This window comes from Pinus tabuliformis, chromosome J (assembly GCF_031772625.1).
Source record: "Pinus tabuliformis cultivar Carrire ecotype Pingquan chromosome J, CPIR1, whole genome shotgun sequence".
NCBI classification, from domain to species: Eukaryota; Viridiplantae; Streptophyta; class Pinopsida; order Pinales; family Pinaceae; genus Pinus; species Pinus tabuliformis.
The window spans coordinates 223,247,595-223,319,683 of NC_142295.1; the positions used below are offsets into that span (position 1 = coordinate 223,247,595).

The following is a 72,089-nucleotide window of genomic DNA, read 5'->3' on the forward strand; positions in this document are numbered from 1 at the left end:
TGCTCAACATCGATCAGTATCATGGGTCTTTGACTGAGTGGTTTCCCTTGAGTTCGACATCAGCTTACATTATCACACATTGGGATTCGTGCAGTACCTTGGTTTCGATTTGACCCTATTGGTGGATACCCCGCCTCTGTGTCAGCTTTCATTATTGGTTGGTTCAGAGGGTTTCTGCCATGCGCTAGCCACATCTTGTGTACGCCGGAAACGTACTTCGGTTGGGTTACTACATCTTTTTTTGTCTGATTCCTTCCACATTATTGGCCTACGGGTTACACTCGCACTAGATTGATGGAGGATGCCTTAATGCCTTCCTTCTAGCGGATCTTTCCCTATCGACTTCTACTCATTGCTCTGGGGCAAAGATCTAGAGTCCATTTGGCAGTACCTTGGGGTTTGCAGTCATTAGTGGCAGATCCTTCGCTATCGACACTGGGAAACCATCATTGTCTCCTGATCGATAGATTCTTACAGGTGTTCGACTCCAGCTCATCTATTCACACTTGTTAGATTGTACTGGGTACCTTGACGCTCATTATCATTATCGGTGAGTAGTCTCGCATTTGTTAACGGTATACATCAATGATCGGCAATCAAACGATTTATCACATGGTCAACTTCAGATCATTTATTCCCATGGTGTAGAAATGTACCACGGCGTTCGGTGAAGACCTCAGGTTGTATCAGCATTCATTGGTTTACTTGACAGTTGCTCCTGTTGCTGCTAGTTGATACCACTACACTTTTTATGTTGCGGTCAGTCATGGCGACATTCTATATGTTGGCACCTGAGTTTGTAGTGTAGTACCATCCTATTCCATCATGTTTAGTTGGTACCTTTTGGGGATTAGTCTTTGATATCAGTGATCTGTTGCATCTTTCAACATCATTGACAGTCTTATATGTGATATTCAGACATGTACTTGTTCATTACCATCAGATGATCCATTATGTTTTTTTCAGTCATTTATAATTGTATACTTAGTGGATCCGCTTGTACTTGATATGCGGACATGCTTTATTTTTTATGAGCATGGGTATGCCTGCCTCAGACAATGTTTCTTTCTGATCTCCTTTGGTGGCTTGGCAGGCTGAATTCTGGTGAAGTCCTCCTCGGTTTTTGTCAGACTTCCTTTCCATAATATATTTCGGCCATCATGTACCCCTTCTGACCTCATATATTAGGGGGCATCTGTTATAGCTCCAAATTTCACTCTTATGGTTTGTGATGCTGTACCCATGGCCTAGGGCAACCCCTCCTACCAGACCTGGTCCTAAAATTTAAAAAATAGTGTTTTATCCCTTATACGCGACATTTCCCTGAGTTAAACGCGTGTATACGCGGGTCTGTGTATATCCAACCAGCGTATATGTATTAAAACACTTAAAAAAATATAAAATTCCTTCTTTTCGGGCGGAGATCGCGGGTTTTACCTGCTGATCACCTGTTAGTGCTCGTGGCCCAACTGTTCCCAACCAACTCCTAACTAAAAAACTACTTTGGAGATGGTATAAAAAGACCTCAAAGGGAAGGCCTAAGGGAGGAGAGAATAGAGAGAAAGGTTATTATGCTGAGATTTTTCCCTTGACCAGGTCTGAAGTCCCTTGTGCCTTCTGCACTTCCCCCATTTTGTATAGGAAACCTTTGTTTCCTTGTGTGTTGATGTTCATCCACCATTTATGACATCATGGAGAGAGTCATGGAAGGAGTTTTGTTAGAGGCTTAAGGCTGGAATGGATCCAGAAGGAAGCTTTGCTTGGAGCCTGCTGAAGGTGGCTCAGGTGAACATATTCCTTTTTATGTACTTTATTTGTCTATAATAAAAGAAACACATGTCTTGGTTCCCGAATTAAATCTTCTTTATGTTAATGATATTCATGTCTTGAATTCATGTGTAAATGGTTGTTTAGATTTCATAACTAACTACCTTTCTTTGTAACATAAAGATGGTTTCTTTATAAGTTTTTGTCCATGTACTGTTGTGTTCTTTGAATTGTTTGTTTTGTAGGACAAAAGAGAAGAAGGGAACTCCAAGAAGGGTTTGGACCCTAAAGGCCTTCTCGAACGTAGGACCAAAGGTACGTACCCTTATCATAGAATTTGCTTATAATAGCATAATGGCTGTATGAATGCATGTTTCTGTGAATAGACAACTTTCAGTCTACTAGGGTTTCACCCAAAAAGCCCTAGGGGAGTAATTCCCTCTACCAATAGTCAAAATTATGTATCTATAAATTCTGACTAATGGTTTAAAAATAATTTACAGGTAGCTATGAAAGGAGAGAACTCCTTGAGACCCATGTAGCTATGGAATGAGATGTGACGGGAGAACTCCTTGTGACCGATGTACATTGGAAGATTGACATTAGATGGCAAAGACGTGAAAGTTGTGGAGTGAGAAACCAGCTATGTGTGCACGAGGACATGATGTGGTGATAGACCAAGGATGGTGTAAAATTAAAACAGGGGAGTATGTAACACCCCTCCCTTATGTGATAAACTATTATAAACGTAAGTTGAGGAAAGCTGCGTGTGATACCCTCCTTTGTGGGTTAAAATATTCTAAACCGAAGGTGAGGAAAGGTAGGTGTGATATGTAACATGAAGAAAATTTTTATTATTAAATAAATTAATAAAATAAATCACTTGGAAGGTGGAGCACCAAGAGAGAGTATATTCTTTCCAAATCCCATTAAGGAATGGGATAGAGATGAATCTTTCACGATAAAGCTTCTAAAGTGTGATTCTAGATAAGCTTATGGATTGGAGATCCATCAGATGGATGGGAGATCAATATCCATTAGAAATAAAATCTTTACAGAGATAAAGGCAAGATTTTATGAGGAAAAGCCTCATCGGAGATCAAGACGAGCTTTTTTGAAAAATACCTAGGAAAATGGGAAAAAATCCATAAAAGTGGGATGCTGCTAATGGCAACTAAATCATGAAAGAGGGTATTAAATACCTCGTGCATTGATCAATTGAGGACAATTGATCCTTGGAAAGAACCTCGTCTCAGGGGGAATCAATGGTGATTCAAAGTTGGGTGGTGGTTGTCCTCCATCCAAGTGAGTTTTAGTCGGTATCATATGTGTGGATTGTACTGTATGTTGTTCCCTATCCTGCAAATGGTTCTAATGCTTTCGATTTGTTGTTTTAATTGTATGTGTGTTAATTGTGTAGGGGAATGACATCTCTGCATGATGAATGACTTTGATTCTAAGTTTGTAATTCTAGAGGCCATGGTTTCACTTATCTAATGTACAGAGTGTTAAGAAGTGCACCTAAAGAGGGTTCCAATTTCTTTTCTCATTTTGTGTTGGTTATGTGTTAGTTAATGTATTGATAAGTGTTTCCATATCTTATGCATGTGACTTTTATTGCCAAAGCAGAGGCAGCAGTAGAAGCATGATATGGGATTGTGATTGCTTATGCATGATAGAACCCGCATGGGACCCTTATGCAATTATAGGATTACTACACTAAGTTGGCTTATGGGATACATATGTATGGATGGGTTAATTATCGAGTAAATGTAAATTTGATCATCATTATGTTAGAGAAAGGACATAGTATGTATTAATGTTATACTATGTCTCTAGTTCAACTTGGCTGATAAAAGGTACAAGATATAGATGCATGCACTTCATTGTATAGTTTTTAATGGCTCGATTATCCAATGCATATGTATGCAAGAACTATTTTTAACCATTCTACCCATTGTATAATATTCGACTAAGTATATAGAACTGTGATTCTGATGCATGATCAAATTAGCTACTTTAGAATTAAGTTATTAAATGCTAGTGGGATAAATATATTGTTTGTGAGGGTTCAATCTTAACGATAAATAACCAAAAATTTTACACGGTGAGAGCCTGGAAGCTAAATTCTTAGGTAGGCGTAGGAGGTATGTTACAGATTTCCACCCTGTAGTATCTAGGAACCCTAAAATAAATTCTAACCCCAAGGTCACAAATGTGGTAGTATTCATTTATATTTATCTAATTAGCATCACAAAATATGATATATCAAATTGAATCATATTACCTAACTAATCCCTATAAAACTATATTAATTTCCGATAAAAATATACACAACTTTTTATCATTAACAATGATGGCATAGTAATAATAATCCAACTTCAAGGGGGATCAAAGGATATACCAAATACATGGATGAGACTCATTTGTTTGTGTTACAAGTGGACTACTTTTGCATACCTATGAGACTGCTAAAGTCTAAAGTTTAAAGATAGAGATACTCTATTAATTGAAATTATGACCTCTTGGAAGGAAACACATATTAATAAACATTAAACATTAGAGTCTAAATATTTTATTCAACTAATGTATTCCCATATTAAACTTCTATAAAAATCACATTTTATTTTTTTTATAAAGTACAACCTACTATCAATAATCAACATTGTGAAATTAACCTATATTCACCTTAACACAACTTTTTTACATTTTATATATTAGTTTACTTATTATTTTTGTGTATCCATGTTAAACTTCCATAAAAATTACATTTTATTTGTTTTATAAAATAAAACATTCTATTAATAGTAATGATGGTATGGTTAAGCCAGATTCACTTTAAACTCAAACTTTTTTACTATTTAATTTTATCTGACGCACACATAAATTAACTTGTTAAAAAAATTATGAGCATTCTATCAATAGTAATGATGGTATGGTTAACCCATATTCACTTTAAACTCAAACTTTTTTACTATTTAATTTTATATCACGCACACATAAATTAACTTCTTAAAAAAATTACGAGTGGTGTATTAATAAATTTATGAGTGATGTATTATATATAGTTTAATTTATCTTATATTTCTAAGGAATAACTTCCTTAACTAACTAACTAGTCTCTTAGCTCTTACACATACGACATATCTGTTCGTTAACTGACTAGTCTCTCAGCTCTTACACATACGACATATCTTACTCTTTATGGTATAAAACACATATATGCTTTACGTGGACAAACTACGAACATTAAGAAATAATGGATTCGGATTAAACAATTAAAAACGTGAGTTTTCCTCATTAGCTATCAAGTTTTGTTTCATATATGCAACAATTTTAAAGAAAAATAAAACTTAACAACTAGCATACCCAATGTGCCAAATTCTTTAAGTTAATTAACACAAACAACGATATTGATGTAAGGACGCGATGCCTACATTTAAGGGAAATAAATGTTTATAACTAGAGAAGATAGAGCTGGTTATTCACATGGTCATAATCACAGACCGCGGTTGAAGACAATAGTGATTACGATCATGTGAATACTGAGTGTTTTTCCCTTTTTTACTATTTTTTTTTTATCCATTTTCACTTATCATTTTATTATCTCTCTTCTCTATCCATCTTCAGTTTTCACTCTCCGTTTCCTTCTTATCTCTTCCCTCTCTCCCCTTCCAACTCTATCTCTATCCGTACCTCTCTCCTCCTCTTTCTCAAGTCCTATTTGTAATCCTTCCTCTCTCTCCCTTTGTCTCCTACCTCCCTCTCTCTTCACCCATCTCTCTTTCTCTCTCTCTCTCTCTCCAATCCAATCCACTCTCTTCGCCCATTGCCCTCTTCCTCTCTCTTAAGTCCTCTCTTTTGTCCATCTTTCTCCCTTTATCTTCTCCATCTCTTTATCTTCCCCCCTATCTCTCTCTCTCTTCCCCCTTCTCTCTCTCTCCCTAACTGTGTGAATATATCCCTATGTTTCTCATTCTCTCCCTCTTCTATCCACCTCCCCTTATTTGTCTATTTATCTCTCCCCTAAACATACACACTCTCTCTCTATCTCTCCCTTGTTACTCCCTCTCTCCCCACTTCTCTCTCTCTATGTATTTCTTCTCCCCTCCCTCTCCCCCCCTCCAACTCCATCTCTCTATCCCTCCCTCTCTCCTCCTCTCTTTTGTCCTTCCTCTCTCTCTCTCTTTCTCTACCACCTCCCTCTCTCTCTTCCCCCATCTCTTTCTCTCTCTCCCCAATCTTCTAACTATCTCCCTTCCTCTCTCCTTCTCTCTCCCACCTCCATCTTTATTTCTCCCCCTCACTCTCTTACCCTTATCTAACTCTCTCACTCCTCTCTATCTCTCTCTCTTCATTGGTCCTCTCCCCTTTCCTTCATTTTATCTCCATATATCCCTTTGCAATCCCCCTATCTCTGCACCAGTATAACTTTTTCTTTGTTCTTCCTCCCATATATATCTAGAGTTAACAAATATATCATCATACATTAATATATATTACAATATAACCAACATAATATTGTATTAATCCAAAGTTCTTAAATTTAATAATATTAATATTATAATATATTAATATGAATGTTAGATTTAATAATAATAATAGTTTAATATTAGTATTAGCATTAATAATGTTTTTCGACATAGTATTAATATTAACTTGGTTCATGGTATTTCGCTCATAGAATTGGTATTTAATTAAATGTTGATTATATTTTTATTTATTTACCATACCTCTTTTATGTTTATTTATTTACCATGCCATTAATAATAATTTGGTTCATGGTATTTGGCCCATAAGGTTCACTCAAATAAAACCTATTTTTTGAGTTTTTGTAAATATAAAGAGGTGTATGGGGTAAATATAAAAGGAGGTTTTATTTATTTATTTACCATACCGCTCGAGTAAGTTAAAAAGAGGTTTCATTAATTTACCATGCTTCTTATTTATTTGTATTTTTATCTATTTACCATACCTCTTTTTTGAGTGTTCATATTTTAAATTTATATTGTGTTTATACATAATAATAATAATTATTTTTATTTTTAAATAGGGTTGAAATTAGATTAAAAATGATAAATGTTAAATGTTAAACATTACATGTTAAATTTTTACATTTTTAAGTGAAATCTACCCCATATTAGGTTGTAGAGCACTAAAATAAAACACTAAAGTAAATATTGCATGTTTATGTCTAAAAATAAAGTCAATAAACTTCAAGAAAGATAATTGAATTTTGAAACTACCACATGAATACTCCAAAAAAAAATTAGCTTTAATTAAGAACCAAAACAAATCTTTAAACACAATAAACCAACTTCAACTAACAAAAGAGTTGACTAAAAACTTTAAACAAAATGTATGACAATAACATTAAATATGGAAAAGTAAACCCAGGATGATAACACCATTAAAAAAAAAACATAAAAGGCCTCCCAGCAATAAACAAGAAATAATCAAGGCTAATGAAGGCTAATGAGAGTTGTAAATTCATAGATATTCAAACATGGGCAGTTACGAGGCAGCGAGTCCCTGCATGAAGTTAACATTTAAGATCTAGGGCTAAAGAACAGGGCATTACGCCTGTATGGTTGATCTGGTTGTTTGGATGAGGCATATGATTTTATAAAAGAAATGCCATTTAAACCTAATGTTACTGTTTGGGGAGCCTTACTTGGTGCCTGCCAAGCCCATGGCAATATGCAGATAGGAAAATTTGCAGCAGAACACTGCAGTTGGATTGAGGTAAAGAGCAGGGTACAACAGTAAGCATATTTATAAGCAGAAGAAGGTATTCATGTGATTGAAGGACAGCGAAAGTGTGCATTAATTTGAATTTAGGCTTGATGATACTTTACCATCAAATTAGTCAAAACGTCTTTATAAACCAACTACTAGGATCAATAAAGAATACCATTCATAAGTGTCCATACTGCAGCTGCTTTCATAAGTGTCCATTAATCTTCAGCAGCAGCGACCAAAAAGGATGAATAGGACTAGGAAGTTAGAGTGTGTCTTGATGCATCTGCAATCTAGATTCTAATATAAGCATGTCACTTGACTCTAATAACCCACGCCCTAACTCAATGGGGTGGGGAATGTTGAGGACTACTTCCCTTGATTCCAGCCATACCCAGTAAACGATATATACCTGGTATGACGTATTGACATATATAACCTACACACTAATGCATTGAATGAAAGGATTGACTTGAACCCGCCAATGATATGGGACATACATTGATAGCAGTGGATAGTGCGGTCTAGAGAGCTGGGCAGATAACGCAGTGGAGCTTCTCCTGCTTTTCTGTCGAATGAATTACTTAACTACTAAGTCTCAAGGAATAGATGCAAGTGTAAGGCTGAAGTATCAGTTTCGGTAGACTGCGTCAACCTCTTCTGAAACTCAGGCAACAGGCAATGATAAATGTCAAAATAGTAAACAAGAAAGAGTGTAAGTTTCATTAAGTATGGGCTGCAATATTACATGATATATTACTGGAAAGGGTCATCCACAAGCCTATTGTGCCACGAATAATATAATATGCCCCGTAATATTTCAAAAGAATGCACCAGTTTATGTTGCTAGCCCAAAATCACACAACTGCAATAGCAATAGTCACATGAGCACTATATACCAAAGATCTGAACATTATTGAATAACTAACTTGCAGAGAATCGTCATCAATTCAAGACACGAGTAACATGAAAACCGCTGTGGAGCTTACATTTGACCTTGAAAATAAGCATTTCTTATGACAGACTGTAACATGTGAAGAATACAAGACAAGCACGAATGCTAACAATTAGGACATTAGACTGGCATCCAAGCAGAGACGATAGAAGCATAAAAAATGTGAGTTGCACCACCATGGCAGACCCAAATGCATATTTGAAGCATCCGTCGTACACCTGTAACAGAGAAGGAAGCGGGGAAATGAGACAATGCGTAAAATAATGCAAAAATAGGCTTGAGATTCAGAATTATTGTTTTCTTGGTTTCTTTTTTCTTTGTCTTTCGACTTTTACGATGTCAATAATCAGAAGAGCCATGAGAACAAGTGCTAAGAGAAACAGTGCCGCGAGTTGAGTAAGTTGGCTTATGCTAATGGATTCCATGTTATGTGAAGCGGGGAGATGTATGTTAATATCCAGGTGCAGAAGAGGCCAATTTATAAAAAAGTTCAACGTGTTTGTAAGCTGGTTTGAAGTGTGAATGGAGATAAAATACTTGAAGCTCGGATGGAGCAGGCAGTATTTAATGGTCGGCATAAAACGAAAAGCTTACGTTATGTGAGCATTTGGTGCAATTAAGTGATCGATATGACATGGGGAGCAAATGGCAGATGGAATGATCTATGTGGCGGCAGAAGTAAATGCAAAATTAGGTGATGTATCTGACATCGAGCAATCTTGGTGGTAGATTGGGTCGCGCTAGATAGGAGATTTATGTCAATATCTAGGTGCATAAATAAGTACATATACGGATTGATTTGGAATGGAGCTAATGGGCATAAAACGAAAACCTTACGTTAAGTGAGCGATCGGTGCAATTAGGTGATCGATCTGACATGGGGAGAAAATAGCATATGGAATGATGGATGTGGCGGCAGTAGTAAATGCGAAATCAGGTGGCTGTGGCTAGTAGTGATTTACGTATGAGAGTTGTGATCGAATACAGGAAATGGAATAGCACTAATCTAATGCTTATCTGACTAATCAAGTATGGATATCACATTACTCACCACTCTTTATCCCGAAATAATTGAACTGGCATGCCTAGTTCTCTGACATCAGCAGCACCTAGCTGGCTTTGGAGAGCTCCTATAGTAACGTCTTGAGCGGACTCGGGCTGCTAGGTCAACAACGTATCCATGCAAGTAGAGCAAGTAGAGTATGGCAAGTAGAGAGGTTGTAGTAGGTCCAGTTGGCTGATGGCAATGACAACTTCTATATGCTGATATTCTCTATGTATGATTTATATGGTTGAAATGGATTAGCATTGCCCAGCTCTGGCATTGGCACGTGCTCTATAGTGGATGGAGACTTCAGATTTCATAGGCCTTGTCAGCTATGGAAGTGGGTCTTGATGAGTTTAGAGAGAAAGTTTCTATGCCTGTATAGTATTTTAAAACGTCTTTATGCCAGCTCATATAGTAACACTTCGATATGCAACATGTAGGGCCTGGAATCTATTGGCCAAGGCAAAACTTAGATATGGCAACATCATATTATGTCAAACGTATATATATATGAATCCAATGGCTACAATGGACTTTGTCAATGTTTCTATGGTGACATCATATATTGATGGCTTTACTATCTCTGGCATCAAATCTAGATCTAGGTCTAGGGAGGAGCGAGCCTCCATAGTTCCAGGTGTAATAGGCCCCATAGTAGCAAGTCGAAATAGGCTTTCACCACAGGTTTAGCTTTAACTCCAAGTTTCACTAATTAGTTAGAACCAACTATCTTACAAGGCGACACACGACAAAGGCAGAGTGAGTGCATGCATGGGCTTTAGACTCTACGGCTTTAGCAGAAAGGTAGGGCACCTTATATTAGCATAGTTTCATGTGCCAATCAATGGACCACTGGCAATAGACAAGGTAAACTTTTATAGTATGGAATCATATAGTGACACATAGATTCGATATGGCACATCATATATGAACCAAGTAGAGATGCAAGTTCAAGTGTCACGGAGAGCTCTCTCTGGAGACCCGGTGTCAGCAGAGCCAGTTAGAGATAGCGACATCATATATGAACACATTGTAGTAGATATGGATGCGTAGAGGTCTGCAGGTAAGGTGAGGTGTTTAATAGATCATCTTATCCTATTTCAAGTGGGAAATTGAAACTTAGATATACCAGTATAAATTGCCTTGGTACAATGAGAAAACGTAACGTAGTTTCTAGTCATCAACATATTTTGGAGAGGCCTGAGTGAAGGCTATGAATTTCAATTAGATTAGCAAAGAGTTTTGACCTTAAGGTTCAAGGTTGGCTACTTAATAGCGGCTGCATTTTCTGTCATTCTGCTTGTGAAAAATATCTCGAGTGGAGAAGGCAGGGCCACACTCACGAATTTATAGATATGTATGTAGCCAGATCTTTTGAAATAGCATAAATCTGACTAGTAGCATGTCTGAAGTAAGAACCTCAATTCCGTGGAAGACATCTATGTCCCCTCTAAATATAAAACAACTTCGGAAACTGTTTACAAACCAGTAATTTGAATTTTGTACAGAGTCACAGAACACAGCACAAGGATATGATTTGCTTCTGAAATCCAAAAGACTATAATCATTTAGCTCTATACATCTTCAATCACAATTTTCACAAAATTATAAACAAATTCAATTCGGAAAGGTACAGTATTTTAGGATATTCTCTGGAAACCCAAATTGCTTTATGCTATTTGGTCATAGCTACTTACTTATGTGCAAGAACAGGTCCAGACTTCATGCAACCAATGTAAATTCCTGGTTTAGATCGGTATCGTGCAATAGTGGTGGCCAGCATCCCTCAGAAGAGCATCCATATGTTCTTAGTGATAACAGAATAGGGCAAAGATATCCTTCCATTGATAGTAGTTATCAACTTATCCTGGTTCTAAAAGAATGAGGGATTGGTACCTAAATTAACATGCACATCATCATCGACCTTAACATAGAAATCTACATCCCATTTTGCTACTGCTGTAGAAAATTAGGTCTTCGTCTTTATTGAGAGCTCGTGGTAGCCTTCAACATGTTCCAATCTAAGGAAATCATGATACTGTGCGTCTTCTGAATCAATGGCGCGATCCAAAATACCACCAGGTGTAACACTGTGTCCAATAACGAATCTAATAGCAATGCCTTTCTTCTCCTCCAACTGCTTCAGTTTGGATCCTGTGAGGAACAAAAGGTCCAATTATCAAAATCAACGGATATCTAGAAAAGCTACAGACATCAGAATATCCCTGCCCTAGGTTCATACACGCTCATGAGAACTATTTTTGCAATTAAAAGCATTTATTATTTATTAACTAGATTTCAAAACCTAAAAATTTATTAGCAATAACTGATATGGACCTTGTGGCATCTAGGTTTCTCGAATAGAGTCCCGCCGCTTTCTACTGCTAAAAGCTGTATTGATTCCAATCACAACAAATGCCTTCTGGCGTACCTCAGGGCCTTGTCCATCAGGCTTCAGTCCGAGCAACTGCTAATTCCATTTCAAGAGAAGAAATTGTTTTGTCTAACGATCTGGAGACAAGAATTTGCAAGCTCAAATGAAGGGTTTCAATTTTGTTGTCAAAAAAGTGCACACAAACAATGACCAAATCCAAATTTTATACAATAACAAGAAATCTTGTGCCATCGATGCCTAAACCATAGAAAGATAAAGCCACCTCAGTGTCAAGGGCATTTGATAACTACAACTGACTACCCTATGAACTGCTAAATACGTATGATGAATTAGCAAAATACTACGCAATGTAGCTGAAATAGGCAATATTCAGGGTAGTGATCATGAATGACAATCGACATAAGTTAAGCCATAAATTGAAAGAGAACAATGAGAGCCGCTTCCTGTTACCTCGAAACAACACAATCATCATAGGCATCCATGAATGACTTCGTTCAAATTAAGGGTGCTAGAATAGTCACATAAACAGGTAGAACAAGGTCTTTGAAACTACTCACTCAATGGCATAGATAAGATCTTCCTGCTTTAATACTTGCATGCTTGTCTTCACAATCTTGAGAAAGAACTTGCAATTCCCGTTTCTGCGTGGGATCAACGTCATCGTACATCTCAGGATTGCTCCACATTCTGTTAGTAAAGAGCATACTGATGCAGAAACTCGCAACGCAGAGGAGCACTCCAAACTTTCCCCTGCCAACGAGCCTAAGCCCGTTTTCTTGTCGGTTTGCATTTCAACTCTGTAAACAAAAAAGGCATTAGGAGCCAGCAATGGTTTGAGCTCCACAAAACAGAAAAATGGTAAAACTTGAATTGGCATCTAAAGAAATGGGAAAGGAGGCCGGACTTCACACCATTCTGTTGTCAAAAGGCAGTCTTCATACAATTGCTTCCAAAGTCAGACTTTTAGCATAGGAGTCCTGGATCAGATGATGTCAAAGATTCACGATTCAATACAAATTATAGCCAGTTCAACCATAAATACGAAAGAAATCATCGAAAAGCATTAAGAATTTAATGTCATTCTAGCTTCCAACGGCCTTACAAATTTGCTATACTGCAAATAAAACTGGTTTCAAATACATAGGGTGTATTGCAATTTACCACAGCAGGGCAAGGCACCTGTGTGCTATCAAATGCTTCATCTGTAATTCCATTTCCAACCAGATAACCCTGAAAAACTAGCCATGGAAGAAGTCAGTAGGCCTGAATGAAGCCTATGAATTTCAATTAGATTAGCAAAGAGACTAGACGTAGTAATAAACAGGCTAGTAATAAAAAGAAAAAACGAATAATTAAAAGTTATATAAAACATTATTAAATAAAATAATATGTCAATTAGAATATATAAATATATAAAAGTCGCCACAGCTGGACCGCTGGACTTCATGCTACCGCATGGATACCAAGTGTCGCGTTACCTACACCCTAAGATCGCCATGATCGAGCGACGAAGCTGGAATACGTTGTAAGTAAAGATAAGAAATCAAAGAACCATCCAGTATATGCCGTATAGGAATACCTGGGATGTTTGAGCCTGTGTGTTGATCCGAACGGTATAGAAAAACCAGAGACATATCAATCTGTGGTGGCTCAACCAATTCCCCCATATCTTCCTCTTCTTCAAGTTCTGGGTTCATCCAAGTCCCGACGGAAACTTCCAATGGCACAATTCATGCAATGAATGAATGGCTTCTGTGCGCAGCGGGTGAAAGACCAAGGATGGTGTAAAATTAAAACAGGGGAGTATGTAACACCCCTCCCTTATGTGATAAATTATTATAAACGTAAGTTGAGGAATGTTGCGTGTGATACCCTCCTTTGTGGGTTAAAATATTCTAAACCGAAGGTGAGGAAAGGTAGGTGTGATATGTAACATGAAGAAAATTTTTATTATTAAATAAATTAATAAAATAAATCACTTGGAAGGTGGAGCACCAAGAGAGAGTATATTCTTTCCAAATCCCATTAAGGAATGGGATAGAGATGAATCTTTCACGATAAAGCTTCTAAAGTGTGATTCTAGATAAGCTTATGGATTGGAGATCCATCAGATGGATGGGAGATCAATATCCATTAGAAATAAAATCTTTACAGAGATAAAGGCAAGATTTTATGAGGAAAAGCCTCATCGGAGATCAAGACGAGCTTTTTTGAAAAATACCTAGGAAAATGGGAAAAAATCCATAAAAGTGGGATGCTGCTAATGGCAACTAAATCATGAAAGAGGGTATTAAATACCTCATGCATTGATCAATTGAGGACAGTTGATCCTTGGAAAGAACCTCGTCTCAGGGGGAATCAATGGTGATTCAAGGTTGGGTGGTGGTTCTCCTCCATCCAAGTGAGTTTTAGTCGGTATCATATGTGTGGATTGTACTGTATGTTGTTCCCTATCCTGCAAATGGTTCTAATGCTTTCGATTTGTTGTTTTAATTGTATGTGTGTTAATTGTGTAGTGGAATGACATCTCTGCATGATGAATGAATTTGATTCTAAGTTTGTAATTCTAGAGGCCATGGTTTCACTTATCTAATGTACACAGTGTTAAGAAGTGCACCTAAAGAGGGTTCCAATTTCTTTTCTCATTTTGTGTTGGTAATGTGTTAGTTAATGTATTGATAAGTGTTTCCATATCTTATGCATGTGACTTTTATTGCCAAAGCAGAGGCAGCAGTAGAAGCATGATATGGGATTGTGATTGCTTATGCATGATAGAACCCGCATGGGACCCTTATGCAATTATATGATTACTACACTAAGTTGGCTTATGGGATACATATGTATGGATGGGTTAATTATCGAGCAAATGTAAATTTGATCATCATTATGTTAGAGAAAGGACATAGTATGTATTAATGTTATACTATGTCTCTAGTTCAACTTGGCTGATAAAAGGTACAAGATATAGATGCATGCACTTCATTGTATAGTTTTTAATGGCTCGATTATCCAATGCATATGTATGCAAGAACTATTTTTAACCATTCTACCCATTGTATAATATTCGACTAAGTATATAGAACTGCGATTCTGATGCATGATCAAATTAGCTACTTTAGAATTAAGTTATTAAATGCTAGTGGGATAAATATACTCTTTGTGAGGGTTCAATCTTAACGATAAATAACCAAAAAATTTACACGGTGAGAGCCTGGAAGCTAAATTCTTAGGTAGGCGTAGGAGGTATGTTACAGATTTCCACCCTTTAGTATCTAGGAACCCTAAAATAAATTCTAACCCCAAGGTCACAAATGTGGTAGTATTCATTTATATTTATCTAATTAGCATCACAAAATATGATATATCAAATTGAATCATATTACCTAACTAATCCCTATAAAACTATATTAATTTCCAATAAAAATATACACAACTTTTTATCATTAACAATGATGGCATAGTAATAATAATCCAACTTCAAGGGGGATCAAAGGATATACCAAATACATGGATGAGACTCATTTGTTTGTGTTACAAGTGGACTACTTTTGCATACCTATGAGACTGCTAAAGTCTAAAGTTTAAAGATAGAGATACTCTATTAATTGAAATTATGACCTCTTGGAAGGAAACACATATTAATAAACATTAAACATTACAGTCTAAATATTTTATTCAACTAATGTATTCCCATATTAAACTTCTATAAAAATCACATTTTATTTTTTTTATAAAGTACAACCTACTATCAATAATCAACATTGTGAAATTAACCTATATTCACCTCAAGACCACTTTTTTACATTTTATATATTAGTTTACTTATTATTTTTGTGTATCCATGTTAAACTTCCATAAAAATTACATTTTATTTTTTTTATAAAATAAAACATTCTATTAATAGTAATGATGGTATGGTTAAGCCAGATTCACTTTAAACTCAAACTTTTTTACTATTTAATTTTATCTGACGCACACATAAATTAACTTGTTAAAAAAATTATGAGCATTCTATCAATAGTAATGATGGTATGGTTAAGCCATATTCACTTTAAACTCAAACTTTTTTACTATTTAATTTTATATCACGCACACATAAAATAACTTCTTAAAAAAATTACGAGTGGTGTATTAATAAATTTATGAGTGATGTATTATATATAGTTTAATTTATCTTATATTTCTAAGGAATAACTTCGTTAACTAACTAACTAGTCTCTTAGCTCTTACACATACGACATATCTGTTCGTTAACTGACTAGTCTCTCAGCTCTTACACATCCGACATATCTTACTCTTTATGGTATAAAACACATATATGCTTTACGTGGACAAACTACGAACATTAAGAAATAATGGATTCGGATTAAACAATTAAAAATGTGAGTTTTCCTCATTAGCTATCAAGTTTTGTTTCATATATGCAACAATTTTAAAGAAAAATAAAACTTAACAACTAGCATACCCAATGTGCCAAATTCTTTAAGTTAATTAACACAAACAACGATATTGATGTAAGCACGCGATGCCTACATTTAAGGCAAATAAATGTTTATAACTAGAGAAGATAGAGCTGGTTATTCACATGGTCATAATCACAGACCGCGGTTGAAGACAATAGTGATTACGATCATGTGAATACTGAGTTTTTTTCCTTTTTTTACTATTTTTTTTTATCCATTTTCACTTATCATTTTATTATCTCTCTTCTCTATCCATCTTCAGTTCTCACTCTCCGTTTCCTTCGTATCTCTTCCCTCTCTCCCCTTCCAACTCTATCTCTATCCGTACCTCTCTCCTCCTCTTTCTCAAGTCCTATTTGTAATCCTTCCTCTCTCTCCCTTTGTCTCCTACCTCCCTCTCTCTTCACCCATCTCTCTTTCTCTCTCTCTCTCTCTCTCCAATCCAATCCACTCTCTTCGCCCATTGCCCTCTTCCTCTTTCTTAAGTCCTCTCTTTTGTCCATCTTTCTCCCTTTATCTTCTCCATCTCTTTATCTTCCCCCCTATCTCTCTCTCTCTTCCCCCTTCTCTCTCTCTCCCTAACTGTGTGAATATATCCCTATGTTTCTCATTCTCTCCCTCTTCTATCCACCTCCCCTTATTTGTCTATTTATCTCTCCCCTAAACATACACACTCTCTCTCTATCTCTCCCTTGTTACTCCCTCTCTCCCCACTTCTCTCTCTCTATGTATTTCTTCTCCCCTCCCTCTCCCCCCCTCCAACTCCATCTCTCTATCCCTCCCTCTCTCCTCCTCTCTTTTGTCCTTCCTCTCTCTCTCTCTTTCTCTACCACCTCCCTCTCTCTCTTCCCCCATCTCTTTCTCTCTCTCCCCAATCTTCTAACTATCTCCCTTCCTCTCTCCTTCTCTCTCCCACCTCCATCTTTATTTCTCCCCCTCACTCTCTTACCCTTATCTAACTCTCTCACTCCTCTCTATCTCTCTCTCTTCATTGGTCCTCTCCCCTTTCCTTCATTTTATCTCCATATATCGCTTTGCAATCCCCCTATCTCTCCACCAGTATAACTTTTTCTTTGTTCTTCCTCCCATGTATATCTAGAGTTAACAAATATATCATCATACATTAATATATATTACAATATAACCAACTTAATATTGTATTAATCCAAAGTTCTTAAATTTAATAATATTAATATTATAATATATTAATATGAATGTTAGATTTAATAATAATAATAGTTTAATATTAGTATTAGCATTAATAATGTTTTTCAGCATAGTATTAATATTAACTTGGTTCATGGTATTTCGCCCATAGAATTGGTATTTAATTAAATGTTGATTATATTTTTATTTATTTACCATACCTCTTTTATGTTTATTTATTTACCATGCCATTAATAATAATTTGGTTCATGGTATTTGGCCCATAAGGTTCACTCAAATAAAACCTATTTTTTGAGTTTTTGTAAATATAAAGAGGTGTATGGGGTAAATATAAAAGGAGGTTTTATTTATTTATTTACCATACCGCTCGAGTAAGTTAAAAAGAGGTTTCATTAATTTACCATGCTTCTTATTTATTTGTATTTTTATCTATTTACCATACCTCTTTTTTGAGTGTTCATATTTTAAATTTATATTGTGTTTATACATAATAATAATAATTATTTTTATTTTTAAATAGGGTTGAAATTAGATTAAAAATGATAAATGTTAAATGTTAAACATTACATGTTAAATGTTTACATTTTTAAGTGAAATCTACCCCATATTAGGTTGTAGAGCACTAAAATAAAACACTAAAGTAAATATTGCATGTTTATGTCTAAAAATAAAGTCAATAAACTTCAAGAAAGATAGTTGAATTTTGAAACTACCACATGAATACTCCAAAAAAAAGTTAGCTTTAATTAAGAACCAAAACAAATCTTTAAACACAATAAACCAACTTCAACTAACAAAAGAGTTGACTAAAAACTTTAAACAAAATGTATGACAATAACATTAAATATGGAAAAGTAAACCCAAGATGATAACACCATTAAAAAAAAAACATAAAATGCCTCCCAGCAATAAACAAGAAATAATCAAGGCTAATGAAGGCTAATGAGAGTTGTAAATTCATATATATTCAAACAAGGGCAGCTACGAGGCAGCGAGTCCCTGCATGAAGTTAACATTTAAGATCTAGGGCTAAAGAACAGGGCATTACGCCTGTATGGTTGATCTGGTTGTTTGGATGAGGCATATGATTTTATAAAAAAAATGCCATTTAAACCTAATGTTACTGTTTGGGGAGCCTTACTTGGTGCCTGCCAAGCCCATGGCAATATGCAGATAGGAAAATTTGCAGCAGAACACTGCAGTTGGATTGAGGTAAAGAACAGGGTACAACAGTAAGCATATTTATAAGCAGAAGAAGGTATTCATGTGATTGAAGGACAGCGAAAGTGTGCATTAATTTGAATTTAGGCTTGATGATACTTTACCATCAAATTAGTCAAAACGTCTTTATAAACCAACTACTAGGATCAATAAAGAATACCATTCATAAGTGTCCATACTGCAGCTGCTTTCATAAGTGTCCATTAATCTTCAGCAGCAGCGACCAAAAAGGATGAATAGGACTAGGAAGTTAGAGTGTGTCTTAATGCATCTGCAATCTAGATTCTAATATAAGCATGTCACTTGACTCTAATAACCCACGCCCTAACTCAATGGGGTGGGGCATGTTGAGGACTACTTCCCTTGATTCCAGCCATACCCAGTAAATGATATATACCTGGTATGACGTATTGACATATATAACCTACACACTAATGCATTGAATGAAAGGATTGACTTGAACCCGCCAATGATACGGGACATACATTGATAGCAGTGGATAGTGCGGTCTAGAGAGCTGGGCAGATAACGCAGTGGAGCTTCTCCTGCTTTTTTGTCGAATGAATTACTTAACTACTAAGTCTCAAGGAATAGATGCAAGTGTAAGGCTGAAGTACCAGTTTCGGTAGACTGCGTCAACTTCTTCTGAAACTCAGGCAACAGGCAATGATAAATGTCAAAATAGTAAACAAGAAAGAGTGTAAGTTTCATTAAGTATGGGCTGCAATATTACATGATATATTACTGGAAAGGGTCATCCACAAGCCTATTGTGCCCCGAATAATATAATATGCCCCGCAATATTTCAAAAGAATGCACCAGTTTATGTTGCTAGCCCAAAATCACACAACTGCAATAGCAATAGTCACGTGAGCACTATATACCAAAGATCTGAACATTATTGAATAACTAACTTGCAGAGAATCGTCATCAATTCAAGACACGAGTAACATGAAAACCGCCGTGGAGCTTACATTTGACCTTGAAAATAAGCATTTCTTATGACAGACTGTAACATGTGAAGAATACAAGACAAGCACGAATGCTAACAATTAGGACATTAGACCGGCATCCGAGCAGAGACGATAGAAGCATAAAAAATGTGAGTTGCACCACCATGGCAGACCCAAATGCATATTTGAAGCATCCGTCGTACACCTGTAACAGAGAAGGAAGCGGGGAAATGAGACAATGCGTAAAATAATGCAAAAATAGGCTTGAGATTCAGAATTATTGTTTTCTTGGTTTCTTTTTTCTTTGTCTTTCGACTTTTACGATGTCAATAATCAGAAGAGCCATGAGAACAAGTGCTAAGAGAAACAGTGCCGCGAGTTGAGTAAGTTGGCTTATGCTAATGGATTCCATGTTATGTGAAGCGGGGAGATGTATGTGAATATCCAGGTGCAGAAGAGGCCAATTTATAAAAAAGTTCAACGTGTTTGTAAGCTGGTTTGAAGTGTGAATGGAGATAAAATACTTGAAGCTCGGATGGAGCAGGCAGTATTTAATGGTCGGCATTAAACGAAAAGCTTACGTTATGTGAGCAATTGGTGCAATTAAGTGATCGATATGACATGGGGAGCAAATGGCATATGGAATGATGTATGTGGCGGCAGAAGTAAATGCAAAATTAGGTGATGTATCTGACATCGAGCAATCTTGGTGGTAGATTGGGTCGCGCTAGATAGGAGATTTATGTCAATATCTAGGTGCATAAATAAGTACATATACGGATTGATTTGGAATGGAGCTAATGGGCATAAAACGAAAACCTTACGTTAAGTGAGCGATCGGTGCAATTAGGTGATCGATCTGACATGGGGAGCAAATAGCATATGGAATGATGGATGTGGCGGCAGTAGTAAATGTGAAATCAGGTGGCTGTGGCTAGTAGTGATTTACGTATGAGAGTTGTGATCGAATACAGGAAATGGAATAGCACTAATCTAATGCTTATCTGACTAATCAAGTATGGATATCACATTACTCACCACTCTTTATCCCGAAACAATTGAACTGGCATGCCTAGTTCTCTGACATCAACAGCACCTGGCTGGCTTTGGCGAGCTCCTCTAGTAACGTCTTGAGCGGACTCGGGCTACTAGGTCAACAACGTATCCATGCAAGTAGAGCAAGTAGAGTATGGCAAGTAGAGAGGTTGTAGTAGGTCCAGTTGGCTGATGGCAATGACAACTTCTATATGCTGATATTCTCTATGTATGATTTATATGGTTCAAATGGATTAGCATTGCCCAGCTCTGGCATTGGCACGTGGCTCTGTAGTGGATGGAGACTTCAGATTTCATAGGCCTTGTCAGCTATGGAAGTGGGCCTTGATGAGTTTAGAGAGAAAGTTTCTATGCCTATATAGTATTTTAAAACGTCTTTATTCCAGCTCATATAGTAACACTTCGATATGCAACATCTAGGGCCTGGAATCTAATGGCCAAGGCAAAACTTAGATATGGCAACATCATATTATGTTCAAACGTATATATATATGAATCCAATGGCTACAATGGACTTTGTCAATGTTTCTATGGTGACATCATATATTGATGGCTTTACTGTCTCTGGCATCAAATCTAGATCTAGGTCTAGGGAGGAGCGAGCCTCCATAGTTCCAGGTCCAATAGGCCCCATAGTAGCAAGTCGAAATAGGCTTTCACCACAGGTTTAGCTTTAACTCCAAGTTTCACTAATTAGTTAGAACCAACTGTCTTACAAGGCGACACACGGCAAAGGCAGAGTGAGTGCATGCATGGGCTTTAGACTCTACGACTTTAGCAGAAAGGTAGGGCACCTTATATTAGCATAGTTTCATGTGCCAATCAATGGACCACTGGCAATAGACAAGGTAAACTTTTATAGTACAGAATCATATAGTGACACATAGATTGGATATGGCACATCATATATGAACCAAGTAGAGATGCAAGTTCAAGTGTCACGGAGAGCTCTCTCTGGAGACCCGGTTTCAGCAGAGCCAGTTAGAGATAACGACATCATATATGAACACATTGTAGTAGATATGGATGCGTAGAGGTCTGCAGGTAAGGTGAGGTGTTTAATAGATCATCTTATCCTATTTCAAGTGGGAAATGGAAACTTAGATATACCAGTATAAATTGCCTTGGTACAATGAGAAAACGTAACGTAGTTTCTAGTCATCAACATATTTTGGAGAGGCCTAAATGAAGGCTATGAATTTCAATTAGATTAGCAAAGAGTTTTGACCTTAAGGTTCAAGGTTGGCTACTTAATAGCGGCTGCATTTTCTGTCATTCTGCTAGTGAAAAATATCTCGATTGGAGAAGGCAGGGCCACACTCACGAATTTATAGAGATGTACGTAGCCAGATCTTTTGAAATAGCATAAATCTGACTAGTAGCATGTCTGAAGTAAGAACCTCAATTCCGTGGAAGACATCTATGTCCCCTCTAAATATAAAACAACTTCGGAAACTGTTTACAAGCCGGTAATTTGAATTTTGTACAGAGTCATAGAACACAACACAAGGATATGATTTGCTTCTGAAATCCAAAAGACTATAATCATTTAGCTCTATACATCTTCAATCACAATTTTCACAAAATTATAAACAAATTCAATTCGGAAAGGTCCAGTATTTTACGATATTCTCTGGAAACCCAAATTGCTTTATGCTATTTGGTCATAGCTACTTACTTATGTGCAAGAACAGGTCCAGACTTCATGCAACCAATGTAAATTCCTGGTTTAGATCGGTATCGTGCAATAGTGGTGGCCAGCATCCCTGAGAAGAGCATCCATATGTTCTTAGTGATAACAGAATAGGGCAAAGATATCCTTCCATTGATAGTAGTTATCAACTTATCCTGGTTCTAAAAGAATGAGGGATTGGTACCTAAATTAACATGCACATCATCATCGACCTTAACATAGAAATCTACATCCCATTTTTCTACTGCTGTAGAAAAATAGGTCTTGGTCTTTGCTGAGAGCTCGTGGTAGCCTTCAACATGTTCCAATCTAAGGAAATCATGATACTGTGCGTCTTCTGAATCAATGGCACGATCCAAAATACCACCAGGTGTAACACTGTGTCCAATAACGAATCTAATAGCAATGCCTTTCTTCTCCTCCAACTGCTTCAGTTTGGATCCTGTGAGGAACAAAAGGTCCAATTATCAAAATCAACGGATATCTAGAAAAGCTACAGACATCAGAATATCCCTGCCCTAGGTTCATACACGCTCATGAGAACTATTTTTGCAATTAAAAGCATTTATTATTTATTAACCAGATTTCAAAACCTAAAAATTTATTAGCAATAACTGATATGGACCTTGTGGCATCTAGGTTTCTCGAATAGAGTCCCGCCGCTTTCTACTGCTAAAAGTTGTATTGATTCCAATCACAACAAATGCCTTCTGGCGTACCTCAGGGCCTTGTCCATCAGGGTTCCCAAGAACAGGTGACCCATTGAGGTTGGCTAATTTTTCAGTCTAAGTAACTGCTAATTCCATTTCAAGAGAAGAAATTGTTTTGTCTAACGATCTGGAGACAAGAATTTGCAAGCTCAAATGAAGGGTTTCAATTTTGTTGTCAAAAAAGTGCACACAAACAGCGACGAAATCCAAATTTTATACAATAACAAGAAATCTTGTGCCATCGATGCCTAAACCATAGAAAGATAAAGCCACCTCAGCGTCAAGGGAATTTGATAACTACAACTTACTACCCTATGAACTGCTAAATATGTATGATGAATTAGCAAAATACTACGCAATGTAGCTGAAATAGGCAATATTCAGGGTAGTGATCATGAATGACAATCGACATAAGTTAAGCCATAAATTGAAAGAGAACAATGAGAGCCGCTTCCTGTTACCTCGAAACAACACAATCATCATAGGCATCCATGAATGACTTCGTTCAAATTAAGGGTGCAAGAATAGTCACATAAACAGGTAGAACAAGGTCTTTGAAACTGCTCACTCAATGGCATAGATAAGATCTTCCTGCTTTAATACTTGCATGCTTATCTTCACAATCTTGAGAAAGAACTTGCAATTCCCGTTTCTGCGTGGGATCAACGTCATCGTACATCTCAGGATTGCTCCACATTCTGTTAGTAAAGAGCATACTGATGCAGAAACTCGCAACACAGAGGAGCACTCCAAACTTTCACCTGCCAACGAGCCTAAGCCTAAGCCTAAGCCCATTTTCTTGTCGGTTTGCATTTCAACTCTGTAAACAAAAAAGGTATTAGCAGCCAGCAATGGTTTGAGCTCCACAAAACAGAAAAACGGTAAAACTTGAATTGGCATCTAAAGAAATGGGAAAGGAGGCCGGACTTCACACCATTCTGTTGTCAAAAGGCAGTCTTCATACAATTTCCGCCAAAGTCAGACTTTTAGCATAGGAGTCCTGGATCAGATGATGTCAAAGATTCACGATTCAATACAAATTATAGCCAGTTCAACCATAAATACGAAAGAAATCATCGAAGCGCATTAAGAATTTAATGTCATTCTAGCTTCCAATGGCCTTACAAGTTTGCTATACTGCAAATAAAATTGGTTTCAAATACATAGGGTGTATTGCAATTTACCACAGCAGGGCAAGGCACCTGTTTGCTGTCAAATGCTTCATCTGTAATTCCATTTCCAACCAGATAACCCTGAAAAACTAGCCATGCAAGAAGTCAGTAGGCCTGAATGAAGCCTATGAATTTCAATTAGATTAGCAAAGAGACTAGACGTAGTAATAAACAGGCTAGTAATAAAAAGAAAAAAAGAATAATTAAAAGTTATATAAAAAATTATTAAATAAAATAATATGACAAATAGAATATATAAATATATAAAAGTCGCCACAGCTGGACCGCTGGACTTCATGCTACCGCATGGATACCAAGTGTCGCGTTACCTGCACCCTAAGATCGCCATGATCGAGCGACGAAGCTGGAATACGTTGTAAGTAAAGATAAGAAATCAAAGAACCATCCAGTATATGCCGTATAGGAATACCTGGGATGTTTGAGCCTGTGTGTTGATCCTAACGGTATAGAAAAACCAGAGACATATCAATCTGTGGTGACTCAACCAATTCCCCCATATCCTCCTCTTCTTCAAGTTCTGGGTTCATCCAAGTCCCGACGGAAACTCCCAATGGCACAATTCATGCAATGAATGAATGGCTTCCGTACGCAGTGGGTGAACCACTTTCTGTGTGCAGTGGGTGAACCACTTGAGTTAATGGCTTATTTGAATGGCTCCATGCAGTTAATGACTTGGAAGTAGGTAGGTGATGTTGTGAACGGCTTGCTTTCTTTGCGCTGTTAGACAACAAATTCTATGCCTTCAGAGAAGAGCAGAGAGATCCAGGACTCTCTAATGGCAACCGTTTAAGATTAAACATCCTATTGACATGAGGTAAGACTGATATTGACAACTTGACATTTGACCGCATAAAATATGGTGTTATTGTGCAGGGATTTCTTAACTACATGAAGATCTTGCAATCCTAACAATCCTCCATGATATCAGTGTCGTCATCAAGCCTTCTAGGTAAGTTTTTCATATGCCCTTTATTCCTAGCAAGATCTATTTCAAAAGCAGCAAGCAGCTCCACTAATATGAAATCCTGTCTGAAAGAAGGTGAAGATACAGGGCTCCGCTACCAGATCTAGTTCTTCTAGCAGGTGAAAAAGTAACTAAAGTAAAGGGGTAGTTCATAGAGGCCGCCATACCTGAAAGCAACTCTCGTGAGCTAGACAGAAAGCTACTACCAGAGCTAGCCCAACCACTGGTTCAAATACAACTGATTCCGAATCAATAGGCTTTCGAACTAAAGGATCCGTCTCCGGGCGAGGTGATAGCAAAGAGAGCATTGGTTTTCATTCAATCTCCACCGCAGCGACAGGACCAGGTTCAGGTTATACGGATCCAGAGCTACCAGCATCATATTGAGATCGAGCAGTTCCACCGCCTTACCCCGACAGCTGTTGAACCATCGCATGCACCAGCTGCCAATGCACAACCTTGTAACAGGGAACACGAAACCTTACGAAACCTTCGCATACCCCGGCAGATAATAGGAATCGAAGTAATGTTAACATTAAAACCAGACCGGTGACGGTTAGCGAAAATGCACCGGGCTTATTGCTTTTAAGCTATGCTCGAGCCTCTTCCGCCTCGGGAAGAGGCCAAATAAGATCGCGAAGCCTGAGGTGCGAATGAAACTTAGCTTAGGTCGGCATATCCCCGCACACAACATTTCCAAACTTTAGGATAACAACCGAATAACACCTAAGAACTAATGCTATCTCCGTCCGGAACGATTACTATAGTCCCTGCCGGATGCCAGATGGCAGGGACTAATAAGAACTCCAGACTACTATGAAATGCTACACAAGGAACTTATGAAAGAGAAAACCACTAAGTATAAAGGGATCACAACTTCGTGTCGTTCAGCATCAATTTCTATTGTAGAGAAAACAATCAAGGAGAAGAATCAACCACAATGGACAGATAAATCCCATTTATTAAAATTCTGGGAAGATATAAGACTAACATGCAGAAGAACATCAATTCCACAACAAAATACATTGATTCCAAGGCAACCCAACCCGACCCAAAAGGCGCTTTCGAGACCACCAAATAAAAAAGATGTTACAACACCAACAAAATATGGAATTCCATTTCGATCAGGAAAATCCACATCTCCACAAGGGTTGAATTCCCATAGAAATAATCAACCCACTACAATAGGGAAATCACGACAAATATCACGACTACTAGAAATGCTAGCTCGTGGTCGATGACCACGAACATGCCGCGACAAATAACAAAGAAGTATGTGCCCTGACAATAATAAACACGTATGTACTCAAATTATTAGTTTTGAAGTTCCGTCCTTTGATATCTATGACTATCTGGAGATCCTCCTTCCAATTATCAAGATGTTTATTAGATAATCTTGCATCCTTGTTGTGGTTCTCACAGGACTTGACATAACATCCCTGCTCAATGTAAGGAATTTCCCTACCCTCAACCTCACAGAGTACGGTTATAGACTTAGCAGAAGTGAACACTCAACACAAAAAACTGAAGATTGCATTCCAATAAATTGAATTTATACACTAAATTAGTGGCAGATTCAACAGTTGGTGTGGTAATTAGCAACTACTCCCTCCAACTATTAATTTATTTCCTACCTACATTGTTGACCAATATTTCATCACCTGAATATGAATATATGTCATGATTATGATTTTGAAATATCTCCTTAATCCATACTTATATGTTAACTAAGCTGCTGGCCTAAGTCTTACCTGTCGTATCCCATTTCTTTTAAAATTTTGATTAAATTCTCTTGATTTATATTCTTGCATTATTGAGATATGAGAATTTTGGTGCACTTATTAATTTGTTTTTCGACCATACTCCTGAACTCTTTAAAGTGGTCAAAAACATCACTCTTAATTCTTACTAACTATAACCATGTGTACTAAGATCTATTATCAACAAAAATAAGAGAATACCATGCTCAACCAAGAGACCTAGTTTTCATAGGTCCACATACAATAGTTTGAATTAAATCAACCATTTCTCTTTACCTTCTTTTCTTTACTTATAGGAAAAAGTTCTCCATGTTCCTTTCCAGGTACACATGCTTCACATTCAACATGATCTTTTTCTTAAAAATAATACCTTCAACCATTGTGTTTTTTTATAGTAACATTAAATTTTTGTAATTTATATGGCCATACCTTTGATGTCATAACTCTATTGCTGACATTGTTGTAGATTTCAATGCTTGATGACTAGTCTTGGTCACATCCAAGTTATAAAAACCTCCAACTATGGTACGTTGGCAATAACGTAGTGATATTGAATATATTTCACAACACACTATGACTTAACAAATCCCACATTGAAATATTTCGTCCTTTGTTGTTCGGGCATGGGTTTCCTTTGTATGGTTGTTTACCCTTCACTGCTAATGCCAAATATGATCTATTTGAGCCCAAATTAAAGCTCTTCATCCTCTCCTCCTCTTGTAGAAAAATTCTTGTCAATTCACTAAATGTAGGGTGGTTAACTCTTGCTCAGATAATTGAAACAAAAAAATAGATAATATTGCACTAAGCCATTTAACGTGATTGTGACTAAGTAAATACTAGAAACATTTTCAACAATATATCCTAACTTGTCCCTTAAATACATGAGACATGAAATTGGTTATATTTTAGTTTGCTTCCATTTTGAGAGATAAAAGCTTATTCTTCAAAAACAAGATCGAGTTTGTATTTGTTCTTTCATACGCACCCTTCCAACATCCCATGTTTCCTTGAATGTCTTGCAATATTTTATGTGTTGGATAACGTTGTCCTTTACATACATACACAACAACACCTTCGCTTTCATCTCCGGTTTCTCCCAATAGGTACATAAGTTCCAATAGTGGGTTGGGGCTAATCCCCACTACCAATTAAAGATAAATTATGACTCTAGAAGTTTTTAGAAGCTTGCATTTCCAATTCACATAGTTTCCTCCAGCTAGTTTATTGGACTCATTCTAATAAGTATCAACCAGAAGATTTGACATGATCACAAAAAAAAATTCTCTAATCAACAAAATGCTACCAAATCTACCATATCTAAAACCAAATGCACCGAAATTCACTAGATCCAAAAAGATATTACAAAGAAAAATGTTTAAATATAATTGCTTTAAATAAAATCTCATTTATGGAATTTTCTTCTCATAAACTTTACACCACAATCACTTTTACCACACTTCTAAAATCCAGATTTCTTAAAATCCACTTTTAAAATCCTTATTTATCCTTTAACAATACCCAATTTACTTTCGATAAACAATAACCTCAAAGAAATTCCCTTCACTCGTAGGAAAGCATTGAGAAAAACACCAATACAAATCAATCTCCGTATTCAAAGTAATCCATAACTCAATCGAAAAGTCATGCTTACTTCACAAAGAAATGGTGACATAACAGACGAAGCAAAAACTTTTCTTCATGTTGTCTTAACCGCAAGGGCACGACTCCCATGCGGCGCGCCACGGGTCTACAACAAGAGTGTAGGCCAATATTTTCTGTAGAGATTATGGCAAAATATCTGCAACAACTTGTTGAATTTATAGAGACGATGTTTTCTGCAAAGAATCATCTCCCACGCAGCTCAAGTCTGGGCAACCTCTGAGTCCACACAAGCCTCAACATGGAGACTGCCTGGAACTTACTCCACAACGAATATTACATAGAGATCTTGACTCTATCCTTCATAGTATCAAACCGTGATCTCACTCTAATACCATATTAGAGGTGAACACTCAACAAAAGACACTAAAGATTGCATTCCAACATTTCCAATTTATACAGTAAATGAGTCACGGATTCAATAGTGAGTGTGCCAATTATCAACTATTCTTCCCAACTGTTAATTTATCTCTTGCATGCATCGCTAGCCAACCATTCATCATTGGCATATGAATAGACATTGTGATAATTATTCTGACAAGACTTGCGCTCATGAGATTACCTCGACATCTAGAACAAGTCATCTAAGCACCCTCTTGATTTAGCATAAAGTGGAGAAAAAATTCAAATGCGACTAGAGGAACAAGTAATGAGTCGTGAAACTGAAGCCTAGAGAGCATCTCCCGTGCTCATTTCCTCATTGTCCAGGAGGACTCGCATCCGATAGGGTACGAGCGGATGGTAGATGTTGCTGTAAACATTGTTCTTGGTGTAAGATCCGCTCTGGTTGAGGAAATAGTTCAATGAATTCACATTTCATATATAACGTGTTGGAGTTGAAATAAACATTGGGGTCATATGTTATAGTTATATAAATTTTTATTTAACCAAGGATTAGAAGTACATATACACCTCAAAATAATAGTCTGAATTTTAATGGAACATTATTTAATTTAATTTGTATTATATAGTTGAAATCATGAAAATACAAACCAATAATAAGAAAACAAATAATAAGAAAACAAATAAAATGATTTCTTTATGACATTCCCAATATTGTGTCCCCAGCAAGTTCTTCTAAGGCAAGCCCTACAAAAACTCAAAGTCGCATGTCAACGTGTTTGAATGAAATGGAAACCATGGAGCATAATATTTATAAGTACGAAAGAACTCACATTCAATATGAAATGAAATGGAATCAATCATACTCTAATTACCCATAATTTTGCAAATGCATGCCAAAATATAATACGGTCAACAAGTCCCAACCAAAAATATTGTATCCTAGTAAGTCATCTAACTAAGCCCTCCTAGGTGCATAAAAGCCTCCACTACAAGATAGCATGACACCAAGAATTTCAGCATTGGAATATTTTATTTCATCAAAAAAATCCTCAAGGATATTTATATAACCTTGCATGACACAATATGCATTAACATCAAGTGATCTTAAGGATCATGCATCATCATAAAATTCACATTTTGTTTCACAACAAAACTTTCTTTTGCTTCAATGTATATGTTGTACGTTTTGAAAGTGAGAGTATATGCCACAAAGGTATCCTTTATGCTTGAGGATTCTAGCTTATCCTCTTCTTCTTAGGAACATGACTGTAAATTGGACATTAAAATATGTAGAAATGCGATAAACTTTGTTCCATACCAAGACATATGTTCAAAATATAAGTTGTGGTATCAGAAGCTTATGTGTACAGAAAATTGGGAAATTCCATGCGATGGATCACAAATTTAGTAGCTTCACGTAAACCATGCTATCGTTCAAGGAATGAGAGGGACACGATTCCATACATATATTAATCCCAGGAATTAATTTGTCTACTTCGTTAATCCTATATTAAATTTGTCTATCCTTATATCATACAAATGTGCACCAGGTATCTGAACTCTATTATGTGAGAATAGCTTTCTCGACTGAGGTTATAGAGACATTTTTATGTGGCCTCTTGCATTTTTGCACAGAGAAAAACACTAGGTGGAAACAATCTCAGCAATAAAGCATTGAAAGTTCTAAATTTTGATAATTGAAAAACATATCATTGGAGTTGGGGCAAAAACAATGACTATAAGTATGTTGTAGGATAATGAGATGAAAGTCCGGTAGATTATTTTATCGGAAAGAAAACAATGGGGATATTGTGTGTTCAAGGGATCAGAAAAAATCAATATAATTGCACGGGCAATAGATGAAACATGGTTTCCATGAGTTAGGGATGAAGAAAAGTGGTAAGCCGCATGAATTTCCACTTGAAGCGTTTTTCGGGTGTTAATCGAACAGGAATGCCACACAAGAAGGTAAAAGTATCAACATCCTTTAAAGCATAAAATCACTTAACTAATGAAGGTCATTATTTATTGCTTTCTCAACATCATCCCCTCCACTCATATGGATTGTTGCAATAGTTGAATAGGAAATTACCTCAAAAATGAAATGTGTAGAGGATATGGTTATCCAAACAGGCATGGATGTTGATTTATTTTATTAGAGATAAACCCTAACTGCCATTGGAATGCAAGCCCAGCATGGGAGGAGATTTATTGTTTCTAACCTAGCAAAAAAAAGTAGGACACAATTTTTTTCTTTTCTTTTGTTTGGTAATGGAAACTAATGGGAAAAGTGTCGAAAATCATAGTGTCACTATTAATCTCAATTGAATGGCTACATTGTTATATGAGGATCAAATAAAAGTCAGAGGAAATCTGCGGTAATCTTGTTCTTTCCTTGATAAAGCTATGGTTTCTTTATACTGATTTTTGGCCTGTTCACCGCAATTCAGAGGGATAAGGGATAAGGTTTAAGTTTGAGATAATGTTAATCATCATCAAAAGCATAGTGATTATCCTCACAATCCACCAAGTATTGTACATTCCCAAGCATTTGAACTAAATAAGATAGCTCTATCTTTGTAAGAGTAATCTCGATCTCAAGCTGTGAGAGTCGAGCCTAAGTGTGAGGCTGTAAGAATTATAAGGTTTACCCACTATCGTCAATGTGAGATAAGGAAGATGTGCCATCACTTCCAATGTGTGAAGATTGATCGTTTTGATAATAGAAGTGCAATGGTATTGGTTCGCATTTGAGGTTTATTAAAAGCTAATTATTGGTGGATAGACGATTTATTTTAATACAAAGCTTTATGAAAGCCAAACATTTTATTTATTAATTATTATTTTTTATTTTTCTGATGATATTTTTTTTATAGCAGAAGAAGCACAGATGCAACGGTAAGCTGAAGAGAAAAGTGGAAGATGTTGTAAATGGGGAGCATACGCGAAAAAATTAAAAATGACTTTCTTGAGTATATATAAGAATATCGTGTTGCACATTAAGGTTTGAAAATACATGTTCGTGCCTTTGAGTAGTCTGCCTTTGTGGTTGATACCTTCTCAACTTCTCTGATTTTTGGAATTAAATGCACCACTTTATGGCGGAGGAAGTGACATTTTGATTGCATGAAGAGTCTTTGAAGTTTTACTCTGATGCTGCAACCAAAATAATGGCATTCTCCCAACAAGGGCCTACAAAAGTTTGTATTCTTTCAGCCAACGGTGTAATTTCTCATGTGACACTTCGACAACCATCAAATTCTATTAGTACTGTAACTTATGAGGCACATAAAGCCCGGAACTGTTGGTGATCAAATAAGTTTTGGTTATTTCCAAGAAAGTCTTCTCATGTTTGGGAGTCTCGATAAGGTGGAAAAATCCAATTGAATAGCTATTGAGGGGCTTGGAGTCTCTTCCTTGTTCAATTCTGACAACATACGCTCTTTTTTCCTCACAAGAACGGAAATGGCTATCATGCTCCTACTACCACTCATGTTCATTCCCTCGAAGTGTCGGGCATCAAGTTCAATTCAAGACGTGGACATGACGAGTGTTATAAAAAAATTACTGGGGTAGACGAGAGTAGTCTAGCTCAAAATTTGGTTGCGGCAAAGTCAAATTTAGTTACGGAAAGGATATCTCAACTACATATAGCTTTAAAAAATATGCAGGAAATAACTCACAACAAAATAGAGTAGAAACAAAAAGGTTGTGGTAAATTTACTGAGGAAGGTTTATGACCACATCACAACATAACATACTTGGTATTACATTTCAAAACATAGGAAAATACATTTGCATGATAAATGGAAGTTATATATCCAAGTGAAAAACACAAAAGGCTTACTATGATTTACGCATCATGGGGTTTGCAGAGTAAATGTCTGTAAAATTTCGTAAAACTAATTTTCACATGCCCACCAATATTTCCTCCACAATTTTCTCCTCACTACCTCACAAAACTTCACCCTCTCTAGCTCTCTAACTTTCCAACTGATGCAAAGTGACTTTTACATTCATATTTATCTCAACATACAAATTTGACATTAATACATGACAAAGAAAATAATTAATACGCAGCATGGGCGATTTTACATAGTAAATGGTTTTGCTGAACTTGGAGGTGTTGTGGAGTGTGGGGAATAGTCACAAAGTGAATTCCTTCCAATATTGATTTACTAAACTCCATTAAGTGCCTTAAATTCTTTGTTGTGTTGCGGAATGGTAAACATTGTACTTTTGCTCCTACTTCGGTCCTTTCGCCTATAAAGAAAATCACAACTCTACAATAGTTGACTAGGCAAGCCTGGTGTCATTAGTTTTTTTAAGACAGTGGTTGGGATTATTATTTCCAACACTCCCCCTTAATCACAAATTCCTCCAATTTCAGTTCCCAAACAATCTCTGTGATAAAAAAAATTCTCACATGCCAATGGATTTGTTAAAATATCATCAAACTGTTCATGTGACCTATAATGTTGCAACACAGTTTCATAATCATTAATCAAATCTCTCATAAAATGATATTTAGCATCACTATGCTTGGTCCTCTTGTGAAAGACAAAATTCTTTGACAATCCAATTGTGGATGTGTTGCCGCAGAAAATAGTTGTCACTCCCTCTTGATCGTGGCAAAGATCCCTCAACATCCTTCTCATCCAAACTCCCTAACACGCTGATGTTGTTGTGTAGACATATTCAACTTTTGTTGTTGATAGTGATACTATTGGCTGCTTCTTAGAGGAACATGAAATGGCTCTAGAACCTAAATGAAAAGCATGTCCTTATGTGCTCTTTTTGTCACTGACACATCCTGCCCAATCACTATCATTGTAACCAACCAGCTTGAAATCATTTGTTGCGATGTACAAAATGCCATTTTTTTTGTCCCATTGACATACTTTAGAATCCTTTTTACTGCATTCCAATGTGTTTCCTTTGGTGTCTCCATGAACCTTGACACCAAAATCACTGCAAACATTATATTTGGCCTAGTGGCAGTCAAATACATAAAACTCCCTATCATGCTTTTTTATAATGTCAGATTGGCATTACTATTGCAATCTTCTTTGCTCAACCTCAACCCCATGGCAATGAGAGTTGGTGCGCGATTGTTGTTCTGCATATTAAGCCTCTCCAAAATGTATCCTACATACTTTACTTGAGAGATAAAAATGCCATTTTCAATTTTCTTCACTTCTATGCCCAAAAAATACCTTGACAACCCCAAGTTAGTCATTTCAAATTCATTCTTCATGACTTGTTTGAAATCTGCGATAAGGAAATCATCACCGCCTGTAAAAGTGAAATCATCTACATATAAGATGACAATAAGAATCCTGCCATCTCTCTCTTTAATGTAGAGAGTAGGCTCACCATCACATTTGTCAAAACCATTGTCAAAAAAGTAAGCATCTATCCTATTGTACCATGCACGTGGTCCTTGCTTCAACCCATAAGGAGCTTTCCTCAACCAATTCACTTTTTCTTCATGGTCTTCTACCCCATAACAGGTGGTTGTGGAAAATACACTTCCTCTTTCAGCACTCCATTTAAGAAAGTTGATTTTACGTCCATTTGATACATGTTCAGTTTATGTTGCGTGACAATTTCCATAAGTAAATGTACTATCTCCATCCTTGCGACTCGCGCAAATGTCTCTGAATAATCTCTTCCATGCTGCTTTATGTATCCTTTGCAACTATCCTTACTTTGTGTCTTTCAATCGTTCTGTCAACGTTGCTCTTGGTATTATAGACCCACTTTACTCCAATGACATATTTTCCTTGTAGAAGGTTCACTACCTCCCGTGTGTTGTTTATTTCTATTGCTTCTATTTTTTCCTCCATTTTCATAACCCATTTTTCTTCTTTGACTGCATCTTCAAACTGGAATACGTCATCTACATGACAAAACAAAGAAAATAATAAATTCAAACTAACGCTGCTATGAATTTCATCTTGCTCATAAATTTCATTTAAATTTCTGAATTTTGGTCTTCTTATGTTTCTTGAAGATGGGCTTGAAATGTCACTTGGTGTTGCGCTTTGCAGCATGGTTGGAGAAGAACGCACTTGACTATGCCACACTATCCTAATAGTTTTTGACAGTGTTTCTTGTTGCCTGCTTTGTTGTTCCTGTATAGGAGTAGAGGGAGTCACTCTTGAGAAATTTCTTGTTGCTGTAAATTCCTCTTTGTCCTCATGTGGTATACATGATTTTACATTGACTGTCTACTCTAAACTTCCATCCCATGCTTCCTCTTCTATGAACTGCACATCTTTATTGATTATGACTTTCTTGGTTGATGGATTGTAGAGCTTGTATGATTTGGATTCATCAATATATCCAACAACTATGCATTTCTCCTCCTTGTTGTCCGACTTATTCCTCAACTCATTCAGGACATGTGCATATGTCACGCAACCAAAAACTCTCATGTGAGTGACACTATGCTTTCTTCCAATCCATGCCTCCTTAAGAACTATGTTCTGGATGCTTTTGGTTGGACATCTATTCAAGATATATTCTTCACAAGCGACAACTTCAGCCCAATAAACATTTGGAAAATGTTTTTCCTTCAACATACTCCTTTCCATTTCCATGGTGGTCCTATTCTTCCTTTCCACTACACCATTTTTATGATGTGTATACCTTGTTGTAAATTCCCTGTGAATTTCATTTTCCCTCCAAAAATGAAGGAAACAATTTGTGATGTATTCACCGCCTCTTTATTTTTTGATAAGTAAGAGAAGGACCTTTTATTGATGTAGCAAAATTACATGGTTTACAAGAAACTGCACCCACTTTGAGAAAGAGTCCTAGTGAGCAGGGCTGGCAGAAACCCAATGGTAGCCCAAAGAAACCTTGGAATCCAAGGACTGAAGCCCATAGAAAGCCTACAAGCCTCCCACCGAGGATCCACAAAGGGACCCACAATGGATCACTCTACAACCAACAACTGGACCCGACGATCGCTATCGGTTGAGTTCATTAAAATTTTTTAGGTTTGGATCTCTCGAGCAACAAGCACGAACCAATCTCCGTCGTTGATTACTCAAAACCGATCCAATGACCATCGTCGATATCGGGCGGACAAGATGAACGGGGGTTAGCCGTCTGATGAGGGTAGTTTTCTCTCACCTCTCGCCGCAACGTGTCACAAAATGAGTGGAATGAAAGGCACAAGACGAAAAACCCGAAACCATTCTTATCCCGTCTGATATACCATTGTGTTTTTATATCCGAAGTTTCACGGAAAAACTAAAATGCTCTGCTACCAAGCAATAATCGTCTGACCCTTCCCGCGGGCATTTCTGAACCTTTTGCCTAGATTCTACATCAAAAATCGATTATGCCCAATGCAAACAGGAAACTAGATTTGTGGTCAAAGTTTTGGAGACTAACCAAAATCAAAAAAAGTGTAGCTGATTTAGGTGACCCCTTCCTCCCGCATGTCTCCTGAATCCCATCGATCAGTTCTGTTCATGCATATTTCCATATCATTGGTTGCCAGAAATAAACAATCCTCATTTACTTTTCTGGTAGGTAATTACTCCCAAGCATGTCGAGAATCCTTGTACCTATTAGTCACTCCATTGTTGGCCAATTGATCTACTAACATATTTTCTTTCCTTTTGACATGAACAAATCTTATTGTTTTAAGGGTTTGAAGGTGAGAATAGATAAAGTAAGAAACTTGGAATAGCATCCAATGCTTCGACACTTTATCTGGAAAAGTTCCATTGTGTGTTTTCTTGGCTACTCTAATGATCAATTCTGAATCCGCTTCAATGATAACATTCTGTAGATTTGCCTCCTTCAGGATCTCCAAGCATTTCTCTAATTCCAGGTGTTCAGCCATGTTATTTGTACCCTTCCCCAAGTGGCCATGGAAGATGTATTTTGTTTGCCCCCAATGATGCGTTATGGCACCCCCAAAGCCAGCTACCCTTGGATTTCCCTTAGATGCTCCATCAATGTTTACCTTGAAGAAGCCTTGTGGAGGGGGCATCCAACTACTAGCCCCTATATTTATTGTTCTCCCTCCATTTATTATTCCTTGAGGACTGATGGACTAGAGTCCCAAATTATGAATAATATTCTCCTCTTGAGACAGAGGAGTATCCTTAGGAAGTGATCTCAATAGGATTTTTATTGTGTCTTTAAGCTGTTTTAGAATTTGATCAATTATGTGCTGGGGCTCGCTAGCTTTATCTTTGAAGATCTGCCTATTGCGCTCTTTCCAAACATTCAAAATGACAAAGCCTTGTACCAGCATCCACGCTTTGTTAATGATCTCATTTCCTAAGAAGTTCTTCCTCTATATTTTCAAAGTGTTGGATATGTTGAAACTGTCCTTGTCGGTTTGTCTGAAGAGTGAGGCCATCGAGTTCCACACCTTAGCAAAAAAAGGGAAGAGGTTGATAAGGTGTTCAATTGTTTCCTCATGTGAGCCATAGAGGTGACATTTGGAAGGGCCAATGAAGCCTTTCTTTACGAGGTTTCTCCAAGTTAGGATCTTTTTTTGATGCACTAGCTAGATGAATAACTTTATTTTCATCCAATGAGAAGTTTGCCAAAGCTCCTTCCAGACTTGATTAGTGTTCATAAAGTTAAAACCTGTGATTGCCTATTTTTCCTATTTAAGGTTAAAGTTACCTTCATTATTCTTCCCCCATCTTAATTTGTTAGGTGAGGAAGAAACCAGAATCTATCTATGCTCTAAGTCATGGATAAGAGCATTTGCCTTGGCCTTCAAAGGACTCTCATCACTGTAACTTAGATCCTTCCATTTCGTCCATTTCATATTATTCCTTCCCTGGTCCCAGAAATCTTTTACCAATAACAAACCTTTGTAATCTGTGTCTCTCTTGAGGGTTTCCATGTCATTCCTGTACAATATGGGTTCCTATGCCTAGCTGTCCTCCAAAAATCAACCATTGTCCCTTGCTCGAACTTCCCAGAAATAGTGTTGTTGAACAATGCTTTTGTTCTCCCATGCAAGGTTCCAAATGTGTGAGCCCCTGTTTTTCCCTGGCATTCTAATGTGATCCTTCTCCTATGCTTGGCATACTTTTCCCGATCTTGTCCTGAAGTTTATTTAAAATTGGTTCCCATATTTTCTTGCTGAGAGGTTTGTTAGTAAGAGGAATGCCAAGATATTTGAAAAGTAACTATTCCCTTTGAAAACCAAGAATCTTGGTAATGTTTCTTTGTATAGCAATATTAGTATTAAAGAAAAAAACTTTGGACTTGTTGAGGATTACCTTTGTACCTACTGCCATAGCAAGGTTGTTTAGATATTTTTCATTTCTCTTGCTTCCCTAACTATGGGTATGCCCTGCAACATAGTATCATCCACAAATTCTTGATGAGTGTTAGCCTCTCCACCCAGGGTGAGCTTGATACCTTGAACTCAACCTTCATCATTTTCCCTTTTGATTTCCCTACCTAGCCCTTCCATCATGAGGATTAAGAGGAAAGGTGAGAGTGGCACCTTGTCTGAGTCCTCTGGAAGGTGTGAATGTACTTGAAGGAGCTCCATTAAGCAAAATTGAAAAACTGGTCATCGTAACTAGTGCCACAACCCATATTATCCAGTTTTGGTCAAAGCCATATGATTTTAGAATAGCTCTGATATAAGACTAGCTGAGTTTGTCATAGGCTTTCACAATTTCCAACTGAATGATCATACCTGCTTGCTTGTTGCATTTGAGAGAGTGTACTACCTCATGTGCTTGGATGATGTTGTTGAGAATTTGTCTTCCTTTCACATAGCCTGTTTTCTCTTCCGAGATGAGGGAAGGTAGCAGGGGCTTGAGTCTATTAGCTATCACTTTGGAAATGATTTTATACACCACATTACATAACGCTATGGGTCGAAATCCATTTCAAGTTATAGCATTTTCCTTTTTGGTGATTAAAGCTATCATGGAAAAATTCAGTTCTTTAAGAATCTTTTTGGATGTTCTTGAGTCTTCCACAACCTCGAGGATGTCTTGTTTGACTATTCCCCGGCAGACTTTGAAGAAGTTTACATTGAAACCATCTGGACGTGGTGCTTTTCCACTTTGCATTTCCTTAATCACCTCACTGAACTCCTCTTCCGAGGCTGGCCTGTTGAGATTGTGGTTGTCCTCTCTGGTGACGAACTTGGGAATATATTGGGTGAACTAATCAATGAACCTAGATCTATCCTCCATTGGCTCCTTTGAAATATTGAGGAAGTGTTGTGCTAAACTCGATTCCATGTACTTATGAGAGACGAGCTGAACACCTTGAGAATCCTTAATCTTTGTGATTCTGTTATGTGTCATATGGGCCATAGTGGACTCGTGGAAGAACTTTGTATTTCTTTCTCCCTCTTTGACCCATTGAATCCTAGATTTCTTCTTGTAAGCATCTATCCTCCCATTCTTCCTGCAAAGAGTTAGTTACTTTTTTCCTTTCTTCATTGAAGCCCTCTGTGATATTTATCTGATTGATTTCCTGGAGTTTTTTCTCAGTTTCTGTTTTGGCCTTGATGATATCGCCAAATTCCTGTTTGTTCCAATATTTAAGTTTGGATTTAATATGTTTTAGTCTCTATTGGAGCATGTATATTTTAGTACCCTGAATATTCAGATCCTCTTTCCACCATTTGTCAATGTTACTAGTGAAATTGGGGTGTGAGAGCCAGGCATTTTCGAATCTGAAGGGCCTGTTTCTCGAAATGCCCATAAAGGAAGCTTCTAGCTAAACTGGCCAATGATCTGAACCTCCAAAGGGTAGAATGAAAGGTGTGATTGTTGGTCTTGAGAGGAGGAGATCCTCATAAACAATAAACCTATCAATTTCTGAAGCCACATGAGATGCCCCTCACCTTTTATTGTTCCAAGTGAAGGTTCCTTTTATTGTTTTAGTGTCCACTACTCCCATGTTCATAACGAAATCTTGGAAGGCTTTAGAGTCTCTCCCTAGCTGTCTAGTGGCTCCTTTTTTTCTGAAAGAGATCTTATCATATTAAAATCACCTGCAACTATCCAAGAATATTGGGATGTCGTGCTCTTAGACCTTCTAGGGAGGTAAGAAGCTTGAGTTTATCCGCTTTATCTTGAGGTCCATAAACATTTGTTATCATGTATGTCTCCTTATCACCTACAAGACTACACACCAAAGATAGATAGTTCCCGGATGCTTCAACATCCAAGATTCCAAATTTCTGTGGATCCCACAGGGTAGGAATCCCACCTACCGAGTTGTTTGTGTTAACCTCTAAATATTGATACTTGATTAACCATTTTTTATGAATTTCTCTTATTTTATCCATCAAACATTTGGTTTCCTGAATAAAGACCATGTTTCGTGTTTCTTCTTTTATTTTGTTACATAGATTCCTTTGTTTCCTTTCATTACCTATACCTCTAATATTCCAGGTTGTGAGCATCATTAAGAAAGGTTAGTAAAGGAATAGTTGGTAAGATCTTTCATCTTACCTGAGTTAATCAGTAGTTTTCCAGATTCATTTAGCAGTTCATTATGTCTTTTCCTGCCTGAGTTCTTTGGAGATTGTGCTTGTGAGTTCTCCATCATTTTGACCCCACTTGGATCCTGGCTTTCATGGTTTCTTTTGACCACATTTCCCTTTGATTGTGCCCTTCATAGAAAGAGTTGTTGAACTTGATCATAATCTTTCTTTTGGCAAGGAGTCGACTCCTTTATTCTTTCCTTGTTCCAGAAATAGTTCTAGATCTAGATTCTCCCTGTCTATAATCTCCTGTAGTTCTTGGTCCTCCATTCTTACCTCACTTGGAGTCATCTCATGGTCCTTACTGATCTCCATGCAATTTTTTAGCTCATCCTTTTGCTGGTTGTTTACTATGATATCCTCCATTTCAACTTCCATGTCCTGCTCCTTTAGTGCATTCTCCCTGTCCTGGACTGTCTCCAAGTTCTCCTCTGCTTCCTCTAGGATTTTGAAATTGTTGTATTTTGTGTATCTATATTCACTAATCTTCTTGTGTGGCCATTTACCCCCTTTCCCTTTGCCCCCAACCTTGGTGAAACCCTCGTGATCTCTGTCCAAGGAGGTTTTCCCATTGCATTCGATATTGTTTGTTGGGCAGTCTCAGAATAGATGGTCGTGTTCATGACATTTGTGGCACCTGAATGGTATGTGCTCATAGTCCACTGTTTTCAACCATTCTTCATCATATACCTCTAAAATTGTTGCTTCTGGAAGGGCTCCAGATAGATCCATTTCCACACATATTCGGGCGAAGGACCTGTATATTTACCTTTAAGAGCTGCCTTTGATATCTTAAGAAAATGCCCGAGCTTTGTTGCCTATGGTTTTCAAAGATTCTGGTTGCCAATAACGGAGAGGTAATGAGTAGAGTTTATCAAAACCGGTATGGATGTAAATGTTTCACATTCTGAGACAAAGTTCATCATCCATGGCCACATGTAGAGTCCTGCCGCAGCATAGAAATAAGGCCCCCATTCAAACACTATGTATTTGTCCTCTAGGCTCATGAACACCACCGTGAAGAATCCCTTAGAACCCAGATGTAAATGTATTTCTCCCTTTGGCTTCTAATGACTCTTAATCTAGATATGTAATGCCCTTTCCATTGGCCATAATCCCATGAACTTGCAAATGATCCCATGTTATTTCACATGGTCCCTATGGCTTTAATCATTGGATCACTCAATACGACTCATGGAATGATGCTCGATTTGGGTTTACAGACTCCCGTAGCTTTCGTGGAAGTCATTTTCCTGCATCCAACTCCCTTCTCCTTTTCTTTACTAGTTTCATGTTGATTCCCTTCTTCATCCTGGGATTCGTTTCTTCCAACTGTCTCCTCGCCTCTTGCTTTTGAAATTTTTTCCAACGGTTTTTTGAAATGATTCCCTATTGTTTCCTTTCCTCCTGCTTTGACTTCCTGACTGTAGGAGGGAGTGGTGCTCCCCCCTGAGCATCCTGCCGTGGAACCCTATTGCAAAACCTTAGTGCCAACTTCAAACCTAGTTCAAGTTGGACACCACCACTCCTCCGAAATTTGATCTTCATCGTATTCACTACCTCTTTCACTCCTGAGGACTTTGATGCAATGTCCACTTTGCTTCTCGACAAGAGATTTTTATTGGCGAAAGTGATCAAACACTTCAATTTTTTTGTTTTAAGAGATAGACCCATGTCTTCCTTGCATAGTAATCTACGAAGATCAATAAATAATTCCTTCCACCAATTGATGGTGTCTTCATTGGTCCACATACATCTGAGTGGAGGATCTCCAAAGGTGTCTTTGCCCTTATTGACTACCCTGTTTGATAGTTTACTTGTGTGACAACTCGATATTTTCTTCCACCCTCTTGTCAGTTCATTGATAGTTGTGCATGTGCATCTTCTTCTTTCAAATCTAATCTTATCTTTAGGGGAAACATTCTATTGTTTGTGATCTGAATCTTTGCAATTAACTACCTACTTGGAGGCCTATCCAAACTTGTTTGAATAAGACATTGTAGCCCATTTGCATGAGTTGTCTAATGGTTATGAGGTTATGTTACAGACTGGGGACAAAGTAAACATCTGATATTTTCTTCTTCTCCCCCTTGTTTTCTAGGATATTAACTCTTCCTTTTCCCATGATAAAGACTTTTTTATCAGTCCCTAATGTCACTTCAAATTTCACACTTTCATCTAGGTTGGAAAGCATTTCTATCTTCCATGACATGTGGTTGCTACACTGTGAATCTAGATACCATATATCACTTTGTTTTTCTTCTGCTACATCACAAGCTAAAAACATGTTATCATGGTTTTTATTTTCTCTTATGAAATTTATGCTTGGTTCGTTACTTATGTCATATTGCTTCTTTCTACATTCATTTTCATAATGACCACACTTCTTACAGTAACGACATTGGACATGAGCTTTATCATACCTCTAACCTTGTGCTTAATTTTGGCTTGGGCCTTGACTTGGATTTTTATTTCTTCCCCTTCCACATGAGCTTGAAGGGTTGCTTCTTCAACTTCTGTGTGGGCTTCTTCCACTTCATATAGCATATGACATTCCTTTGCCTCAAGCTTGACCAAATGAAACTTGTGTCATGAAAGCATGCTATAATGAGGAGATTGCTACTCTATTCATTCTATGTTCATGAGAAATCAGTGATGCATGAAGCTCATCCACTAAGAACTATGAGATATCCTTTGTCTCTTATGTGTCCACAACAATGGCATCAAACCTTACTGGCAAACTTCTCAAAACTTTCTCAACTATTCCCCATTTTTCAAGGGTATCACCATGAGACCTGATTTCAATAACCAACCCAATTACATGTGTAAAATATGAGTCCACCTTCTCATACTCCTTCATAGAAAGTGTTTCACAGTCTCTTCTCAACATTTTCACTTTTGTTATCTTGAATTTTTCCATGCCTTGATATGATTTCTGCAGTGTGTCCCATGCCTACTTGGACTTTTTTGGTGTTGCAACCGGTGGGAAAACACATTCATGAACTGATTGAAAAATGTAGAAGGGGGCTTTTCCATCCTTCTTCCTGTTTTCCTTCAACAAATCTCTTTCTGCTTCAGACAAGGAATTGTATGATGATGCATCTACTGGTCCTTGAAAGCCATTCTCCACCAAATCCCAATGCCTTGAGACGAACACAAGAACTTCATTGTAATAGCCCAATAATCATCCTTTTTCTCCAATAAACTGAGTTATCGGAGGATTAGTCAATCTTGTTCTTGTTGTTTCAATTTGTGAGTGGAAAAAATACTTTCTATTCACTCGTAAATACACTTCAAAAATCTACCCTCAAAACAATTCTTTTAACTGGTAGTAAAAACACTTGTTTTTACACTAACAGAGTTTAACCTCCTCTCATACCATGTTAGAAGAAATTTATGTGGGAAGTGTAGAGGAGTCTAGCTAAAAACTTAGTTGTGGAAGAGTCAACTTCAGTTGTGGCAAGATAAGTCTTAAGTTGTGGCAAGGATACCATAACTACACAAACCCTTAAATAATACACAGGAAATAAGTCACAACAAGACAAAGTAGAAACAAAAAGGTTGTGGTAAATTTACTCATGAAGGTTTAAGACCACATCGCAACAGAACATACTTTGTATTATATTTAAAAACATAGGAAAATCATTCGTGTGATAAATGGAGGTTGTAGCTCCAAGTGAAAAACAAAAAAACTTACCGCGATTTATGCATAATGGGGGTTGCGGAGTAAATGTTTGTAAAACATCGTACTGATTTTCATGTGCCCACCATTATTTCCTCCACAATTTTCTCCTCACTACCTCACATATTTTCACACTCTCTTGCTCTCTAACTTTCCAACCGATGCAAAATGAGTTTTACATTCATATTCATCTCAACATACAAATTTGACATTAATACATGACAAAGAAAATAATTAATATGCAACATGAGTGATTTTACATAGTAAATAGTTTTTTGAACTTGTAGGTGTTGTGGAGTGTGGGAAACAAGCGCAGAGTGAATGCTTTCCCATACTTATTTACTAGACTTCATTAAGTTCCTTAACTTCTCTGTTGTGTTGCCGAATGGTTAGCGTTGTACTTCTAATCTAACTTTAGTCTAAGTTTAGTCCTTTCTCCTGCAAACAAAATCACAACCATGCAGTAGTTGACTTGGCAAGCATGGTGTTCGTCAATGTTTTTAAGATGGTGGTTGGGATTATGATTTCCAACAATGAGCTGGAACTGTGTTTGGAAGCGAAGGACGAAATGTCCACTCTAAGATTCAACATGGCAAGAAGTAATATATTGCATTGTGTGAAAAAATTTGTATGCACTAGGAGTGGCATTGTCCCTATTTTAGTATCGGAATTATTGGTGAATTACACTTTCACTATCGTGAGACTTTTGTCTTTATATTTATTTGTTTATGTTGTAAAAATGGCATGAGTAAATTTTGTGATGCACATAAATTGTATTTCTTTTGTACATTACTGATACTTAGGTTTAGTAGAGTTTTGAATGAGTTTAATTCAATTACAAAACATGTTTTCATGAAATAACATGGAAATTTAAAACTTCCTTTGCTTCACGATTTCTCAAAACTATGTTATTGTATATGTCTATGACCCAAAGTAACCTGTAGATCATTTTGGGTTCAAACTAATGTATTAATACCTCACATGCATTTAAATGCATTTCATGCCAATGGTAATTTATAGGAGGAAGAGATGGACTTTAAGTTTGGTCATTTGTATATTTTGGCTCATTATATTCGAGTTCTTGGATCGGAAAAGTAGGTTACTAAATGTGATATTCTCCCATTATTGACACAATCTATGGCTTTGAGTCTATCTATTTCCTTTGAACTATTTGTTCAAAGCATAAACTTTTATTGAATAGAACTTTCAAAATAATAACAGGGAAATGATAGTTTATTACATATATACGGTTAAAATACATACAATAGACCATTTGTGAATAGAGTGTAGTCATAACTGCATTGACAATAACAAAATATGAAGCATTTGTAGTGCCCTAGCTGCCCTCGAAAATGACTAGAATATAATACTAGATAAGCCATTGAAGATGAGATAATATGGCATTTAAAATAGATTTATGAAGCAATGTGAATGTTGGGCACTGTACAATTCCTCATTTCGGTTCAAGTTTCACCGAGGGGATGCTCTTGCTTATACTCGTTCAATTTTCATTAACGATATGGTTGTCCTTGTGCTCATGTTTGTTGTTGACTGATATTCACAATAATGGTTAGGGCTACATTCAAGTCCAGATGCCGAACATCTCTAAACTCAGGCTCTAGTAGAAAGGGTTGCGTGCTTTAACTACAGAGAAGTCCATTGATTGAAAAATTGTGAATTTAATCGCCTTGATTTCTTTTTATTTTGAAGCGAGAAACCTCTAATTAATGGTATAATAAGAATATATGTAAGGGAGAATCATGTTGATTGGAAAATTTTAATCTTATTGAAGTCACCCTAGATGTTCTTGTCTTTGTGGAAAATTAAAGCGGGGAATGGTTAAATTCAGTTTCTACTGGGATTGAAATAAATTATTCTAAGAGGTAAATAGAAATCGATGAATTTAGTGAGATATTCATCACGTTACCTCAATTATAAATAAAGCAAATTGACAATAGTACAAGTACGATGTAGGGACTTGGCTAAATGAAAGGATGACTATATAAGAGGAAATGTTAAACTATAGTAAGGTGTTTTGTATGGAAAAGGTTCCCATGAAAAATATTAAGAAATAAAGAGCAAATAATGGCACAATTTTTTTTGAATTTAGTCCTTTATACAAGGAATTTTGGATTTGGAATTATTTTCGAAAAAGTGATTAAATAATAACATGTTAATTTATATACGAAGACCTATGCATTGGAAGTGCATACTTGTACTTATAAGCATCCTTTCATACCATAATATGCAAAGCATGGTAATTAATAAGAAGCAAAATTCTAATGCTTCTTGATTGATAATAAAAGGATTGTGTTAATCATATAATTCCATCTTAAAAAGTATGAAAGCATCTATGGAGATACAAATAAGGTCCTTGGGTTAATACTTAACAAGGAGGAACCCTTCGAATTTAGGAATTGAGGCAACTCCTCGACTCACTGTTGAACTTCTCATTTGGACAATATTTTAATTGACAAGAAATAATGTTTATGATCTTGTATTATTCACATGATAGTACTTGTAGATAATTAAAGGTTGGTATTTATTTATACATTGAATTGTGGAAGAAATTATCTTTTCGTTGGAATGTCATTCAAGTATGCAAAATTTAACTATTACATCAATGTATATGAATTTTAGTTGGTTGAATTATATATGAGGTAATATTTAGAATAAATTATCATGTTCTAATGATAATCAAGCAAAGTGTACAACTCATGAATATGTTATGAAAGCAACAACTTAGGTTAATTCGAAAAATATAGGATTAGGAGGGATAAGCGTCGAGTCTTGTCACAATAACTAAGTAAGGGATGATAGCAAGGATTGAGAAAGGGTGATGTGGACTGAAAGAGCTTGTGACTATTGTGTTGTTTCTTGTTAGCATTGACGTAACTCGCATATATTATCATGATATTGACATTATAGTTGCGCATAACTTGCTTTAATAGAGGAAGTCCATGTTTGCATCATTTTTTTATTGTTGTATAACACATATACTCACGTATTGTCATGGATTGTTGATATATTGTTATCATCAGCCTCGTTGAGTGGTCGTCAAGATAAACATGTTGTCGAAAGAATCATTCTAGAATCTACACATAATAATGAGGCATATGAATCTTCCACGAAAGAACATAGGTGTACAATATTATAGCCTTGTAACAATATTGTAGTTATCATTTGGTTGATGATAGATGTCAAGCATCTAGCAAATGAAAGAGTCTTGATTTTAATGGATTATTGGAATTCTCTTGCAGCTCATGATGAATTTCGATATTGGTCTTGGGTTCATTAGACAACTTATGTAGGAATCATTGTACAACAACCCTAAATATGTTTGCTACCACAATGCCAATAAAAGGGGCATATGTATGCCAAAGGAAATAACATGATTTCCACAATGATCATGTTGCTAAAGTATAATGTAGAGTGGTTAAGACGTTGAAGCATAAAAAGGGAAATAGTAAATCATCCGACATGAATTATTTGAGAATGAAGTAGTGATGTAATGATTCTTAAAATATGAGTTAATAGTCTCCTTAAGATGAAAATATGCATGAATACATACTATACTATTGATATTGTGTTACAACCACATGAAATCTGGAAATGATTTACACTTGACATAAAAACTTTCTTCGATTACCGAGAGGCACCACACTCATAAAAATTCCTTTTAAATTGAGTACAATTTTTTTATTTTAAGGAATGCTTGACATGATACTAACATGGTGGAAAAAAATGTGGATAAATTTATGTCATGCATGTGATACCATGAGGATGCTATGATGGTTGTAGCACAAATGGTATTATGTACAGTAGTACATAAGGTAACCGTAGGCTTACATGTGTGACATGATTGAAAAATGATATGTGTATTGGTGTGTATAATGTAACTTGTGAGCATGTATGCAGAAATACATTGGATAGATGTCTAGCCAGGGCAATCGACCAGGAGGTTACACAGAAGAAGGAAAGTAAGATTCATATAAGTAACCATGGTTAATGACAATTTGGCATACATACGCAATGAATATATATTGTTACGTGAACTAGTCTATTATGACCTTGCAGACATATTAATAAGGAAAATATGCTAACTCATGTGTTGTGTGCAGAGAGACTACAAGAAGCAGGTGTTCGACAATATCACAAAGGTTTGGATGAATGCAAGAAGAGAACATGCATTCTTCAGATAAAATAAATGATATGGAATAACTGCTTTAGTAATATTAAGTAACAGATTATGATATTTATCATAGTTAAAATAATGCATCTATAAATTCTCACAAATGGTTTCAATGCAATGTACAAGTATTTGTGAAAGGAGAACACTGCTTGAGACCGATGTAGCTATGGAATGAGATGTGTTGGGAGCACTCCTTGTGATCGATGTACATCGGAAGATTGACATAAGATGGCAGAACCATGAAAGCTATGGATTGAGAAACCAACTACCTATGCACAAGGAAATGATGTAATGACACATCGAGTATGGCGTAAAATTTAAGGGGCGAAGTATGTAACACCCATCCCTTGTGTGCTAAGTTATTGTAAACCTAAGTTGTGGAAGGCTAGGTGGGATACCCTCCTTTTTGGGTTGAATTATTCTAAGCCTAAGATGAGGAAAGGTATGTGTGATATGTAATATGAGAAAAAAAATTGTTATTAAATAAATTAATCAAATATATCACTTGGAGGGTGGAACACCAAGACAGAGGATATTAGTGCCAGATCCCATTGATGAATTGGATAGAGTTGAATATTTCAAGATAAAGCTTCTAGATGCGATTCTAGATATGCTTGGATGGATTAGAGATCCATCACATTGATGGGAGATAAAGATCCATCGAGCATTAAATATTTGTGGGAGATAAAGACAAGCTTTTATGAGGAGAGGCCTCATGGTAGATCAAGACGAGCTCTTCTGAAAAATACCTATGGAAATGGAAAAAATCCATAAAAGTTAGACGCCAATAATGGAAAGTAAACCATTAAGGAGGGTATTAAATACCTAGTGCATTGATCAATTGAGGACAGTTGATCCGTGGCAAGAACCTTAGCTTGGGGGGAATCATAAGTGATTCATGGTTCGGTGGTGGTTCTCCTACCTCTAAGTGAGTTTTAGTTAGTATCATATGTGTGGATTGTATTGTATGTTGCTCCCTATGCTGCAAATGGTTGCAATGCTTTCAATTTATTGTTTTCAACAATTAATGAGAACGAAAAAGATTTTCTCATCATGAGTTTCCTTTACTATACTTTCACTATTAGTAACCATTTCTTGTAGCAACTTATTCAAATTTATTTTCAATTCTTCCATCTTAGCTTCCATGCCATTCATATTAGCATCCATTCCATTTATCTTAGCTTCCATTCCATCCATATTAGCATTCATGCCATTCATATTAGATTCTGCACCATTGATCTTGCTTCAATTACCTTTTGTGAGAGTGAAATTTGTTGTACTTCATCTTGTAATTTTGATATATGGTGTTGCATTTCTTCCTCTTCTTCACGAGTCATGCTAGATATTTCATGTTGCTTCCTAGGTGTTTCTATTTTATTTCTTTGGGGAATCAATTAATGCTAATAATTCTTCAATACTCCCTAATAATTCCTTCAAAATAATTTTTCAAACCAATCTTATGCAAAATTAAAAAAAAAAAACCTACACATATTTTTTCACTTTGTAAGATCTCGATATTGAATGTGTTGTATATCTGTAATTGTGGATCTCGAATATCTGAAATTAGGTTCTGCAGTAGCCCTTAGAGTCCTCTTTCTAACCCCATAAGTATGATAAATATTGGATTCTCCAAGGAACATTTATGCCAAATCTCACATGGTGACCTGGTTATAGACTAGTTCAATAGAGCAAACTTGTACAAAGTTCCACGTGTCACTGTTTTGACCTTTGTACCTAAACGTGATACAGAGAAAACTACAGGTCGTCCTCTTTCGGGAAATTCTGATGAAATTTCAATCTGATGCTCAGAACAAACGTTATGACGATTTTCCCTAGGTCACCTGTTTGGAATGTAATTCAAGAGTCTCCAAAAACCCTTACTTCCTCAGATCATATCTCTGAAAATATAGCGATACAAGCTCTAGAATTTGGACCCAAAGTTCAGAACGATTTCAGCTCAAATGTGTTTGTTGTTTAGCTACTAAAACATCGCAAAAAAATTAGTTATATAGCGAAAAGTCCACGATGGTCTGTTTGGAGTAGAAAAAACCTAGAATCCAAAGTTGTGATAGAAAATTTTATGAAACAAGCTCAAAAAGATAGAAAAGAAGGATAAACATCTTAGAATTCAGCCTCTTTGAGGGGAAAACCTCCTTTACATTACCCAAATGAACAATTCTTGGATGATAAAAATGAAAAGACCTTCTTTCTATATATAGGAGTCTAAGGGGTCATAATATAATGAGAGACGACATAATAATAATAATATAACGACACAATAATAACAATATGGGGACTACATGGGCACACCAAAATAATAAGGGGGTTTTACTAATAACAATAATGGATTACACTAGTAGTATAGGGACCTAACAGACTTCTTATTCTACTTGAACAATATAACAATGCAAGAAGAGATACAACTTTAGGTATGGTAAAAATTCTACCATATAACAAATGTTACAACCTTTACACCCTACAATCTACAAGGAAAACCATAAATGTCAAACATTTCCAAACAGGTAATTGGGACTACAATTCTTTCGCAAAAAGCATGATAAACTTTCACACCTAACTATGGAAGGTAAATTCAAAAATATACACCATGAAAATTACCTAAATCTATAAATGAAGTATTGATTACAGTTATTTACATGATATGAGTCATACTAAGACAATTTTGGCAGAGACTCGTAAGTGACAAAAATAGGAGAACACATGGAACTCCATGTAGACATGAGACACATTAATCTATCATGGGAGGTCAGGAAAAAGTATATGCAAGGGTCACAAAAAATAAAGTTCACGTGGAAACACCCCCACCGCCAAAATTGATAAATAAGAAAACAAGAAGTGAAATAATTGAGGCATAACAAGAGATATTACTCTACATAGATACCTTACAGTTAGAAGAACAAAAGATGGACAAAATGTCACTAAATTTCAAAGTAAAGTAGTCAATCTAGAATTGCCAATGTCTAAGAAGAAGAAGAATTCCCATCAAAAGCTAATGAGGTCACCCTTTCTTAGTAGACATGCACAATATCTTCATTTTGGAATGATAATGTGTATTTGCACATAAAACCATTAAAATAACAATAGGTATATATTAAAATTCCCTCTTGATCTAGAATTAAACTAAGGATTAGAGATTACATACGAATTGCAAGAGAAATACTCCCCTTGCCCAACATAATGTGTAAAACACTAATCTAATTGTAAATATCTAGGTCAGGTTTTGAGTTTAGGTTCACATGAGGGTTTAACCTTAAAAACAAAAACTATTTATAGTGAGGCATTGAAACCGAGAAACATCGGTCTTGCCACTTACTTGGCACTCAACTTGTCGTTTTCGCTCCACAATGATGCAAACTCCTATGGCACTGAAGCCACTCCTCTCATTTTTATGGGATAGGATAGAAGAAACTACTATCATTTTCATGGTCTAGGGAAGAATTGGCTACCATTTAAAAGTTTGGATAGGAGGTTTATCTATAATTTCAAACTCTCATTTTAGTGTTTAGTTAGAATCTAATGTCTATAGCAAGAGACATTAAGTAGAATATAAACTCTTGGTTGATAGTTTGCACTCCATAAATTATTTTTTAGCAAACCTTCTTCCTAGAATATTAATTACAATCTAAAACTCTTGGATGGTATTTTTAAATAGAATATAAACCCTTCAACAAGAGTTTTATACTTTCATCTTAGAGACTTTGTCCAATAATTTGTTTCAAGAACCTCTAGAGTAAGAACATGGTTAACTCTTCTCCTTGGACGATTGTTAGTCAAACTCTAACTTGAAATATTTTAAAATTCTGGGGGGAAATATATTAGGTTTTCCACTTGATCCATATTTCAATAAACACAGTGCAATTTATCACTACATAACAAAATCCTTTACACATTTTCCCATTTCCACCCTTTAATTTCTAGGAACCCTAAAATAAATTCTAACCCCAAGGTGACAAATGTGATAGTATTCATTTATATTTATCTAATTAGCATCACAAAACATGATATATCAAATTGAATCATATTACCCAACTAATCCCTATAAAAATATATTAATTTCCCATAAAAATATACACAGCTTGTTATCATTAACAATGATGGCATAATAATAGTAATCCAACTTCACGACGATCATTGAGACTACTTTGTTTGTGTTACAAAGGGACTACTTCTAGGTAGCTATATGATTGCTAAAGTCTAAAGCCTAAAGGTAGAGATACTCTACAATACTCTTTAATTGAGATTATGACCTCTTGGAAGGAAACACATATTGTTAAACATTAAACATTACAATCTAAATATCTTATTCAACTTATACTCGTCCATATAAAATTTCTATAAAAATTACATTTTATTTCTTTTATAAAATACAACATGCTATCAATAATAACGATTGTAAAGCTAACCTATATTCACTTTAAATCCAAACTTTTTTACATTTTAATTTTATATATACATATATAAATTTACTTATTATTTATTTGTGTCCCTATTAAACTTCCATAAAAATTACATTTTATTTATTTTATAAAATACAGCATTCTATCCATAGTAATGATTGTATGGTTAAGCTATATTCACTGTAAACTCAAACTTTTTAACTATTTAATTTTATATCAGGAATACATAAATTTAATTATTAAAAAAAATTAATAAAATATAAAATAAAAATAAATTTATGAGTGGTGTATTATATATAGTTTAATTTATTTTATATTTCAAACTTTTTACTATTTAATTTTATATCAGGAACACATAAATTTTATTATTAAAAAAAATTAATAAAATATAAAATCAAAATAAATTTATGAGTGGTGTATTATATATAGTTTACTTATTTTATATTTCTAACGAATAACTAACTAGTCTCTTTGCTCTTACACATACAACATACCTTACTCTTTATGGTGTAAAACACATATATGCTCTACCTCGACAAACTACGAACAATAAGAAATAATGGATTCAGATTAAGCAATTAAAATTTTGAGTTTTCCTCATTGGCTATCAAGTTTTGTTTAATACCTGGAATAACTTAAAAGAAAAATAAAACTTAATAACTAGCATACCCAAAGTCATTTAAGTTTATTAACACAAACAACGATATTGATGTAATGATGCGACGCCTACATTTAAAGGAAATAAATGTTTATAAATAGAGAAGAAAGACGCGGGGTATTCACACTACAAGGTCACATTTAAATGTGGTAGTATTCATTACACATTTTTCCATTTCCATCTTTTTAATGTTTAGGAACTCTAAAATAAATTCTAACCTTAAGGTCACAAATGTGGTAGTATTCATTTATATTTATCTAATTAGCATCACAAAACATGATATATCAAATTGTATCATATTACCCAACTAATCTCTATAAAGCTCTATTAATTTCCCACAAAAATATACACAACTTGTTATATACTTAACTTGTTATCATTAACAATGATTGTATAATAATGATTGTTAAGTTTTATTTAAAAGAAAAATAAAACTTAACAACCAACATACCCAATGTCATTTAAGTTTATTAACACAAACAACACTATTGATGTAAGGACGCGACGCCTACATTTAAAGGAAAAAAATGTTTATAAATAGAGAAGAAAGAGGTGGGCTATTCACATGGTTATAATCACGGACAGCCGTTGAAGTCCTTTATTCTTCTTGAACTTTTGTTCAATCCCAACAACTTTTCTTAGTTGTTCGGTTGCATCCTAGTAATTGTGGTATCTAGAGAACCAGGATGGCGGGAGGCAGTAAGTCTACCGCGTGCATGAAGAGATTGATGGCTGATCTGAAGAGTCTGGAAGATGACGCCCCTGCAGGTGTTAGCGCAGAACCGCGAGAGGGCAATCTTATGATATGGGATGCCGTTATTTTTAGGTTTGTATACTAGGTTTTCTGTAATTTTATATGTTTCCTTCATCATTAAATAATAATAATCATATATCTGCTTCGAAAATTTCGATTCATATGAATACGCTCCTTTTTTTCACATTAGATCCAAGTAGTTGACTGACCTGTGTCCATAATTGTTTGCAGGCCTCCAGACACTCCATGGGATGGCGATGAGTATTTGTAAGATTTTTGAGATACACAGATCTAGATCTGCAAAACAATAAACAAGCTTGCAAGAGAAGGAAGGAAGCGAGCAAGAATTGAGAAAAGAATGAAATTGATTCTACAATATTAGTTTTAGAATAAATACATAAAAGCAACTAAGTTAAGCTTAGTAGTACATGCAATAACTAAAGCTAACTAAAGCTAAGTGTGCTTTATCTTATGTTAATGTGTACATGTGCCACATGCAAGCATTAAGTTAACTGGAGCTAATCTAGGTGCATGTACACCAACACAGCTAGTCTAAGTGCATGTACACCAACAACTGGAGCTAATCTAGGTGCATGTACACCAACAACCCCCCTTAAGCATAACTTAGGTCAGTGTGATGCCAAATGAATGAGTCCCGGCAACACGGCCATTTTAGGTACCCATATACAATGCATAAAAACGAGGAAAGAGGGAAAACCCAGTGGGAAGAAAACCCCCCCTCAAAATATAATGCAAAAGTAGAGAAAAGGAAATTGCTAGGCAGTCGTGTCCTTCACCCCGAGACGATCTGGTAGGAATCGAAACTTCTGCTCAGTGAAAGTCTTGGTGAAGATGTCAGCAATCTGCTCGGAACTAGGACAGTACTGAAGATCGATGATCCCATCATGAATGAGTTCTCTAATGAAGTGCATGTGGATCTTGATGTGTTTGGTACGCTGCCACTACACTGGATCTCTGCAAAACTTTAGCGTACTTTGATTATCGCACGAGATGACAGTTGGATGATGGACACTAATCCCAAGCTCAGATAGGAAATGTTGTAGCCAAATTGCCTGAATAGTGGCATTGACTGCTCCTCTATACTCGGCCTCTGCTGATGATAAAGCAATGGCAGCCTGCTTCTTACTTGACCAACAAATTGGGCCGGATCCCAAACTAAGTACATAGCTGGAAATAGACTTGTGATCAGTGGTGTCGCCAGCCCAGTCTGAATCTGTGAACCTGATGAGATTCAAAGAACAATTGGCTGCATAATGAATCCCATAGGTGATTGTCCCCTGGACATATCGAAGGATGTGCTTTGCAGCATTCCAGTGTAACTCATGTGGTTCCTGCATGTATCTGGAAACTGCTCCGACAGCATAGGAGAGATCAGGATGGGAGTTAGTGAGATAAAGAAGACTTCCCACAAGCTGGCGATACAATGTGCAATCAACCAATGGTGTGTCTTTGCCATTCTCAAGCTTTATCCCTGATAAGAAAGGTGTGGCTGCTCGCTTGCAGTCACTCATGTCAAATCATGCCAAATGATCTCTGGCATATTTTGGTTGAGAAATGGTAATGCCAGAATCACGGTGATGGATCTCTAGTCCAAGGAAGAAATTTAGCAACCCCATGTCTGTCATAGAAAACCGCTTATGCAATGCAGTTTTGATGTTAGTAATGACAGAAGCTGAACTACACGTTATCAAAAGATCATCTACGTAGAGTACTATGATCAACAAGGAGTCAATTTTCTTCAGAAAATAAACATTGGAATCAGATTTGCAGCGTAAAAATTTTTGAGATAACAAATAAGAATCCATCTTTGCATACCATGCTCTAAGTGCCTACTTGAGGCCATAGAGAGACTTCTTTAGTTTGCATATCAGAGATGAATTCTGCATGTATCCCGGTGGCTGCTCCATGTAGATTTCCTCCTCGAGATCACCATGAAGAAAGGCATTCTTCACATCCATATGATGCACCTCCCATCCTCTTGCTGCTGCAATGGAGAGAGCTAGCCGAATGGAATCCATTTTTGTCACTGGAGAAAAAGTCTCATCATAGTCAACACCATGTACTTGCTGAAAACCTTTTTCTACCAATCGTGCCTTATATTGACTAACTTGGCCATTTGATGCTTTCTTGGTCTGGTAAACCCACTTTCATCTCACAAGTTTGCGATTTGAAGGTAGCGGAACCAAATCCCAAGTCTGGTTCTCAATGAGAGAGTTATATTCCTCATCCATGGCGGCTTCCCATTCAGGATGCCCATTTTCTTCTGCATAAGTTTGTGGACTAGATCCATGCATCATATAAGCATGCATGGGCATGGATGGCTCCATAGCTAAGAGTGCTTGCGGATCTTCCTCAAACAGAGGGATAGAGGCAGGATCATCAAGGATATCACTCATGCTGTGCCATTTTTGTGTTGAAGGTGGTCGAGAATCTTCCAAACTACATGCAGAAGTATGATCTCAATGTTCAACAACTGGTGGTCTAACAGGGGTCACAAGAAAAGACTCATCTTCATCAGAATGTTGGTCTGAAGTTTCATATCCATACTCATCAATGAGTGGTGATGAAAATTTGGTAATAAGTTCATCTACTGGTGCATGTGAAATATCTTCGTCAAACTTTACACTCCTTTCAATAAAGAGCTCTTGAGTGTGGATATCAAGCAATCTGTAACCTTTGAATTCATCAGAATATCCATCAAACATGCATGCTTTGCTTTGAGGCTCCAAAGCCTTTCTCTTCTCTGAAGGAAAGCGGGCCCATGCTCGAGATCCAAAAATGCGGAAAATGACTAACTTCAGGTTGCATGCCAGTCCAAGCCTCAAAAGGTGTTTTTCCAGTAACAGATTTATGAGGAGATCTGTTCTGGATGTATGAGGCACAATTAATAGCTTCGGCCCACAATTTCGACAGAAGAGATCTTGCATGCAACATGTAATTAGCCATCTCTTTCAAATATGGATTTTTCCTTTCAGCCACGCCATTTTGCTGTGGAGTGTAAGGAACTGTATGCTGCAACTATATTCCTGCTTCATCACAAATATTCTTGATATCTTTGTTGACATATTCTGTCCCATTATCTGTGCGGAGTATTTTGATGTGTTTTCTAGACTGACTTTCCGCATGCGCTTTGAAAATATTTAGATGTTGAAAAACTTCAGACTTGAGTTTCAAGAAGTAAACCCAAGTGAATCTCGTGTAATCATCTATAAATGACAACACATATCTTGCTTTGCTCATTGAAAGCACCGGAAATGGACCCATGAGATCACTGTGTACAAGTTCCAAAGGTGAAGAGGCTCTCCATGCATGCCCCTTCTCGAATTTTTCTTGTGGATGCTTTCCAAGAGCACATCCATTATAAACACCATCTGAAAATTCAATGATTGGCAATCCTTTGACCATCCCTTGCTTACTAAGCTATTGCATATATCTGAAATTCAAGTGCTCAAACATCTCGTGCCAAATCCTACTTTCTTCATTTGCATGCGTAAGTTACAAAATAGAATCTGATTGAGTAACAAAATCAGAAAATGTATACATACGAGATTGATCATTTACCTTGCTAGATGCAATCTTCAAATTAGTTTTCATGTCATAAATGCTCACGGAATCTGGGGTAAATTCCACTTTCCTTCCGCTGCTTGTGTGTGTCATCTGATACACTTAGAGAAGATTCACAGAAAGCCTTGGAATATGCAAGACATTTTCAAAACTTCCATCTTCGAATTGCACTCTTCCCATTCCAGTTGTTGCAACTGCAGAATTATCCCCCATGAGAATGGGAGGACCGGAGTATGCATGTAGAGAAGAAAAGGATTCCTTTGAAGAAGCCATATGATGTGAAGCTCCTGAATCGATGATCCATTCTTGTGGTGCAGAATGAAGAGCAATCAAAGCATGCCCGTTACCTCTTGGATCTGGTGCTTTTTCTCCAAACTTCTTCTTAGCATTCTCAGGAATGTGGTCTCCAAGATTGTGTTGCTGGAGTGTCTACACCATAAGATCTATATTCTTCTTCATGCATGCAGATTTAGGATGAAAACCACGGTGGCAATAATTGCACATTGATTTCCCTTTCGTTCCTTTCCTTTCCTTTGAGCCAGATGATCCGTCAGGGGGTTTGGGATGTCCTCCCTTTCTTGGATCAGGATCCTTCTTCCCTTTTCCTTTCTGATGGTCTTTGGAATTTTCCTTTCCTTTTGTATGCACAGTAAGTGCATGCGCTTTGAAATTTTTAAGTGTGTGCATTTTGATGAGCTTATCTTGTTCATGCATCAAAGACTGAATAAAAGAATCCAGTGTGGGCATCTTGCAATCTCCACCAGTTGCAGATCTGACTGTGTGGAATGTAGAGACGAATACTGCATCCTCTGGACCAAGTTTTGATAAAATGGAAAGAATCAACTGATTTTCTTGCTTGGATTTGTCGATCCCGCATCCTTTCAGCTGAACCAACAAGGCTTTATACCTTTCGAAAAAATCTTGAATGTTCTCAAAGTTTCTCGGATCTAATGAGTTTAACTCATTTTCGAGAATGTGACCTTGCATTTCATCCTTTTTTCCAAACAATCCTTCCAATATTTTCCATACTTCATTCGGAGTTGAACATGATTGAACATGAAATAGTAGTTCCGGAGAAATAGATAAACATAGGATGCCGAAGGCCTCGTCCATGTGATTGAAATATCTTGTTTTCTCCATTGCCAATGTTGGTTCAACTTCCGTTTCCATGGTTATTCGAAATAAGCCTCTGCTTCTGAGATGAAGTTGAATCTTTTGCTTCCATTCGAAATAATTATATGGAGTGAGAATTGTCAATTGTGGAAACTCCAATTTAGACTCCATTCTTTGTTGTTGCTTCAATCTTTTGAACCTGCAAATAAAATTGCTTTTGCATTGATTACAAATCCCTGTGCTCTGATACCATGTAAGATTTTTGAGATACACAGATCTAGATCTGCAAAACAATAAACAAGCTTGCAAGAGAAGGAAGGAAGCGAGCAAGAACTGAGAAAAGAATGAAATTGATTCTACAATATTAGTTTTAGAATAAATACATAAAAGCAACTTAGTTAAGCTTAGTTGTACATGCAATAACTAAAGCTAACTAAAGCTAAGTGTGCTTTATCTTATGTTAATGTGTACATGTGCCACATGCAAGCAATAAGTCAACTGGAGCTAATCTAGGTGCATGTACACCAACACAGCTAGTCTAAGTGCATGTACACCAACAACTCGAGCTAATCTAGGTGCATGTACACTAACAACTGGAGCTCATCTAGGTGCATGTACACCAACAGTATTTCTCCAAAATAAGACTTTCTGTCTACTTCAGAAATTTCGATTAACTGAACCTGATGAGTTTTGTATCGCAAATTTCTAGGCATATTCAAGCTAGCGCTCGAGTTCGAGGAGAGTTACCCTAACACACCTCCAAAGGTGAGGTTTGAGTCGAAGATGTTTCACACGAATAGTAGGTGTTGTCTACCCAAACTTCATTTCTTAGTTTTCAGTAAATACAAATTGATTATTCATTACGTTTATTTAAGAACAATGAAATCTGCCTTTCTTCTTCTCAAACACTTACCGGGCATATCAGATCATAGTTTTAAAAAGCTCTTTGGTAATCATCAACGAAGTGATGTTTGGTTCGTAGTGTGCAGTTTATCCAGCTGGTGGTATTTGCTTGGACATTTTGCAAGACAAGTGGTGCCCAGCCTACGATGTCCCAACAGTTCTCGCTTCAATTCAGGTACATTTTTGGTTGTGAGGTGTTCTTGTAATGTGGCATTGTAAAAGAAGGGAAATATAATCTACAAAGGATTTTAGCTCCAGTATTATTGATTCTAAATATTGATGTTTGTATCATTTGGGTGCAGTCATTATTGTCTGACCCAAATCCAGATTCTCCTGCGAATGAAGATGCTGCTAAGTTCTACTTCAGTGATGTCAAAGAATATAAAAGAAGGGTCCGCCAGGTTGTTGAAGAGAGCTTGTCCGAAGTATAACAGAAAATTAACGTGCTGATAAATATTAGAATTTGGTTTCGATTAGGAGTTTTGTGCTAAATTAATATTTCGTTTTTCACATGGTCAAGTCAAGCAGAAAACGATAAAATGCGTAATTAAAATTTTAAATTCACAAACTTTTCCAAATGTACGAAAAGCAAGACATGACATGATGCATATAACTATGTTTCAATAGGGCGATTCCTAAATCCACCTCTATAGAAAAGTTAATGCTCCGTCCTTACATTCACCTGACAGGAGCTTGACGTCACCACGACCATTGATCATGGGCATGCATCCATGCATCCATCTCCCCTCACCCAGTTTCGGCGATGCGTGTTCCTGCCCGCCTCCAGCACCGGTGTTCCTGCCCGAGTTGCCCAACGGTTCAGCGTAATCAATGCAAGTAGTGCACTCCGATGCACTGATAGTAATCACGGCATTAATGTTATTTAAATAATGAGCCCATTTGAATTTAAGCGCCCAAAATTCAGTGCTCATCTATATTTCAGCAACCACATTCGAATTTCTTCAGAGCTTCGTCAACCGGAAAAATCGCACATCTGTATCTCCCGCGGTCATTTCAAATATTTTCAAAAAGGCCGGCCCGCTCTTTTGCATATTGATTCTCTGTTCAGTTTTGTTTTGTCAATGAAGTTGCAGACGATAGAATATCATGACCTCGCCCTTCAAATTCGGTCTTCCAGGGATAAAACTCAAGAGCAGACAATGAACGAAGCAATGAAGGCTCTGTTTTGGCTATCAAATTTAGGAATCCGCAGTGAAGATCCCCAAGAAATAAAATAATGAAATCCCAAGGACCAGGAGAAAAAGAGAGTAAAAATAATTGTTAACCTAGTTCTTCCCCATCAAATTTAGGAATCTATAATAAAGATGGCCAAGAAATACAATAATGTCCAATAAATAATAATAACTATCCATGATTCGGTGGCTGCAGATGGTTTTGCTTTTGTCTTTACAGTAGGTAATGAGTATCAAGTCTGGTCCGAAGGCAGAGGCATTTTTGTCAGAATTTTGTAAACTCGTGGAAGGAACCATTTCCATGCCTAGAAATCTTCCTGGTACCAGCTACAAACGTGGTTTCCAGGTATGTAAATCACCCCCAAAAACCAGTAATGTGTTTCTACACACCAGAGTTTGGCAAATGCTGTGAACCCTAAACTAGAATATGCATTAGTGGTGAATGTTTTAGGTGGATTTTCTGGACACTTGAAGAATAATCAATCACCCTTACCGCTCATTATGTGCAGGCAAGGGAAAATATCCTGAGAATGTTGAGAGAAGTGCTCAAGGAAAGGAGGGCTTCCATGGACACTTATAATGATAGGATTGCAATGCTTCTCGATGACAAAGAAGAAGAAGCAGATGGCACATCTGCTAATTGCAAGCTCACAGATGAACAGATCTTCGATTTACTAATATCTGTCATCAATGCTGGCTACGAAATAGTTTCCACCACAACCATGATGGCTATCAAGTATCTCCATGACAGTCCCGAGGCTCTCCAAGAGCTTAGAGTGAGTTTAATATAATATAAATATAAATCTATCCATATCTCTCAGATCTAAGGCTTTTGTTCTGAATATATACATAAAACTGACTGTCTGCTTGCAAGAAGAACACCTAGCAATTCAGAAGAGAAAAAATCCCGGCGAAACTGTCAATTGGGATGACTACAAGTCTATGAAGTTTACTCAGAGTGTATGTGAATCATCATAAACCAGATTTGTTTCCAGAGGGGTTTTAGGGGGCGAAACCTGATACTAGACTATTTTGTTAGGATATATTATATTCTTTCATTTGGTTTAAAAGTTTTTTTAGTTATAATATTTAAATTTTCAAAAAATGTGTTTGCTTAAATATAATATATACATTTTATTTTTTTCTTTTTTGTTCGTCAAAAACTTTTATCTGTGTTAGCAAGAAATGAATTGATATTTTAATCTCCAATAGATTAAAAATAGTTTATGGTACTATTAGTTTTTTATTTTTAGCTTTTTGTAATTCAGTCTTTTTCTTATTCAAATTGATGATGAGGTGACCCAATCTTCCAACAATCTCCTTGCCAAAAAGACAATGCCAATGCCAAGAAACCGGTGCTAACATATTACCATAACTTTATATATTGCCATAATTTTTCTCTGATGCCTTTGAATGCATCACTTTCCAAAATGAAATGTTTTTCTGATTCTATTGCCAAATATTTTTCTGATTCTATTGCCCCAGACCTGCAAAATATACACACTGATTTTCTTAATTTTTTTTAGACAAGTAATATATGAAATGCTATTTCAATAATTTTTCAAATCAAAATAGTAATCCAAAATATTATAAATAAACCTCATGTTTAAATCCTTAAAATTTTTTCGTGAAAAATACTTTCACTGAAATTTGATTAACAGATTTTGATTGCTTACCTCGTTGTTTCTTAAGAAGCTTTCATTGATTGCAGGTGATATATGAAACGTTGAGACTTGCAACTATTATAAATGGGGTTTTGATAAAAACAACTCAAGATATGGAAATGAAACGTTTCATGATTCCCAAAGGATGGAAAATTTATGTTTACATGACAGAAGCCCATCACCATAATTTTCTCTATCCAGACTTCTCCGCATTTAACCCATGGTGATGGCAGGTGCGTATGTAGTTGTTGCATTTAAATCCAATGATATAGAGTAGTCACACAGGGCTAATGTGTATAGCTCTATTCAGGAAAATAACGGTGACTCCGTCATGTATTTCACGGATTTCGGAGGAGGAAGCAGGCTGTGCCCAGGCAAGGAATTGGGTTTAGTTCAGATATCCATGTTTCTCCACCATTTTGTCACTTGCTACAGGTAATAATCTATTCCACAGCATTTATTATTGTTATCTCATAATGCCCATTTGATAAATCTGGTAACTCTCGTCTCTTCGGTATAAATTTTATTATTGACAGATGGGAGGAGGTCGGGGGAGATGAAATTTTGAAATTTCCCGGGGTTGTGGCTCCTAAAGGACTTCGCATCAAAGTATCAGAGTACTGAATCAATGAAAATGCCAGAGTGCATCAACCATAGGGCTGTTTCTCTCAAATATACTAAATGTCATGTATAGAGTATCTAAGTTTATGTTTAAGCTCCATGTATATCTTCTCTGGAAGAAAGAGTAACTATCGTCAAATACATATGATTACATGGATCAATTTTGAAGAGATTATTCTACCTTGTGATCTGAAACAATTTAATAGAGTTTTTTTTCATGTGATAGAGATTTCTAAAGAGCCATGTTTGATTAATAGCTATAATGAAATTAAGGGGATTTGGAAACCACAAGTTACATCGAAAATGGAAAATAAATAAAAACGGCCCACCAAAATGAGATTATTCTTCGTAATAGTTAAAATCAAATTAATGGGAATTGGAAAATGAAAAGTTAAAATGGAAACTAAATTGAAAACTGCCCCTAAAATGAGATTATTCCTTGTAATGAGATTATTCTTCATAATATTTAAAATCAAACAAGTGAGAATTGGAAACCTGAAAAATTAAATTGAAAATTGCCTTAAAAATGAGATGATTCTATCTTGCTATGAGATTTAAGACTAGATTTTAAAACCAGATTGAAAACTCTTTGTAAAATAAGATTACTCTTTCTTGTTATAAGATTTGATTATTGGATCTTGTAATAAGATTTGGAATGAGTTTTTTAAACCAAATTGATTTTTTTTAAATGAAATTATTTTTCACTGTAATAAGATTTGTAATAAATTTTTTTAATTAAACATATTTAATTAATGGTTAAAATTATATTTAGACATTTGAAAATCTGTATAAGGAAATTAAAACCAAATTGAAATTTACTCTAAAAAATGAGATTATTCTTTTCTATCTTTTTATTAAGCAGATTATTCTTCTTAGTAATAAATTTTCTATTTAGCTCAGTATGTTTGATTAGTGATTGAAATTAAATTAGAAAAATTGAAAAATTGAAAATCAAATTGAAAATTATAACACAAAATTAGATTATTATTTTTTGTAATGAGATTTTTAATTATATTTAAATAATGATTAAAATAAAGTTAATAGTGATTGGAAATTAAACATTCAAATTAAATGGAAACCAAATTGAAAACTACCCATAAAATGAGATTATTTTTTTTTGTAATAAAATTGCTAATAAAATTTTTAATCATGTATATTTAACAAATAATAAAATTAAATGAATAAAAATTAAAAACCTACAAATTAAATGAAAACAAATTAAAACCAACAAAACATTAATACTATTTTTTTAATCATAAAATATGTTTAATTAATATTCAAAACCAAATAAGAATTAGAAACTCGCCAAAATTTGAACAATTGATATTTCACTTCTTACTCAGTGAATCAATTTTATCAATCTATCTTCCATTATTTTCTCAAATTCCAAATTCTACCTTATGACCATAATTCTACCTTATGACCATAAAACATGGTACTGTTTGGTAATAGTAATTAGAAAATGCATAGTTATCCATATGTTAGGATAAGCATTTTTTCTTTTATATTAGTATGCATAAACTTCTCTGATATTTTTTGTGTTGCAGTATTATACTTTTTAATTATAGTATTAATGGTTTAATTTAAATATATAATTAGATTATTATTTTAAATAAAAAAAATATTATATATATATATAGTTCATTGGAAACTAATCATCCAGATTAAATGGAAACCAAATTAAAAACTGCCTATAAAACGAGATTTTTTTTCTTTATAATAGGATTTCTAATAAAATTGTAATTAAACATTTCTACAAATGAATAAAACTAAATTAAAAACTACCCAAATATTAATATTATTCTTTCTAATAATGTAACTAAGTCATGAATTATGTTATGAGGTTAAATAAGTAAGAATTAGAAACCTACAAATTAGATAAAACTATTCAAAATTTGAGCAATGGCTTATATTTCACTTCTTTTGCCAATCATTGTTACCATTCCAACTTTCATTAATATCTCTAATTCCAAATTCCAACTTTATGGCCATAAAAAATGGTGTTGGTTGATAATAGTAATTATACAATGCAATGCTAAGAACATACTTTTGTTAATTGTTGTATGATTATTCAACAATTACAATAATTGCAAGGAGTTTGAACTATGCATGACGTGTTGCAAGTTCAAATCTCTTTGTTGAAGAAAGACACTATCCACTCTTCCTCCCATTCTGTGCAATCTCTTGGTCCTTTAATTATGGTCTTTGTTTGATTTGTTATTTCGTTTCTCTAATTCCTAAGTGTACATGATGTTTCACAATACATCCTTCTTTGTACTCCTTTGTATTGTACTCATATATGAGGTTGGAATTAATACATTTGTAGAATCTAGTTGTGCACAATGATGATTTGTCCTACTATGTAGATATTGTGTAACATGTGTTTCAAGTGATTTTCATGTGATAATTTTCCATCGATTAACATATCGAATGATGGATTTTTGATTCTGCTAGCCAACAATGGAAACACCAACAAAGAGTTTGACAAAGGGATAAAAGACTAGCTCTAAACAGGCACCGAGATCATGAAGTTGGTTTAACAACAAGGTTCATACAACAATGTCGGTGAGGGATGGATAATTTTATAAATGAATCGAATTTCAATAAATTGAGGCATATCTAAATACAATATGAAGTGATGGTATCAAGTGTTTCGACTGACATGGATATTTTTTTAAGGTTTCTGAAAATCTTATCTCTTAAACATTTGAAGTTATTAGTTTTTCAATGTCAACTTAAAAACTTTGTCAAAGATGCATTCTCTTGTATCTATTGTCGACATCATGCTAATTGACAAAGAGAACCATTGAGATTGGTCCAAAAATATTAGGCATACCTTTATTTTTAATGGCTTATGGTAAGACATATGTGAAGGAGAGGAGGACAATGCACCTACCAAACTTACATCAAACAAAGATCTCGACATTTGGGAGAACAAAGAAAACAAATCTTATGCGCTAATCGTTAGTTGTGTAAGTGAAGAGGTGAGTCATCGTATAGTTTTAATTACAAATTATTATGGTTCTTTGAAGAAGTTGAAAGATTTATATGAGTCACATTCTGAATTTGAGATTGTTCAATTGATGGTCAAACTCTTTAACCTTGATTTGAAAGACAATAACTCCTTGGCTCTAGCCTTTGAAATTAGATCCATTAGGCATAATGTAGATGTCACTGGAACGAAGATGGGCATTCGTCTCACAACCTTTTTTAAGGCCTTCTATCTTACATATTCTCACTATCTTGAATCCCCACATTCTAGTGAGCAACTCAAGTCCATTAATTTTGACACCTTGGTGGAGAAGTTTACATAATGAGAGAGCTTTTGGGAAGAGGAAGACAACAACTCAATCCCATGAAGAAGTAGTGTAAGGGAAGAATCACTCACATGGAAAATATTGCCACTTCATTAATACACCGAAAATTGGCACTCTTGGTCTGTGTTGGGTCGGTCGTAAACATACATATATACATCGACTCCTTTAACTGTAAATCCCAAGAAGCTGAGGAGAGGCCTTTCTCCTTTTCTAATGTTCGGTTGATTTTTATTCTTGGTTCTGTCCAAGACGACGATTCTTCTGAATCATTGGTCTCTCAATTTTTTAGCGGTGAATTGAAATGTACACAAAAATTTCAGCATGTTAAGACCTGTCGTTGTTATGAACCACCTGCAGTGATGGTTCAGTGTGGAAAGGGTTACTAGAGTCTTATGGAATAGAAATGATGCATTAAATTTGATATCTCCATGATACCTTAGCTTTTGAGGTTTTCCTTGTATATATTTTATAGTTGGAATTTGTTTTAATTTTTAGCTATACAAGATTTTCAATGTTTTCCCTAATATTTGATATTTTTTAACTAGTTATTTTAAAGGCATAATATTTAATATTTTTTAACTAGATATTCTAAAGGCATACACATTTTATAGGTATAATTTTAAGTATTTTTATTTTGAGTAGAATGTTTAGAATTTTAGTTTAATTATTAAAGATTTATTTTTTATTAAATATTTTAAAATGGTTTTAATAGTAATTATGGTTTAAAAGTTAAGGTTTATATTAAAAGTACTTATGGTATTTTGGTTCTTTTAATTAATTAATTTATTAAAAATAATGTCATAAGAATATGAATTATGATTGGTGGATATTTGGTATTAATAAGCCATGGTATTGGTATTGGCACACCGTATTGTAATAAAAGTTATTTGCAAATTAAGAATTTTCATGGTAAAATAGGGATGAATCTCCATAGCTAATAATTTTGGTATGTGCTTTTTAAAATAAATATGTTTAACATACATATTAATTTTCTTTTATATAATTAATAATAATAATAATAATAAAGTTTTAATTTAGTTAATTTTAATGTTTTTTTAAATGTTGGTAATGTGATATGTATCATGATCTTTGAGGCTTAGCTTAGTTCTGTGCATCATAAGTTAAATTCTCTCTACACTATTAGGTGGGGTTCTCATTAAAAAAAATTGAAAGGTATCATAAGATCATGTTTAAATGTTTATCAACTTTTATTGACCATTTATTTTATATAATTATATTAATTTTATATCACATATAAAATTTTCAAAATAAAATTTGTAATTAATAATGTCTTTTTATGTTAGGATTAATAATATTTTTTATAATTTTTAATAATTGACATTTTATATATCCATAGTATAATTAATTTTAATGATTAAACTTTTTAAGAAATTATTTTTCAATATAATTTAGAAAATTAATTTAATTAATTATTGTTAATTGAGTTACTAAGAATTTGATTTTATTATAATATCTATCAACATCTTTGTTGAACATTTATTTTATATAATTATCATAATTTTATACCATATAAAAAATTTCCAAAGCAATATTTATGATTAATAATGATTTTTGTTTTAAAATTAATAATATTTTTTTTTAATAATTAACTCATTTTATATATACGTTAGTTGTAATGATTTAATTGTCATTTTTCAATATAGTTTAGAAAAATAGTTTAAATAATTATTGTTAGTAGCTCTATGTAAATTCTTAGTAATAAGAATTTGATTCTATTTTTTTGAAGTGTAATTATCCATTAAGTTTAAGCTGGAAAATAGTTATCCACTTCACTCAAAATTAAATCAAACACTTATATTGTGAAATTTAGATCATAAAATGACAATCTGTTTTTTTATAATTAACTGAAAAATGTTTTCATATGATTTACATGTTTAAAAATGTTAAATTCAAACCATTTTAAAAAAATATTATGAGATTATACTCATTTATAGAGTGGTATAATTAGTTGTATGATTGTTTTTTTAATCATAGTGAATTGGTAAGGATCAAAATTAACACTTGGAAAAATATCGAGAAGTTTATGTGATCGGCTAGGATTTTGGTATGAAAGCCCTGACGCCTCTACAACAATCCCTCAGCACTGGCGATTCCTTCACGTGTACCTACCTCACTTTGGCCTTCTGATAGAGGCATGAGTACACCTACGAGGGGGGCGAGAGATCCCCTCCTATCGAAACGTAGCGGCTGGGGAAACAAGTAGTCAAGGAGCAACGATGACAGGCAATCATGGCAGCACCAACAAAGGCCCTCCAGTTCTTGGGGCCCTGATGAGAACCGTTATTGCAGCAAGGACGCTACAACTCCTGGGGCTACCAACTTTACTTCATCAACCCAGGGTTTGTACAAACTTGGGGGTGGCAGTGCTGTATACACAAATAGATATAACTAGTCTACTATTTGTCACTGTTGAGCTAGGGTGATAGACCATTAGGGTTTCTCAAACCAACCTTCTATTGACTAGAAGAAGTCTGATTACCAATTTGGAGAAGGGAAACTTATCCTAATTGGAAGAAAAGAAATGTTGTCTATTGCATGAAAGAAAGATTGAAAGAAATGCTTGCAAAACAACATGAAATCCTCTATCTACTTGCTAACATACTTTGCTTGCAAAAGAACCATATTTTAACACATGTGAGGTTTTAACTATTCTAAGCATGAAATTTGATCTAAAGAGTGCTACCTGTTGTGTGCAAGAATAAATATAAAATAACTTTTTCTTTTTATATTTTTGCTTGAAAAATGTAAATGCTAATCTTTCTTGGTTCTTTGGTAGGGGAGACAGGTGTGAAGGAAAAAGAGTATAATGGTTTAAATGACTTGGAGGGCAATTAGGGACCTAATCTAGGCTTTTAGTGATTATTTTTCTCGACTCGGGCTCTAAACAGGTTACTACATGTCTTCCTACAGGATGTCTATGAGAAGTACTAGTTCACCTATACGATTCCTTGTTTTACTATAAGAATAGGCTGAAATCTTATGGAGTGGTCTAGAAGGTGGGGTGGAGCTTGGAAAACATGAATAAGGTGGAAATAAGGCATGGGAGTGGTAGGCACTTACTTAGAACTCAAGCCAAAGCTTTAAGATGGTTGGATTTTCTCAATGGAGATGGCAAGTTTTCCTCATAAGATAAGAATTTGAATTGAGACCTTAGTGACTTTTGGCAATCATGGGTGGATATGGCTTGGCTAAGGTTGCTGAGATGAGGTCTCCCTGCAATTTAGAAACTCCTGCAACAACAAACATCATTCTTGGAATTCATATATAAACTCATCAAAAACAAGAAAGTGTATTCAAGTAAAAGAAAACAGAGTTATCACCATTTACTTACTAAGCTCATGCACGGAAATGCTTGGAACCAATATGAAAGAGAGATGAAAGCAGTGAAAAACTTAAGAGATCAGAAAATACCAATTGCAACTTATCTATGAAACTTCAAGATAATGACCAAATTAGCAAGAAAACCCTAAATTACACAAAAAGCAAGAATTCTGTCTTTTTGGGCTGTATGTGAAGTGTTCCTCAAACCTTGATCCCTAAAAGGGAGAAATGAGGTGAAAACCACTTGTTGTCAGCCTTTTTGGAATATATTCTTATCACTACAATGCTACTGTTACAACTATCCACAAATGGAAGAAAACTAATTAAATCTACTGATGCTTGCAAATTAACAACACCAAAATCAGTGTAACTCTAACTATGAATCTAACCTAAGCATACATATACAACAAAGTAACCTTTGCTGCTAAGTTTGAGCCCTAACCCAAGAGCTTCATCTCTCTGTGTCAACTCAGTGCTATATCAAGGGAATGTTACTCATTTTCATTAAAGAAATCATAAATACATAAGAGTTCTTGGTTACAATGCTTCAACTCGAAAAATTCTTAGCTATCTTGAACAAAAAATCCAAATCTTAATGACGTCTTAGGTCTCTCGATTTATACAACTGAATTTACCAACAAATTCCTTAAATTTAGGGAGCCTTGGCTCCAATCTCAAGATCAACTGGCCTTCAACTATCACTGGCTTGGCTGGCAATGAACTTCATGACTCGGTTGCTTACAACTCCAAGTTGATGAGATTTGATTGAGGAATCTTCTGGTGAGTGAGGAGTTAAGGAGGAAGATCATGTCTCCTAGAATCCAGCTTGCTTATCCCCATTCAAGTTCCTGCACTTTAATTAACCAAAATTTACTCCAAAACCTACAATCAATGCACATTAGACCACTAGACATGACATCTCATCTTTACTCTCCTCATTAAGCAAAACATAATTAAAACATGTAAAGAATGATGAGAGAAGTTGATTTTAGTAAGCTGGAGGTGCATTAAGTTCCATATAATTTACTCATTGATGAGCCTCATCATCACACCCCTACTAAAAATGTTTCTCATCCTCTGAGCAACTCAATCTATGTCCATGTCTTTCATTGCTTTGGTGGCCTCCCTAACATTCCAAGCTTTTGTTGTAGTCTTCTCCTCTTGTGGATAAAACCCCGCATTCCTCTCTATTACTTCCCACTTCTTTCTTTCTTCTTCTTCCTTTCTCCCATATAACATACCTAAAAGCAATGTAGGCCAATTTTTAATCCAATCCAGTTGACCTTGAGTCTCTATAATGTGTGCTTATACATTGGGACTCTCTCTAGTGCATCCCTAATTCTATCAGGAGAATGAATTCTTTGATCTTTAGGCTGTAAGGTAAGGTGTTCCATCTCCTTTGGCAGGCTTGTTGGCTGTCATCTCCTAGTAATCTTAGCATGTATTCAAAATGAGTGACTGCTTGTTCTTGTACATCAAGGTATCATGGTGCAAGCTTGGGATCATTTGCAATGAGGTTGTGAGTGTCAATGACAGTCACTAGTTTAGATTGTTCTACTAATGGAAATCACACTTGCGAGGGCATTATCTTCCACAAAATGCCAAAAAAATGAGATTTTTCATACCCGACAACAAATTGGAGACTTACAGGAAGTATATGAAATACCATGCCTAATATGTAAATTTATTGGGGTTTGGCCAACAGAAAGGGACTTGGTCAAATGGATCTAGAAAAAAATGGCAGCCAAAAGGCCATATTGAGCCGAAGCTGGGGGCTAAAGGCTTTTTTTACAGTGATTTTCACCAATCTGGAGGATAAGAAAAGAGTTTTCAAAGATGGTCCATATGTTTTTAACAATGCAAGTCTCTTTATGGGACACTTGGAAGAATGTTATAACCCTAATAAGGAGAAACTCTTAGTAAAGCCTGTTTGGTTCCGATATTCTCCCTATCCGACGACTTCTAGGATCTAGAGATTTTATAAGGGATTGGAAACTCCATTGGAAACATTTTCAAGGTTGCAGATTCCACGTGAAAGGGAAGGTATACC

General features: G+C 35.7%; 1 protein-coding gene and 3 pseudogenes across 1 annotated transcript; 2 read left to right on the plus strand and 2 right to left on the minus strand.

Annotated features, from left to right (window-relative positions):
* Positions 1-10,848: 10,848 nt before the first annotated feature.
* LOC149226518 (beta-1,3-galactosyltransferase 7-like) lies at positions 10,849-12,781 on the minus strand (annotated as a pseudogene).
* Positions 12,782-22,084: 9,303 nt separating this feature from the next.
* LOC149226519 (beta-1,6-galactosyltransferase GALT31A-like) lies at positions 22,085-23,839 on the minus strand (annotated as a pseudogene).
* Positions 23,840-54,233: 30,394 nt separating this feature from the next.
* Positions 54,234-61,140, plus strand: LOC149226520 (ubiquitin-conjugating enzyme E2 1-like). The gene is made up of 7 exons (XM_089380220.1): positions 54,234-54,373; positions 54,533-54,556; positions 59,707-59,798; positions 59,989-60,077; positions 60,205-60,327; positions 60,592-60,726; positions 60,991-61,140. Exons 1-7 carry the CDS (start codon positions 54,234-54,236, stop codon positions 61,138-61,140), a joined length of 753 nt encoding a protein of 250 aa, XP_089236346.1.
* Positions 61,141-61,273: 133 nt separating this feature from the next.
* LOC149226521 (cytochrome P450 85A1-like) lies at positions 61,274-63,427 on the plus strand (annotated as a pseudogene).
* Positions 63,428-72,089: the final 8,662 nt, after the last annotated feature.

Bases quoted from the DNA above. Each gene is read 5' to 3' on its own strand.
- LOC149226520 (XM_089380220.1), top strand. From the start codon at position 54,234: ATGGCGGGAGGCAGTAAGTCTACCGCGTGCATGAAGAGATTGATGGCT. The intron at 59,799-59,988 runs GTAGGTGTTGTC...CGTAGTGTGCAG, and splicing joins GAAGATGTTTCACACGAATA to TTTATCCAGCTGGTGGTATT. The intron at 60,078-60,204 runs GTACATTTTTGG...ATTTGGGTGCAG, and splicing joins CAGTTCTCGCTTCAATTCAG to TCATTATTGTCTGACCCAAA.